Below are 72,089 nucleotides of genomic sequence, written 5' to 3' on the forward strand. Positions count from 1 at the left end.
CCTCAGAAAACTCAGATCCACAGTCCAGAGAAAATGTCCTTTGTAGTCTGCAAGGCTGTCTAAACAGAGTATGAAAATAGATGACATCACTTACACAATTTGGGTTTTCTCCACCAAAATGAAAAGCTCCATTCGTGTGAACTCCCCGACAATTGTCAGAGGAGGGAACTTTTCAAATGAAATGCTTCATCTCACTAATTTAGAGCAACAAAAACCACAACACTGCTCTGAAAGCTTTGATTTCCAAAAGGCATGACGTTTTTTAATTTATTTAGAAGCAGGATGGAACAGTTTCATAAATCTCCTGCCACATATACCATCCACTTGGGCAATCTGACAGCTTGTTTGCCGGAATACATGAGGCACAGAAGGAGCATCACTATATTTATGTGTGCCCAAAAAGGACACAATATTATTTTTAAAAACCAAACAGAAAAAAAATGGGGAATGTTTTGGAGCTGGAGGAATGAAATTTCCTGCATTTTGCCTTCCAAGTATAGATGGTTCAAGGTTCTGCCTGCACCATTCACTCACTCCCTTTGTGTGGCTGCAGTTTTCCCAGCTATTTCCACAGATCCTGGCTGCTCCTGGCTCCTGAGGATGCCACAACCCCAAAGAGTTTTATAAATCTAGAGGGGGAAATGATCTGTCTGTCGCAGCCAGCAGAGAGCCCACGAGAACGTCTGGGGGCTTTTACCATCCAAGCTGCTGAAAAAGGAGCCAAGATGGGATCCCTGACCTTTCCCAGCCCTCCTCCATCCCACAGCCTGCTCTGGAAAAGCTTCAGCTCAACCGGGCAGCAAAATTAGAAATCTTCTCTAGGGACACTCTTACTCTTACACCAAAGCTCTCCTCAGTGACATGGGGGATGGAAAGAGGGAAGAGTGAGTGCAGAGAGTCCTGTCCCTCTCTGAGGGGTTCCCACAGCACACTGGGAATGCCCAGACACGCTCAGGCAGCTGTCGAGCGGTAGGAGCAGAGCCAAGCCCTGGCCTGTGATTCATGGAGCAAGAAAATCATGTTTGAGCTGAGGAACAGCAGCACTTCACTGTAAGAACTTCAATGAGAGATGCAGGACTTCAGGTGGCTCTTCAAAATTCAGTTTATTCCATCCAAGATGTCACAGCAGTCCAGGGTGGTCGGTGACAGAGCTGTGCCTACAGCTGCCAGCTCCAGCTGCAGGCAGGCCTGGAGACCCTTAGTTTAGGTTACAAATGCATTATATACTTTTCTTTTGGTTACAATGCATTATAAACTTTTCTTTGCTGAGCATCTTCATACAGTAGAACCAATCTATACCTTAACTATTATCTATAGCCTATCATACCTACTGTAATTACCATATTCATGTTACTGTTCTCCAATCACTAGAAGTCAGTACATTACACTTTAAGCTAGAAGCTGTTTTCCAGTTTTCTTGCAGCAGAAAATTCTGAGACCTTTTTCTACTTGCAGCTTCGCTGACTTGTTTGCCTGTGCTATCTTTCTGCTTGGTAAAAACATCTTCTTGTTTAAAGTAAGTTTATTCTTTGCTCTAAGCCATAAAAACCCCTTCTAACTAACACACCCTTAGCTTCTTTAGTTTCCAGTAAGACTGGCTCAGTAATTCTTTTCTTCCATATCAAAACTTGCTTCCATCTCCATTCCTTCATCAGACTCTACATTTAAAAATCTTTCTGCTAAGCACACATATCTGTGAGACTTTCTTGTCAAACTTTCATCCTTCCTAACACTTCACAAGTGTCCAGAACCTCTCATCCCCACTGCTCACATAAACCTGACTGGAATTCCATAATAGAGTTGTTTTTCCAAAAATTTTTGGACTTACAACTGTTACTTAAAGCTTTTTGAAGGTTTGGGATAACTGCATAATTTCTTAGAGAAACCCAGGTTATTATAGTCTCGTTTTTATCCTTAAAGCTTTTTGAAGGTTTGGGATAACTGCATAATTTCTTAGAGAAACCCAGGTTATTATAGTCTCGTTTTTATCCTAAGTCACCACAGCAAGGTGAAATAATAAATATGGAGAATTGTCCAATAAATTAAAAATCAGATATTGCAATGAACTAAACCCCAGGTATTTCCAAGAAACTAAAAATCAGATATTACAAATAACCAGCTGCAGTCCAGTAATGTTTTTAAGTTCAGGTTAATAGTTGTTGGGTTATGATTAGAGGTTTTAGGTGAAAGCTACCAAGCACTGTGTCCAATTTTTGTGACCACTTCCAGCTCCTGTCCTGCTCTGGGAAAATGCAAGGACTGGGGAAATTTTGGGGGGATGAGAGGTTTTGGGAGATTTTGTCCCACACAGTGCAGAACCTGACCCTGCATCAGCCAGAGGGAGAGCAGCTGCTCCCAGGGAGCTCCAGGTGTATTTTGGAAGGGGAAAACAGAATCAGCAGAAAACCCCTGCAAGGTTTGGCAGCTGCTGCCCCACAAACACAGAGGTGCTGTTATTCCAGCAGATTCCCAGCCTCCACACACTGAGCATCTCTTTTGTGTGCTCCAGAAGCTCTTCTGCAGGATTTTCCTGCAGGAGTGTGGGAAACACAGGAGAAAAGCCACAGTGGCTCCCAGCTCAGCCCAGGAGGGAACAGCCTGGGCTCAAAGTGCCTGATGAAAGCTCAGCAAGGCCATACCAAGAGTCTTCTCTGGGCTGTGACTCCATAAAAGTCATAATATTTTTCCTTAAATAATCATAAAATATCTCAAATTAGGAGGAACCCGTAAGGATTTTTGTGTCCAATTTTAGGTATGCAGGGATACCTAAAATTCAGCCATAAGATTCATACTGAAAAAAAGTAAAATAATGATATAAATATATATAAATATATATAAAATATAGAATTTTTTAATATATATAAAAATACATAGAACCAATAATATATTTTTTATATATATATATATATATATATATATATATATATATATAATATACTGTGTTATATATGTAATACATTACAGAATACATAAATGCAATCACCAGAATCCCAACAGGATGTAAAAATTACTCTCTCACCTTTACAAATCTTTGTAGTACAGTAACTATCCACTGTTTTTCTGTAGCCTTTTACTGGTTTTTGTGCTTACACTGACAGCCTAAGGTACCTCAGGTAGGCAAGTGCTTTAAGTGCTGTGTTTGTCCAGAACTGAAGAGTATAAGAACCATGCACAGTAAATAACTGACATAAAAACAGGTTTCTCTCCTCTACTCAAACCTCTGTAAAGGCAAAAAAAAAAAAAAAAAAACAAAAAAAAAAAAAAAACCAAAAAACCAAAAGAGTGGATATAAAATGTCTGCTCTCATCTGTCTTGCTCAATGTAAAAACTTCAAAACCCAAAACTTGGCTTCCTTTCTCAATAAATTCCATATTACACAATGGCAGATAAATGTAAAAAATATTTAACACAAGCTGCCTTCACGCAAGCAGTGGATCAGCTCAAACACTGTTTAATTAAATATCTTCCCTCCTAATTAAATATCTTCCCTACAACCATCTAAAGGACATGGAAGTGTATAAGATTAGGACTAAAGAGATCCAAAGTATTCTGTCTTCCTTAGAAAGTCGCATTTTAGGGGTTTCTCAAGTCAGAAGTCAGCATTGGTCCTGCCTGGGTTCATTTCCCCCCAAATCTACAGAAATTTCCCACGTTCACAACATTCTACAGCAGCAGGAAGAAAGAACAGCCATCCATCCTCTTTCCTGAGAGTGGAATTTGTTGCCCCCTGCTTCCCATGATGTAAAAGCACACAGCATCACCTTTGCCATGGCTCTCAGGACTCAGTTCCATGAAATTCCTCCAATTTTTCCCATCATTTTACTGCTTTTCCCATTATTTTACTCCTTTCCCCACTATTTCCCTCCTTTCCCATTATTTTGCTCTGTTTTCCATTATTTTACTCCTTTGCCCATTATTTCACTCCTTTTCCCATTATTTCACTCCTTTTTCCATTATTTTGCTTTGTTTCCCATTATTTTACTCCTTTCCCCATTATTTTACTCCTTTCCCCATCATTTTACTCCCTTTCCCATTATTTTACTCCTTTTCCCATCATTTTACTCGTTTTCCCATTACTTTACTCCTTTTCTCATTATTTTACTCTTTCCCCCATTATTTTACTCATTTTCCCCATTATTTTGCTCCTTTTCACCACTTTTTCACTTCTTTTCCCATCATTTTACTCCTTCTCCCATTATTTTACTCCCTTCCAGACTAAAGTATTCCATATATTCCTTTCTTTCTGCATAAAAACCTGCATCCCCTTCACCTCCCCCTCGTTCAGACCTTTCCCAGCTCCCTCCCTTCCCCTGGAGCAATGGAATCCCTGCACATGTGCCCAGGCAATTTCCACAGGCACAGAATTTGTTCTGCAGGTTGCCTCACGTTAGAGACCAATTAAATCATCCAAATGTAATTAATTTTTCTGATTCCGAGCAGTCAGCTCAGAGCCAATTACTCTTAGTGCAAAATTAGGGTTTTGAAGGGGTTTTTTGTTAGGTTTTGTTGGGTTTTTTAAAAAAATAATGTAATCCTGGTGCATCACTTCACATCCCTACACTGACCTTTACCTTTCATTCCATTTGACAGAAAATGTAATAACATCCTCCTGCAGCTACTCAGGGAGTTTGAAGACCAAAGCCCACCATGAAAACCATGAAAAAGAGTCTCCTTGATATTTTCCCATTCCTAAATCCCTTCTGAATACCACAATCCTGAGTTGAGACCCCAGGACCTGCTGGAAATCAACTCTTTAATCCCATTTTTCTTCCTACCTTCTAAAAGATCCATAAGGAATTTCCTTTCCTGTACCAGGACAGCCCCAGCAGTGTCAGCACAGAAATTGCTTTTCTGAAATGCATGGCTGTGATTTTGAGATTGTTTCAGGCTGGAGAATTTCACATTTTTATTTGGTTCTGTTTAAGTGAAACCACCTAAAGAGTGGAAGCATTTCAGGAGGCTCAGGGGGAATTTCTGGCTCTGCACAATTCCCTGCCAGGAGGGGACAGACAGGTGGGGACAGGGACAGGACAGAGAAATGCCCAGGGGGGTCAGGATGGATTTTGGGGAATATTTCTTCACCAGGGCAGTGGTGGAGTCCCCATCCCTGGGGGGATTTAAAAACCATGTGGGGATGTGGATAAGTGATGGCCTTGGCAGTGCTGGGTTGCTGAAAATGAGGAATTCCAAGCAGGCTGGAGAGGAGGAAAAGAGGGGAGTGTTCACTCAACCCAGATTTGTTGTAGTTTCAATTTCTACAGCTCCTTACAGAACTTCTGTTTGAGCACTTTAAGAAGAGGAGCATTTCTGCTGTCTGAGGTTTGAGTGCACAGAACAGCATGAAATATTTCTATCTATGCAGGTATAGTTCACCTGCCAGCAGAATGAGATCAGTTCATGGAGAATCACACCAAGAACAAATGAAATTTTATTTTCAGATCCTTTAAAACAAGAAACAAAACCATACCTTAGCAGTAGATGGCTTTGTCACCACTAGAACAAAGAATGAACATCCTGCTGGAGTCAGGGAGATTAAGGAATCATTTTTCCTGAAGGTAACTGATTTTACAGTTGTCAGTAAGTGGAAAATAAATTTTTAAGAGGGGCTCCTCAGAGAAAAGCACTTGGATTCCCCCAAGCCTGGGGCTGTAGTTGATGTTCTGTGGCAGAGGGGAAGGGGAAGAGGAAAGGAAAGGAAAGGAAAGGAAAGGAAAGGAAAGGAAAGGAAAGGAAAGGAAAGGAAAGGAAAGGAAAGGAAAGGAAAGGAAAGGAAAGGAAAGGAAAGGAAAGGAAAGGAAAGGAAAGGAAAGGAAAGGAAAGGAAAGGAAAGGAAAGGAAAGGAAAGGAAAGGAAAGGAAAGGAAAGGAAAGGAAAGGAAAGGAAAGGAAAGGAAAGGAAAGGAAAGGAAAGGAAAGGAAAGGAAAGGAAAGGAAAGGAAAGAGAGGACAGAACAGGACAATGGAGAGGAATTGTGGAGCTCCTCTCCTTCACTGCTTTTAGATTTTGTCAGGAAAGCAGAATAAATAACAATTATCAACTTCAATTCTATGCTATAATCTTTTATAAGGTAGTTAAATCCTTAAACGACTCAATTAATAAAAAACAGTGGCATCAAAATTTACCAATGTTGTCAATAATTTCCAGAACATTTTGTCTCCCAGCTGATGTCAATAATCCAAAGTTTACCAAATTCTACATGTCATCATTTTAAACCTTTTCAGACAACTTTAAATCAGTGATGGAAACACTGAACTTTTCCGTGGTTGATCTCAGCTGTGGAATTCTGAGCCATGTTTAGGAGATGGAATATACCAAATAAACCAGGGAATGAGGCCCTCAGAGCAGGGATTGTGCCCCTCAGCCCTTCCAAGTCTGCTGCATCTCCAGGGAATTAATTAACTTGGAAATAAAAGAGCAGGATGACAGCAGATGGGAGTGCAGCAGATACACAGAGGTTTTTCCACATCACTGTTTTAAATTTAGGTGACCAAACTTCGACCTCTGGTTCCTGCACTCAGGGTCTGGCTCTCTTTGAATGCAAGAGGCCATGTACAAATGTCACCTTTTATCTGGGCTGGATGGGAGGTGATATTTTTGGCAGCATTAAGTTTTTTTCTAGAATTTCTTTATGTCCCATATTCCTCAGTATTTATTTTATAGTTGTGTGTCCCTGTCCCCTGGGAGCCTTGGTCTGAGAACTTTCTGCCGTGGTTTTGGTCGGTATTTGAGTGAACATTTAGCTCCTTTTTTGTGTCATTCAGTCACGTTTCCTCCCCCTTCCAGGACTGAATTTGGGTTTTTTTTACCCCTCTTTGGAGAACTCATTGTCTGACATTAATTCTCTGAGGCTACAGATTAACCACCCTGGCATATTTAAAGTCTAAAGTTTGAAATCCAATGAGAAATAAAGGTGAAAAAAGACACAATGTGAGAATAGAAATTATATTGATCATCTGGCGATGTTTCAGGACCTACATGGAATTTGTTCTCATCTCTTAGTGGCAGACAATGAATCTCAGTTTTCTTTTCCAAGGAATGGCTATAGGGAATTATTTCTTAATATTAAAATGTCATCATACCAAATAATATCCCATTATAATAATTTCAAACATAGCAGCCTATTAAAAGTTGAACCTAGTGATCTGCTGCTCTGGAGCTTAATTTTGCAGAAGGAAAATCACTGTTCCTCAGGTACTGACTCCTCAGAAATGGCATTTGACTTGGTTTTGTCTTGCTGAGTTCCAGTTTTAACCAGTGATCAGCCTTTGTTTCTCTGCTGGGAAGACCTGCAGAATTCCCTTCACTCAGCACCATGTGCCAGCAAGCAGCCAACCTCCAGAAAAAGGAAGAAAAATCCACACTTGGTGTGTCTGGAGGTCTGCAGACCATGGAACCACTTCACCCAGGATAAAAAGATGGAAAAGAAATAGACTGCAGCAGCTGTGATAATAACCAGGCATTTACACACCAGTCTAAACAGTTTTGAAGAGCCACAGGTGTACTCTGGAGCACAGATTTCTCCTTTCCCCAAGAGAAAACATCCAGAGAAAACCAGGGAATGTTGTACATCAGGATTATATCCTTAACTTCACAGCCACAGAATATCCTGAGCTGGAAGGGATCACTGAGTCCAACTCAGACGCCCCAAATCCCACCCTGGCATCCCTGGAGTGGTGTCCAAACCCTCCAGGAGCTCTGGCATCCTTGGGCTGTGCCCATTCCCTGGGCAGTGCCCAGCACCCTCCAGGGGAAGAATTCTTTAATTGCTCTGACTGGAACTTGAAATTCCTTTATGTTTTCCACCGCTGGCTGTTCTCACTTCTAAGAATTCTGAGGGACCCTTGAATACCGAGAAACATTGCAATTGTGGTGAAAAGAAAAGCAACACCTTCCAAAGAGGCTGGAACAGCTCTGGAGCAGATGCTGATCTTTGCCTTGAGGTCAATATCTGCGGGTGAGTCACCAGGGCAGAGATTAGAACGCTGTGTTTGTGTTGAGATTATCTGCTGTAAACGCATCCGGGTGGCTGTCCTGGGATTAATGGAGGCTGACATTTGTGTGCTATCACCTCATTGTTATCTGCTCCTCACAGGCTTTGCTGGCAGCTCCATAACCACCTCCCCCATTCAGCTGAGGAAGGGGAATAAGAAAGTGGAAAAGGTCAGAAGTCTGAAGTGATCTTCACCATGTGCTTCACATTTGTATCACAAAAACGAATGGAGTAACTGCAACCCCAAAGCCAAAGGACAAAAGCTCTCTCTCCTCTGGGATGCAACCACCTCACACACAGGATTTGGGCCTGATTCTTCTCCCAGCTGTGTAAGACAGTAACAGAACTAGGGGGAAGAGTTTTAAATGGAAAGAGGAAGATTTAGATAAAATATTGGGAAGGAATTGCTCCCTATGAGGATGGGCAGGCCCTGGCACAGGGCGCCCAGAGCAGCTGTGGCTGCTCCTGGATCCCTGGAAGTGTCCCAGGCCAGGCTGGACAGGGCTTGGAGCAGCCTGGGACAGTGGAAGGTGTCCCTGCCCATGGCATGGGGGAGGCTGGGTGATCATTGTCCCTTCCAACCCAAACCAATTTGGGATTCTATGATAAGATTTATTTCCAGCACCCCAGGCTGTAGCTGAAGTTTGCTGAGACATTTCTGCTTTTTCCTTCTCCTGCTGGAACTGGAGCACCACACTCCAAACACCTGCTCTTCCCACAGGGAGAAAAATTCCAGCAGAGAAACTCCTGGAGGAACCCTGGAGTGGTTCCACCATGGGCAGGGCTGGCTCCCACTCAGCCAGGTGAGATTTGGGGTGCTGGAGAGCAGAGCCTGAGAGATCAGTGCAGAGCTGCAACTCCTGATAGGAACACATTTTCATCCAAAGCTGAAGGAAGAGAAATGCCCCAGCTGAGCACATCTCTTCCCAGCACACAAGAACCCCGAATGCCAGGAAGCTCATCCCAGAGAACGTGGGGAAATCCCATCTGAGAACTCTCCCAGAGATGCCTTTGGCCTCTGCTGGTGCCAGAGGGAGCTGCTCCCTTCGGTGACACTCACAATCTGAATTACCTCTGAATTACCTCTGAAAGAACCAGAATTGCTGGCTCTCTCCTATAAAAGTTCCCAGTGGGACCCATTGGTTTTCACCACTAACACAAGCAGCCACTTTCCAGAAGCACAATTATCACTTCATTCCACTGCTTTACAAGGCAGAGCAAAGAATCTGAAGGGGGAAAGAACCCCAGTTTACAAAATTCACAACAATAAGTTTTAATAGAATACATTAATTTCTCCTCATTTGGTTCTAGAGAGGACAATGTGATTCCAGGAATGTTTGGGCCAAAAGTTTCAATGTCACTGAAAGCCTAATCCTTAGAAAACATTGGAAGATGAACTTTGACTGTATAGAACTTTAAATAAAAATAGCATTTTTACTAATGTATTCTTCCCAAGTGCCTGCTTCTTCCTAGCATGTTTCCCATCCCAATACTGTTTTTGCAGCTGGCAAATGACACTGCCAATGAGTCTTTATGTTCGATGTTATTTAATATATTCCCATCAGAAAGCTATTTTTACTGTACAATTTCAATATCTTCTTGAAGTGTCTTGCATGTAATGTTCATATTTTAATTTACATTTCTTTCCCATAGGATGAGTAAATAGAGATTCAAACAACAATATTGAACCAATTTAGGTTTGTTGGCTGAGAGATCTTATAGAATGGAAAATTGCTTTGTTTTACTGAAAATAAAAAGAAAAATGCAATTTTTCAGGCAGTTATCCTGGAGATAATGGATAGACCACCCTCCTAATGGGAGATTTGCATTTTATTTTATAGGTTTGGGGAAATAATGTGGTCAATAATAATTTATAATGGTGGGATGGAACGTTCTCAGAGTCCTGTCCCATTCATAGAACAACTTTGACAGGTACATCCTTCAACCTGAGGGAAACACCAGCCTGGCCTGGAGCTCAGAACAATTTTATTTGGGGTTTGAGGAGCAGCTATTAGTTATACAGGCTTGCCCAGGACAGGTCTCATCACACCAAGATATTCAGTCCCTTCCTGCTGTACTCTACAGTACAATAATAATAATAATTAATCCACATCCTCTGATCCTTCTCTCAGACTGAGAAAATTTTTATTCACACACAACCAGTATAAAAATACTGTGACCTCTTTAACAATCTTCAAGCCAGTACTTTCTGCTGAATTGGAAAAATAATCTTATGTGGCTACAGAAATAATGTTTGTGTTTTATCAGCACTGTTCCCGCCAAAGGCTGGATTATCTGTTTCACATCCATTTAAACACAGGAAGGTTATAATGGGGCAGACAGCAATCTGGGCTTTATTGGCTGGGAAAACTGACCTCATAAATCTGATTTGATACATCTGTCCTTTGGGCTGTCTGCATGTATGCCCATGCATCCACTTGGCCATGTGCCTGCTCACTGGTGGATCAGCTTCTGTGGCTACTGCTCAGAGGATTTTCCATCTCCCCCTCCCTGCTGCAAAAATAAATACGCTGAGGGAAGTGCAGAAAGGAAGATGTGTTTATGGGTGCTTGGAGGTGCTTAAGAGAGATGAGACATTCTTGGAGGAACGCTCAGGAAGACATTGAAAGCACCCAGAGCAATGCTGATTGTCCATTTCTGGCTGCAGACACGGGTGCTGCCCCCCTGCTCTGGCTGCACAGGGTGCCCAGAGCAGCTGTGGCTGCTCCTGGATCCCTGGAAGTGTCCCAGGCCAGGCTGGACAGGGCTTGGAGCAGCCTGGGACAGTGGAAGGTGTCCCTGCCCATGGCAGGGGGGAGGCTGGGTGATCATTGTCCCTTCCAACCCAAACCAGTCTGGGATTCTATGATAAGATTTATTTCCAGCACCCCAGGCTGTAGCTGGAGTTTGCTGAGACATTTCTGCTTTTTCCTTCTCCTGCTGGAACTGGAGCACCACACTCCAAACACCTGCTCTTCCCACAGGGAGAAAAATTCCAGCAGAGAAACTCCTGGAGGAACCCTGGAGTGGTTCCACCATGGGCAGGGCTGGCTCCCACTCAGCCAGGTGAGATTTGGGGTGCTGGAGAGCAGAGCCTGAGAGATCAGTGCAGAGCTGCAACTCCTGATAGAAACACATTTTCATCCAAAGCTGAAGGAAGAGAAATGCCCCAGCTGAGCACATCTCTTCCCAGCACACAAGAACCCCGAATGCCAGGAAGCTCATCCCAGAGAACGTGGGGAAATCCCATCTGAGAGCTCTCCCAGAGATGCCTTTGGCCTCTGCTGGTGCCAGAGGGAGCTGCTCCCTTCGGTGACACTCACAATCTGAATTACCTCTCCTTGCTGGCTCTCTCCTATAAAAGTTCCCAGTGGGACCCATTGGTTTTCAGCACCAACACAAGCAGCCACTTTCCAGAAGCACAATTATCACTTCATTCCACTGCTTTACAAGGCAGAACAGGATGTTCTTTAAGGTCCTTCCAACCCAAACCAGTCTGGGATCATTCCTGATCCTGTGATTCCCTGTAAGGACACAGTAGAGTCCATGCTTACACAAGGCTGCACCCCAAATATCCACTCCCACATCAGCACCAAGGCTTGTGACTGCCACCTGAATAGCACATCCCAAACTTGCTCTTTCCATGCTGATAAATGCTCCAGCAGAGACTCAGCTGGAGGAGCCATGGAATGGTTTGGGTTGGAAGGAACCTTAGAGTCCATCCTGTTGCATTTCCATCACCTCTCCCACATCAACACCAAAACATTGCCATCTGCCACCTAACCCAGCCAAAAATACCCAATTTTCTGTGAGCCCAAGGTGTGAGTAGGGATTGAAGTGGCCCTGTGTGACCCCAAACTGGGGATTCCAATCCTTGCAGGTGCATGGATGTGCTGGGCTGCCTTTCCTGCAGTGGATGTCCCAGTTTGTCCATCACCAGAGACACCTGGGGGTTGCTGTGTGCTCAGTGCAGATCCCTTGCAGTGAGTTATCTGAAGGAAACCACCACCAATCCCTTTTCTCTCCTGTTCTTCAGCCATTCCATGAGTCAGGACTCCCCATTCAGCCTTACACAGTTTTCCACCAGCAAACCAACCTAATATTGCGAGTGAGCAAAAGAGAAAGAAAAAAAAGGGTATTTTTTGCTCTTTTCCTTCGTCTGTTTAAACAGAGGTTCAGGTACCAATCATGGACTCGTTAAGGTTGGAAAAGGTCATAATTGGCAGTTTTTGAAACAGCTCACACAAGGTCAAGAATGTGCTTGCTCCTTTCTGTTCTCTTCCCCTCATATCAAGGACCTTTGATGTAAAACTTCAGAAGTGCTCCTATTATGTTCTACATAAAAAGTGAAATTTATGATAGGAGTAGGAACAACTTAAAAATTAAATATTCTCATTTTAGAACATTTCCCTCCTGCCTTAGGTTTTCTTTTTTGATAGACCCACAGTTAATTCAAGGATTGATAAACATTTCTGTTCCAAATATCTGATGTAGTTGATAGATGCAAGAACAGCAGCAAAATATGTTTAAAAATATTAAAACATTATAAATCTATGTAAACCCTAAGCAGCCTGGCTTGGAATCTGTACTGATTTCTGCTTGTTTCAGGCTCTGTTGTTTAACTTCATAGTGGGAGAGCAGAGGATTAAACCCCAGATTAGCCTCCATTCTCTGGCTGGATTTGGCAGTCCAGCTGTTTAGAAGGAAAGCAAAGAGGAATAGGCTCAGGCTATTGATCCAATTTTCTGCTCTGTGCTGAGAGAACACAGCAGCTTGAGCTGATTTTAGAACAACTCCACTTCCCAACAGCTCTTCTCATAGTGCAGGATAAGATAAGAAGATCATGGGAACAGCAGCTGATAGACTAATCCACCCATTGATTTCTCCTCCCTGTTACTCCCTGTGTTTTAATTGAATTTTGTGGTTCAGCATTGGTTTCAGCCCATGCTTTCCGAGTCAACCAGAGTACAAAGTAAAGCAATGGGAAAAATCAAATTCTTGAATTTTGTCCAAATGGAATTGGACAAAAATAGACTCAAAGATTCTCATTGCAAATTGGACTCTGGAATGAAGGTTGTGTTGGGGGGGCTTTTTGTTGTTGTTCTGGTTTGGGTTTTTCTCCTTTTCACTCAGCTCTTGCTTGCAACAAGGCCAATGTGAAAAGGAGAATGCTGGGAAAGAGACATTTTCTTGTTCCCAGCAAGCAGGTTAAAAAATTGAGGGAGCTGGAGGTTTTGAAGAACTCACTTTTGACACAGAAGTCACAGAAGAAACTTAGCAGACAGGGACAAGTTGCTGTCAGTCACCTCTTACACAAATACTTCCTTTGCCAGCCGTGCTCCAGCTCGGTTTGCTGGCTCTCATCAGTGCTCTAAGTGCTAATAATTCAACTGCTGGACACCCAGAGGCATCACAGTGCTGAACATAATTCTAAAAGAAAGGGAGTAATTTAAAAATAGAGATGAACACTTCCACTGCAGCACTGGGCAGTCTCTTCATGCCCTGCCTGCTTCAGACAAGTCACAGATTTTTCCACTACCTTGAGGACAACTCCTGGATCCTTCTTTCTTTTTGTTTCACCTGGACAAGGCCCTTAAGAACTTAAGATCTACAAACATGGGTGATGATTTGTTTGATCACTTAGAGCCAAGATTCTGGATGGTAATTTCAACGCCTCCTTATTCCCCAGCACCCCAAGCAAAGTGCAGGGAATGGACGCCCCCTCCTCATTAGCAGAGCTGACTCAAAGCCTGGTTCCAGTCCCAAAGGACACCGTGCTGTGCTCAAGTGGCAGAGGAACTCACAGCACACGTGGAAACAGAACATCCAGGATGGATAAGGGAAAAGCACGTGCACAACACAACTTTTCCCACTGACCACAGTGTTGTAAAATAACTCAGGTTCCACAAAAGAGCTGCAGGTATAAAATCAGTGTTAGACTCATAGAATAAGGGAGGCATTCTTTGAATATCCTGTAAGTTCCCCTGGACTTCCAGAACTCCTGAGTAGTTTTTCTTTATAGGAAAAAATAAAGCATATGTATTACCTGAGATTTCCAAGTGTGAGTTCTGCCCTTAATGTAGTAACACCTAAAATTCCCAGGTTAATTCCCAAGCAGAATTACCTTACCCACGTGACAGCTTGAATTTGGAATGACCCAGATTTTGGAAAAGCTTGTGGAGTGACAAATGCAACGTAAAACTGTCTTTGCTTTCCTGAAAAGAACAGTACAAAGAAGACAACCCAAAACACCAACTGTCCCTTGGTGCATAACGAGGAACAGCTTCAGGACACAACGTGGTTCTGTGCTTCCAGGGAATGCCAGCCCAGCAAGGAGAAGGGTGCCAAGGCACAGCAGCATGGCAGGAGCTCCTGCAGAGCCAAGCCCTCAGCAGATGGTGGGCAGCCAGGCAGGAGCCAGGCGTGATGCTCCCCACGAGGAGCTGCACGTCCCCGTGGTGTCACCCAGGGCACTGCCAGGAGGAGCTGCACGTCCCCATGGTGTCACCCACGGCACTGCCACGAGGAGCTGCACGTCCCCGTGGTGTCACCCAGGGCACTGCCACGAGGAGCTGCACGTCCCCATAGTGTCACCCACGGCACTGCCACGAGGAGCTGCACGTCCCCGTGGTGTCACCCAGGGGCTGCACGTCCCCGTGGTGTCACCCAGGGCACTGCCAGGAGGAGCTGCACATCCCCATGGTGTCACCCACGGCACTGCCAGGAGGAGCTGCACATCCCCATGGTGTCACCCAGAGCACTGCCAGGCTCCCAGCGCTCTGGAGATGAGGGAGAGCCCCCAGAAAATTTGAGCAGTGGCACCATCCAAACTCCTTTTTATGGCAATGACTGCTCCAGTCTTATCTTCTTTATGTTTGGGAAGTGCAGGGCTTGTGCATTGCACAAGGAAAGAGGAATAGTGTTGATCTGCAGGTTAGAAGCAGTAATTGGTTTAGGGATCAGAACCCCAGTCAGTAACTGGTTTGGGGATGAGAACCCCAATTAGTAACTGGTTTGGGATCAGAAGCCCAGTCAGTAACTGGTTTGGGGATGAGAACCCCAGTCTGTAACTGGTTTGGGGATCAGAACCCCAATTAGTAACTGGTTTGGGATCAGAAGCCCAGTCTGTAACTGGTTTGGGGATGAGAAGCCCAGTCTGTAACTGGTTTGGGGATCAGAACCCCAATTAGTAACTGGTTTGGGGATCAGAACCCCAATTAGTAACTGGTTTGGGGATGAGAAGCCCAGTCTGTAACTGGTTTGGGATCAGAAGCCCAGTCCGTAACTGGTTTGGTTTAAGTGGGGCTTTTCCTGCCATCTATAACCTGGGCTCAAGGTGAGCTGGCAAAACCTGTCCCTCTCCCCCTGCTTCCAGAACATTCTGTACTTCCCAGTCCTGAGGCAGTGCTGGAAATTCATTAACCCATTGATTCCAGGCATGAACCACTGCAAACCCCACAGTGCCACCCCATCCCCTCCATCCATGGGCTCCCATTCCTCAAGAGCACAGAGTGAGTTTTGTTTGCTACACGACTGCATTATATAAATCTGCTGCTGGCAATATCAAAACATATTAAAAGTTTAACTAAGACAATGTGTTTGAGAAGAATTTGCTCTCTTTGGAGCTGGAATGTCCCCATAAAAAGGCATGCTCTGTACAAGAGTGAGCTGTCCAATGATCTGTGTTGTGTCCTGGAGTAAACCCTGCTCTCCTCAAACCCAAATTGGTTTGGATTCCCTCTGTGCATGCAAAGAGCACTTCCAACTCCTGCTGCAGCTGCATGGCTTAAACCTGCATTAGGGGGTGGCTGATTGCCACAGGTGGACTCTCCTGTCACAGCAGGTTTGGGGACAATGCCACAGAGGCTCCTCAGGACACCCTGGGAGGGTGTGTCCAAGTGTCCTTGAAATCCAAAGCTGTTCCTGTTTGCAAGGCTTGATCCACTACAATGGTCTGGCAAAAGCCATAAAAAGCTATCGTCCTTATCCCAAAGTTGTCCCTTTTCCTACTAGCCCATTGAAAACGCTGTAATTCCATTGAAAACACTAGAAATCAATGGAAAACACTGTTATTTCTGGCTGGTTCCTTGTGCCTCCTCCCCACCTCACCTGGCCTCTCACCACTTCATCCCATCTCTGTAGCATCCCACATCTCCAGCTGTTCCACTATTTCTCCTTAAAGCTTTGTGTTCCCCAGTCTGCCCCAGTCCCTGTGGTTCCAGGAAGGACCTGGAAAGGCCAAGGAAGTCCAGGATACCTAAGAGTTGCTTGAGAGCTTCACTTCACTGCTGATAATTCAGGGATTTTATCTTGCAGACTATTTACCAGCACTCCAGAGGTGGAAATCACAGTGAAGATGAGACAAATTCTGTGATACTGAAATGAAATCTTGGTGAATGAGCGTGACAGCCCTACCAGGGGCTCACTCCGTGCCTAGTTTTCCTTCCAGGAAAATTGGAAAGCTTTGTTTTCATTCAGTTTTCAACTCAGAATAATTCTCACAGGCAGAATTTTGCCTTTTCCTGCAAAACAGCTGAACACACTGAGCACTCCCACACTGGCTCAGACCAGGGGTAGTTCTGGCCTGGAGTTCTGCCTCCAGCAGAGCCCAGAAGAAGCGTAGAAAACAAGTGTAAGAAACAGGGCAAGTGCAAAGCAATTCACTGGTGGATGTGCCCTCCCAGTTTCCTGCCTTTTTTAGTAGTAAAAACAAGTTGTAACATTGGCAGGGAGCCGCAGTGTTTTACACTTTCATTATCTCCATTGTTATACAACACACAGTCAGGTCCTGGAAGATGAGTAGGATATGAAATACTTCTTGAGCTTTGCTTTAAAAGTGATTATTTGCACTTCTTTTCAACCTTCCCCAAAGCCTCATTGAGGTTTATCAATCAAGATAAGCAGATGCTGGACAGAGAGATGATGAAGGGCAAGTCCATCTTTGAGGCCCTGGTGTCAGGGCAGGGTCCCTCCAACTGGGCACATTTTTTCAGCTACTTTAAAATACCCCACCCCCAACAGAATCATAAAATCATGGAATGCTTTGGGTTGGAAAGGACATTAAAGCTCATCTTGCTCTAGACCAGGATGCTCCAAGCCCTGTCCAGCCTGGCCTTGGACACTTCCAGGGATGGGTAAATTGTCAAATGCATCCCCCCAAGACTGATGTTAAGTTTATATTCCTAATTTCATAGCAGAACTCCCTCCTGTACCTGTCCAGGGAGTGCTGGAAGGAGGAGAGCTGAGTGCAGGAGCCTGGTTAGACCCACACTGAGGGAGAGAACATTTACAAATGTCAGAAAAATGTTCATAACTCTGATATTCTGATCCTTAGTGACAGAAAAGTGGTTTCACCAGTGATGACCAACCTAAAAAATTGGGTTCCCTCCAAAAGAGACAGACCCAGCTTCTCTGAGCCAGGTGAGAGGTGCTTGGTAGGCTGGACTTGTGTCCAGGCTGTGACAGGACCCACCTGCCCAAAGAAAACCTGCAGCTGGGTCTGACCTCCCTGTGTGAGAGCAGGAAAGCTTTTCCAGTATCTGCAGAACTTAAACCACCAGAAAAACAAGGCATCAGCCTCACAAAGCAGTAGCTGGAAGACAGAATTCCAGAAATAAAACCCAGTGCAGAAAAGAGAGATTTCCCACGAACTGGTGTGAGCCTGGGTTGTTTCCTTGGTCAGGTTAAACACACCTGGGTGTCCCCACAGAGGGGAGGCCTCTTCAAGCACATTTTCCTTCTTAATTAAAATAACTTTAAAAATAATTTTGAAATTAAATTTGAAATTAAAATAATTTTTAAATTAATTTTGAAATGGCAATCGGCCTGTGAACAGAACAAAGGACAGCCCAGCAGCTGGGGTGATCAGATTGTAGGGGCTGACAAACAGGTCCCAGTGAGCTGGAATATAGCATGGAAAAGGATTTCTCCACATGGAGAAGGGATTCCTTGGGGGTTTTTAATGAACATTTAGTGCAACAGATGGCTTGATGCTGTGCACATCAAAATGGTTTTATTGGATATCATCACTGCTGGCAAATGAATCAGGAAATATGTGAGGCTCAGAAATCACCTGCACAAACCTTGGGGCACCTCTCTGCATTCACCACCAGGTCCATGAGCAGCTCCAGGCTCTGGAAGGGCACAGGGGAGCGGGGAAAAGCTCTCAGAAGGGCAAATAAAGAGATTGAAGAGATGAAAGAGCTGCCTTGAGAGGCTGGGGCTCCTTGGGCTGGGGAAGGTCTGCGGGGGGGTGAAGGTGATGGGTGAGGTGGGGTGGAAGAGCTGCTCAGGAAGCCTGGCACTGCTGAAACCTGGGGGCACTCGCTGACAGCAGCACAAGTATTGGCAGAGAGGCTGCACAACTCGGGGATGTTGCTGCCAGAAAAGGGTTGGAAGCAAACAGTGCCTCAGGCAGACAAGTTCATGGACAACAGGTTCATCCAGATATAAATGGAATTAGGAAAGGGGTGTGCCTTCAACATCCCTCCTGCAATCACTGTGAGTAAATCTTACCTCCAGCTGTCACTTCTGGGCACAAAGTGCATTTTTTATTCTTTTAAATCTGCTCTAGTCACTAAACTTTTTTTTCTGTCCCTAAGGAAATACAAGTAGTAGTAACAATAATAAATAATACAAATAATAACAGCACAAAACCCAAATAATAATGGTAAGAAATAAACAAATAAAATAACAAATAGTAATGGTAAAAATAATAATGGTAATCAGTAACAACAATAATAAATAAAAAATAAAATTAAAATAAAATTAACTTTTTTTTCTGTCCCTAAGGAAATATGAGTAGTAGTAACAATAATAAATAATACAAATAATAACAGCACAAAACCCAAATAATAATGGTAAGAAATAAACAAATAAAAAAACAAATAGTAATGGTAAAAATAATAATGGTAAGCAATAATAATATAATAATAATAATAATAATAATAATAATAATAATAATAATAATAATAGTAATAATAATAAATTAAATTAAACTTTTTTCTGTCCCTAAGGACAAAATAATACAAATAATAACAGCACAAAACCCAAATAATAATGGTAAGAAATAAACAAATTAAGTAACAAATAAAATAACAAATAGTAATGGTAACAAACAATAATGGTAACCAATAATAACAATAACAAATTAAAAATAAAATAAAATAAAAATAAAAATAGTATTAGTAGTAGCAGTAGTAGTAGTAATAGTAATCCAACCAAAACTGCAAGCCAAACCCAGCCAGTCCATTTCCCACAGAACACAGCCCCACAGAGCTCAGCTTCCAGGCATTGGTATGTAAAGAGTGAATAACAGTCCTGGTTTTAATTACTGCCCTGCAACAGTGCTAGGAACAGAGAGCCATGTTTTACAGCAATTCCTAAGTGTGCTCCTTCTTGGAAACACAGAGAAGGGCTGGCCAGGGAGAATCCTGCAGATGGGATTCTTTTACAAAGTTGGAATTCAACCTAAGGAAATTAAATCTTGAATGACTGGGGGGCAATCTGGGGCTCTCCTCAAAGTGTGGCCTCTCTCATGTTTGCTGATTTATGGTAAAGCACAGGTAGCTGGAAAACTTTTACAGGGCAGAAATGTTTGAAGAAATTGGCTGATTTATGGTAAAGCCTGTCCTGGTAGCAGAGCCTGGACAAATCCTGGATGAACTTTAAAGCAGCCAGGTAATTCCTGTTATTGCACAGTAATTGCTAAGTCTGACAAATTACCTTTTTGTACCTCAATTCCACAGCTTGGTGACATTTTGCTCGTTAGTATTTCTGTCTCCTTTCCACTAAAGTTTTAAAAACTTCCAGCAAAACCAGTGCCTGAGAAGGAAGCTTTAAGCAGACTGCTCACAGAAAAAGACCATGTTCAGACCAAAGAGCAGGAAAAGGTGTTCCATGAAAAGCCTAATTTCACCTTTAAAAAATTATATACCAGCAACTCAAATGCCAAAGTGTTTGTCCCACCCCCTCCACAAGATTTAAGCAAGAAAGCAACATTCCCTGAGAGCAGCAAGTTCTCTCGTGGGGTCTGTTCTACAGCAGGAGGTCAAGGGGCACTCTGGAATGTTTTGGGGCACTCTGAAAAAAGCAGATTCTTCTGTGGGAGAATCTTTGGCCCAGTGGCCACAGTTCCTGTGGTGTTGTGTACATGAATTTGCTGTCCAGGGCCATGGAAGCATCCCTGGAGAACAAGCACAACCTGATCCCACAGCTGTGGCCCCACTGCTGCTGCACACAAGGATCCAGCCCTGAAAGGAGGAGGAATTGTGCTATGATCATTTGTCATCTGCCCACCAACAGGGCAAAAAGGATCAGATTTTAATGGTCATCCCCTGAAGACAGAAAATCCCTTAAGCAGCTGCCAACTGCCAGAGGTCATGAGCAAAGCAGGGTCCTGCAGGAGAACCATTCCCACTGTGCCAAGCTTGGGCTGGCACAGCTCCTGCCAGAGGGGTGGGGAGCACTGGGGAGCAGGGAGGGGAAACACGAGGCCATTTCATCCATCAGGGCAGGGAGGAGTCACTCCAGGCCAGGGATGCTGCTCTCTGCTTCCAAATCCTCTGCAGCAAGGACAGGAGTGATGCTGAAGCCATGGATTCTCAGGGGATCTGGAATTATGGTCCAGCAGCAGGAGGAGCAGCAACTGACAGGACAAGAGGACACAGTGTCAAACTGCACCAAGGGAAATTTAGGTTGGATATCAGGAAAAAGTTTTTTACAGAAAGAGTGATAAAGTTCTGGAATGGCTGCCCAGGGAGGTGATGGAGTCACCATCCCTGGGGGGGTTTAACAAAGCCTGGATGTGGCACTGGGTGCCAGGGTTGAGTTGAGGTGTTGGGGCTGGGTTGGACTCCATGATCTTGAAGATGATTCCAACCTGGTCATTTTGTGATTCTGTGAATTCTGTGAATTCTGTGATTCTGTGAATTCTGTGAGCGTGCAGACCTCCCCCAGAACGGTTCCATTTCCTGCTCCCATTGGGGGAGTGAGTCCTTGAGCTGCTGAGTTTCTCTGGCAGGGCTGGCACCCCCCAAAACAGGATCCCCCTGTCAGACTGTGGGTGTTTGAAAGATTGATGCTGGCACAGTGTTGGCAGCACAGAACCAGGTAAAAATACCCAACCCCAGTACCGGGGGGGGATGGTTTTTGCTGGCTCTTTAAAAGCCTCTGTCAAGGAGATGAATGAGAAAGGTACACCAGAGCAGGTGTTCTCCTTCTAAAAATCCATCAGAGCAGCTTCTGTCCAAGGAGAGAGACCTCAAACAAAATCCAGCATCAGCAAACTCTGACAAGCAATGGTTTCCAAGGAGAACTCAGACTTCCACCCAAGCCTGGCTCAGCCAAGCACAAAAAGCTCAGTCCTGGGGAAAAACTTTGCACCGACTCAGCAGAATTTCTTAAAAATATTCATTCTCTCACAGAAGAGCATGGAATAAACATCTGAGTGCTGATTCTCAAAATCCATTTTAAATAGCATATATGCTCTCATTTGATCCTCTGTGCCAATGAATGGCTGATAATTAATCACAGAATGGTTTGGGTTGGAAAGAGCCTCAAATCTCATCCCATTCCAACTCTGCCATGGCAGGGACACCTTCCATTATCCCAGGCTGCTCCAAGCCCCATCCAGCCTGGCCTTGGACACTTCCAGGGATCCAGGGGCAGCCACAGCTGCTCTGGGCACCCAGTGCCAGGCTCTCCCCACCCTCAGAGAGAATTTCACCCTAACATCTAATCTCAACCCAGTCTCTTTCGGTTTAGAGCCAGTAATAAAAGCATTTATTAAATAAAGCATGTATTGCCTGCAAGCCTGTGCATTCCAGAATGAAATGGTTGTTATCTCTTCAAACAACTGTCAGGCCAAATGTGTGCAGGGTCTGAAGCAGAATGTGAAGTTTTTCTCAGAGTTCTGTCTATATGTCACTGCCACTACAATTATGTTCTGTCTGTAACAGCACTTGAACCATCACCAGACATTTTAGTCAGCTCAGGCTTTTGAGATGTTTTCATTTAGAGTCAAAGGGTTTCTTTCTCCTGTGCAGTGCAGAGCCAGGCGAAAGAGAAAGAAAGGATGAGTGCAAATCACTTCAGCAGTGCAGCACAGATGAGTGGCTGTCCCTGCTCAGTTTGGATTGCAGCTATTGGAATTCAGCGTGTTCCCATCGATTTTCCAACATGCCCAAGCTGCACTCCCCATGTGGTATCGACTCAGCTGGGGAGCCATGAGGCAGAGACAGTTAAGAAAATATTTACAGGAGACTGAGCCCTACAGTAAATCAGTAATGAACTTGTTTGTCTGACCCATTTATTCATGACCCATAAGTGAGCTTCTGCTTTTTGCTGGAAACGTCTCCCCGACACACAACCCCGCAGTGGTGCTGCACAAACCCCCAAAGGCAAAACAGACCCTCAATTCCTCCATCAAAACTGACCCTCAATTCCTCCATCAAAACTGACCCTCAATTCCTCCATCAGAACACACCCCCAGTTCCTTTATCAACTTTTCCATTTTCTGTAATGAACACAAGGAGAGAATTTGCATTGTGATTGTTCCTTCCAATCTCTTTATTAACTTCTACTCAGCCGAACATGGGTGAGCTTCCTCCAGAGTTGTAGAAGTTGAATATCTCCTCTGGAGCCAGCCTGGGAGAGCTGGGGGTGCCCAGTCTGGAGAAGAAAAGGCTCCAGGGAGAGCTCAGAGCCCCTTCCAGAGCCTAAAGGGGCTCCAGGAGAGCTGGAGAGGGGCTGGGGACAAGGGAGGGAAGGACAGGACACAGGGAATGGCTTCCCAGTGCCAGAATGCAGGGCTGGATGGGATATTGGGAAGGAATTTTTCCCTGGGAGGGTGGGCAGGCCCTGGCACAGGGTGCCCAGAGCAGCTGTGGCTGCCCCTGGATCCCTGGCAGTGCCCAAGGCCAGGCTGGACAGGGCTTGGAGCAGCCTGGGACAGTGGAAGGTGTCCCATGGCAGGGGTGGAATGGATGAGCTTTGAGGTCCCTTCCAACCCAAACCAGTCTGGGATTCTGTGATCTCTTTCCACTCACTTTAGCCCTGGGAACAGCTCTCAGACAAGTTTACACAAGTTAAAAATGTTCTGCTTCCTGCAAATGTAGAAGTGTAAAAGCGAAATATTCTTTCAGGTAAAACAGACCCTGTCTTCCACTCTGAGTGTTTAATTTCAGCTGTTTATAACTCTTCCTCACACTCACATCAAAGCACTCCAGGACAGTCAGGGGAAGAGGGTTGCTTGTGATACAGCTTTTCTCATGTAAAGACTTAGCATTACAAGGAAATATTGAATGTAATGCACACACACATTTAAATAAGTGTCTCTGAAGAAAATAAAACTTGATAAGCTCATCTTATCCCTTTATACTTTTACAGGACCTCTGAAAACTGTTTGATGCTCTGTAGGTCCCTTTCTCAGTGACCTGACACCGCTCTGAAGGGCCAAGATTTTATGAACAGCAGCTGTACATGCCCGTGTTGCTTCCAAACCCACAAAGATTTCAGAAATAAATGAGGATTCATCAAAAGCAACATTTTTCCTCGAAGGCTGTTTTTCTAAACCAAAAGAACACAGACACTTCTTCTCAAATGCCTTGTCTAAGACTGTCAGCAGCACAAAGGACACTGATTCCAGGAGGAATCTGTAGAATCATGTAACATTTTGGGTTAGAAGGGATTTTAAATCTCATCCATTCCACCCCTGCCATGGCAGGGACACCTTCCACTGCCCCAGTTGCTCCCAGCCCTGTCCAATCTGGCCTTGGGCACTGCCAGGGATCCAGGGGCAGCCACAGCTGCTCACAGAAGGAGCTCATCCAAGAAATCATGGGAGACTTTAAACTGTAGTAGAAGGAGAGAAATAAGTGGATGCAAAGCAGTAGAGAACCAGGATTCATTCATCCTGTGCTCACAAGATTCTTTATCCAGCTGCCCCTCCGACTCCAGAGCACATCCTTTCCTTGTCCATAACACTCCAATCCCTCACGTGGCAAAGCAAGAGAAGCCTCAGCTCATGGAGGGGTTGAGCAAGGCTTTCCTCCTTAAATCTGAGCCTCCAACCACTGCTGAGGGAGGAGGATTCACCTCTGAGCACAGCAATGCCCTGGGATCTGACATTCCTCCCTGCAGTGCTGCCACACCTTCTCCAGGAGCTGACTTGGTGTTTGTTTGGGTGACATGGGAACGTCAGGAAGAGCAGACAAGCTCCTGCTCCTTCCCGCTGCCATCAGCCTGCTGGGGTGAGCTCAGGAGGAACGAGAATGTGGGACAAGGGGAGGATTTCTTCAACACAGAAATTAGTGCTGCTGATACAGATTAAGCACAAACACAATGTTTCGTTGATTACTGTGTCCAAAGGAGCTTTTAAGAAAATACAGGCATTTTTCTTAGAACACAGTTTTAAGAAAAAACAGGCAGTTCTTGCCAAGAAATACTCTTAGAGATGCTCAGCACAAGTGTGCACTAACTTTTATGTAACGAAAAGAAAAATATTATCATTTTATAGCTCTCATCTGATGCTGTTTACTGCAGTCACAATGAGCTCTAAGGCTCTTTCCAATTTTCCAGCACAAAGTCCTAATCTGAGGATGTCCTAATGAGGCCAGAGAAATGCTCAGCACTGGCACAGCCTGGCAGTTCTGCCATGGACCCTGAGGCTTTGGCCAAATCCCCAGGTCAAGGTTTGCAGGCAACATCTGAAGAAACTCTCCCTGTGTAAATGAAGACACACTTTGGCCTGTGGCTGCCACCATGTGCAGAAACATTTTTCTTGGAGAAAAACAAAGCAATCTGCATAATCCTGGCAAATGGGAAAGGCAATTTCAGCAGTCACATCCAGCATTTTGTGCTGCAATTTCCTAAAGGATATTCCAGGCAATTTTAAACACACATCCCCTCCCAGAATCAATCTAGCACTGAAGGCACTTTGGCTCTGTGGGGAAGGAATTTAAGGTTTTCTGCTGGTGCTAATGAAACATGAGGACAGGGGTGCTCCAGGTTCAGAAAGCAGCACATCCCCATGGCAGAGAGCTTGATTATCCCAAGGCTTCTCTGCCTCCTTGCTCTTCTCCTTTACATAGTGCCTTCCACACATCATTCCCTTTCCCAAAGGATTTAAGGACCAGTCTCTCCAGCTGGCTGCCCTCTCCTGGATGGAATCAAAAAGTGTTTGATTACTTCCACTTAGATAAAATGCAGTGATCTGCTTTTAATTTTTTTTCCTTGGGTCTGTGTAATCACAAAGGTTCCACTGTGCCAGAACAAGAACTATGAAATTCTAAGGGGCTGCTTCATAATCCTCAACAGAGCTGCCAACTTTTTTGAGAGTAAAGTTTTTAGCCAAATTGGGTTTTATATACATATTTTACAAAGTTTTAAATTTTTACATTTCTTTCCTGTATTTACCATTGCCTAAATCCCACTGCTGTTCCCTTGTAAACTACTTAATCCCTCTCCTCAAACACGCTGGAAAACATTTCCATATCTCTTTGTTGCTGAAGGTAAGCGTGTTAAACACAGAATATTTCACTTGGAAGCATTCTTATATAATCTTTTCCCCTGCCTCAAGTCAGGGTCAAATATTTCTTTGCTACTCTCAACCAGTGCTTGGCTGACCCCAGTTACAGCCAGCTGATAATGGGGACTGCGCGGTTTTTGTAGGGAACCAGTCCACTCCTTCCCCAGTTAACCATTGCTGTTCCTACAGGTTTATTCCCACTCCTGAGACGAGCGAAGGGCTCTGGAGATGATTTTCCCACCGGGGAGCTGGGAGTTTCCCTCTGGGAGCCCTCATCTTTAAATCGAGGGCAAGGATTAGGATGCAGAGAGGGAAGGCAGAGGACAAACCCCCCTCGCAGAGGGATTCAGTCGCTGCCAGCGGCGCGGCCGAGCCGGAGCCTTCTCGGGGCGTTGTGCGAGCGCACTCCCAGAGCAGCCAAGGCTTTGAAACTTTCACTGCACATCTGTGCATCCCTGCCTGCGCTCGGCAGCGAGCCAAGCGCTGAATTCCTGCGAGCCCGTGCAGCTCCCACACGTCCACAAGCGCTAGGACCCAGAGGGAGCCGGCTCGCCGTGAATCAGAGCGGAGCCCCGAGCGCTGAATGAGGCTGCCACGGCAGCGGCGATGTGAATGGCTCACGGGGGCCGAGGACAGGGGTGTCACAGCAGCCTGGACAGCCTGGACAGCCTCGGGGAGCCTCGGGCAGCGCTGCGGCTCCCAGGTGAGCGAGCGGGGCGGGAGCGGCACCGGAGCGCGGCCCCGGAGCGCGGCCAGAGCCGGCTCCGCGCTCCGGAGGAGGCTCGGGAGCCATGGGATGCGCTGGGATGCGGTGGGATAAGGTGGGATGCGGTGGGATGCGGTGGGATGCGGTGGGATGGGATGTCTGTGCAGCACGGAGCGCTCGCTGCTTGCTTGCGGGTTGGTGGAAGGGAAAATCGCATCTGCTCAAGGCAGGTTTGGCCGCACGCACATCTGGAAGGTGTTGGTGGGGCAGCTGCGGATAAGCTTAGAGCTTGAAAAACGTCTTTAGCCAGAGCAGCTTAATCTCAGGGAAATGCAAGTGTTCTTACTCTTTTTATCCAGGTATATGGGAACTTAGTTTTATTTGCATTCTACAGCAGTTGCACCTATATGAAAATTCTTTACTGGCTTTGTTCTGAATATTGAGGCTGATTTCTTTTTTTCCTCACCCTGTGATAATTCTAGTCTAGATAAAAACTCCTTTCTTTCTTTATTAGTATAAATAAATAGGAATTCTGCTAAATCAAAGCGTGACTGACCCAAGGCAGGATCCTTTTAGCTGCAGACAGAGCAGTGCTTCAGCAGCGACCGTGTATCCTCTGGGATGTCCACTTGGAAAAGCTCACGACCTCCCTGCTGCCTGTGTGTAGTGACAGGATGGAGCTGACAATGTTTATTGATTTATAGCTGGTGATAACACTGTTTTAGCTGAGACACTGCTCACAGATAAAAACAGGGACCCCAGGCAGGGAGACAGAAGGAATTTGTGTGCTGAGAACAAAAAGTGTTTGTGCTTGGGTTCTTTCTTCAATTTAAATTCTCCTTATAAAGCTCAAGAAGTTTTAGAAAAACACCAAAAGTGAGCGTGCTTGTCAGGCTGGTTTTCCAAGTTGTCACAACTTGGAAGTTGCATTGTGGCTGTTAGACAGATAATTTATGGATGTTTTCATGCATTAGAGTATCACTATAAAGTTTTTGGGGCACTTTTTTACTAAGCCAAACTAAAATGTGACAATTATCTGCAATAAGACAGAGAGGGAGCTGACTTGTCTGTACATTCCTGCTCGTGGCACTTCTGAGCTGGTTCAGATATTGTGGAAAACAGGCTTTTAAAATCCCCCTGCCAACTGCCATTTCAGGCAGTTTTGTCTGAAATTCAGAGGGTTACAACATTTTCTGCACTTCCCCAAGAGATTACAGGGATGGAACGAAGGGATTTGAACGATGAATCAAATATATTGGAGAGTTCTCAAGTATGATAAGAAATACTCTAAAGGCCTTAGAATGTATTAATAACCATAGATATGAATCATTTTAAAACAAATCTGGAGGTCTGGAGAGGAGCCCCCTGACACATCTGTGCAGAACCAGTGATTTCACAGCTTGATCAATCCCAGCCACTCACCCCGGAGGGATCTGGCCCTCCTAACAAGGTGGTAAAGAAAGTAACTGTGGCTGTATTTCCTCATCCTTGTAGCTCAGCAGTGCCCCTTTTCCCCACCAAAATCTGGAATTATATTTTTAGATGTCTTCCTTTAAGTTCAGCGGAGAGCTACAATGAGCACAAGCATCATTTTAACCCACATGCTAAATAAACAATTACTTCACGGGGTAACTGAGCAGCCTATGAAATAACCACAAGATATTAATTTAAAAATTAGTTTAGTAAAAGTCCTAAAATATGTATTCAGATTAGCATTTTCAAGTGTAAAATGTCTGTATTTAATGGGATGTCTAGAACAAGGGTCAAATAGAATACATTAAAAACTAGATTGTTTCAATCAATAGAGTAAAGCCCATAAATTTCCCTACTGTTCCATGGCTTTGGCCATATAAATGTTCCTTTAAGCATAGATTCTATTAATTGGTTTTCTGTTTCCTTAAAAAATGCTTTTAGGACTAGGAGAATATTGAATATGTACTAATTAGCATTATTGACTTAAATTAAAGGCACTTGAAAAAAATACTGGTAATTTTAAGAAGTTAACAGAAATGTTTGATTTTTTTTTTCATCTACATTTTACAAACAAAGTGCTGATAAAGAAAAAAATAACATAAAGGGTTACTAAAACCCATGGTTTCATTCCAAAAGATTCAGTGCTCTAACAGCAACAGTGAGTGCTGGATTGGTGGGGTTAGAAATGTTTGTCAATCCCAAATGTGGGGCCAATAAAAGCCAGGGAAACTCAACCCCTTCCAGCCCAGCTACAGCAAGGCTGACCTCTGCCGGCAGCTGCTCGGGCAAAGGATTTGTTACACCCAAATATTTATTAAATCTCATTCTATTCCCTGAAAAAGGGGCAACACCTCTTCCCACCAATTCATCTTGTGGAAAGAAAGAAAGAAAAAAGACTTGTCCCAGGGCAGCGGGGATGGAGAAGGGTCTGGAGGACCAGGAGGGGCTGAGGGAGCTGGGAGGGCTCAGCCTGGAGCAAAGGAGGCTCAGGGGGGACCCTGTGGCTCTGCACAACTCCTGACAGGAGGGGACAGCTCAGGGGGTCGGGATCTGCTCCCAGGGAACAGGGACAGGACAAGAATTGGCCCCAAGTTGTGCCAGGGGAGGGTCAGGTTGGGTATTATGGAAAATTTCTCTCCTGAAAGGGTTACCAGATATTGGGACTGAGGGCAGTGCTGGAGTCACCGCACACCCAAAGTGTTCAGAAATGCCCAGGTGTGGCACTTGGGACATGGGGCAGTGGTGCTGTGTGGATTCAATCTTCTTAGAGGTCTTCTCCAACCTGAATGATTCCATGTTCCTGTGGGAGCAAAAAGCCATGCACCAACGCTCCTACAACTGCATCCCTGCCCTGGCCAGAAGGAAATTTTCCCTGCGCTGGGTCTGACCTGAGCAGGGTCACAGAGGCCAAAGCGTTTGAGAACATTTCTCCAACCAAAGGTCAGGGACAGATGTCCTGTGGGATGTGTTGTGGCTTTTTCTCTCCCCACAATGTCCTTTGTGCAGCCCCACAGAATTCATTAAATATTTGTGTGTGTGTGTGTGGATGTGAATTTATTCACAAAAATTATGTGGTCAAGCAAAGCAGGATCATTTTTTGCTGTTGCCAAGAGATTACAGTATCAATCACTGTGAGTTACGTGCACACTTGTCTGCCCAGGGACACTAATACTAAAGGAATTTTGGGGAAAGAAGATCTCAGACCCTCAATATAAACCCATCCCAACCCCAAATCCTGGGTACTGCCGGTAGTTCTGGTCACTGGTTACAAGGATAAATGTATAAAGTAAAACAAGGAAAGGTGCAGGATGATGAAAGCCTGGAACATTTTCTGTATTTAGAGAAACTACAGAGATTATGATTTCTAAGTCTGGAAAAGAGATGGCTGAGCAGGGGTGTGAGGGAGATATTTATAGTCACAGTTGTCCTTAAGATGTAGAGAGGAAATGGCTGTTGTCAAAAATCGAGGAGCAGGAAATAAAACTGGCAGGTGGCAAAGTGGAGGCAAACAAAACAAGGCACTCCTCTCTCTGGGCATAAGTGAGCTCTGGAATTTTTCCCCATGGATATGGCAGGTCACAGGGCTCAGGGAGCACTTAGGCACACTTAGAGCAAAGCTGCTGCCTGTGGCTCCATCAGGCTGTGGTTCCAGAACAACCTCTGGGTGGGAGAGCAGCCCAAGGATTTGCTGCCCATGTGTCCCCCACTCCCCAGCCACCCCCAGGGGCTGCAGGAGGCAGAATTCCTGACCTGCTGCTCTAGTTCCTCCTCCTTGGTGCTTCAGCTGTCAAATACTCCACCTACCCCACCCCAAAAAGGTGACTGTGTAATATTTGCTGTGGGCTGCCAGTTCACTGGTGAAAGAATGGCAAAAGGTAAAATACATCCCTCATTTTGGTGTTTGCTCAAGGATTAGGTGTAGGCCAGTGTTCATGGATGTTACCACTACAGAAAGACATCAGTGATGAGATTTACAGTGATTTTCTCTCTCTGAGACAGTGGAGAAGGGCCTGTGAATCCTGGGGCATCTTGTGAAATTCACTGAAATGGGGAAATATCGTTTCATCTCAATGTGGCCTTCAAATGGAGCTGGCATCTTATTTGAATTTTTTTACTGAACTCAGGTCTTTTTTAACAGCTTCCACTAAAAATATTATGCACAAATAAATCTCAAGGAAAAAGTAGCAGGGCAATGCCTCATTAATTACACTGACAATAACCTTTCACTCTGAGAACTGCATCACCCTGAGAAATGCAGCAGAGAATGGCAATGCCAGCAGAGAATCCTGGATGCCAAGAACCTGAGTGCATTGGCAGAGAGCTGGGGAGTCACCAAGGACATCCAGAGCTGGCTCCAGCAGCCCAGAGTCAGAACAGCTCCTGGGAGAGACACTGAGATCACACCAGGGCTGAACAGCAGGAGAAAATCAGCAAAGTGCTGCTCAGTCCTTGGAGCCTGCACACAGCTGGAAGTTCCCAGTGCAAGGAGAAATCAGGCCCTGAATACACACCAAGGAGGCTCTGCCATAATGTCTAAATTCAAATGACTGCAGCAGGTAGTTTGAAATAACATTTGCTGGCTTTTCTGCTATCCTTTGAGTTGCCCCAGGCCATTGTTGACTGAATAAAAGACCTCTGACTTTTCCTTATCTTGGAGGCAGTTTTTATCACCTTTCTCCTTTATTCCCCCAGGCTCCTGCATTTCCAACAATGCTTTGAGATTTTATGGCACAGTGCTTGACACCACCAGATGACCCAAATCAGGATGTAGTAGGCACACACTGTCTGTTGCTGGGATAGGTTTTATCACATAAAATCCCAGGATGGTTTGGGTGAGAAGGGAATTCACCCCATTCTTCCTCCTGCCATGGCAGGGACACCTTCCACTGTCCCAGGCTGCTCCAAGCCCTGTCCAACCTGGCCTTGGACACTCCCAGGGATCCAGGGGCAGCCACAGCTGCTCTGGGCACCCTGTGCCAGGGCCTGCCCAAAATCCCAGGGAGGAATTTGTCCCCAGTATCCATCTAACTCTGCCCTCTGTCAGTGTAAAGCCATTCCTCCTTGTCATCTCTCATGGACATGACTGCCATATTTCACAGTGGCATTTCCTGGAGGAAACAGAGTTGGTGACAAAGCACCAAGGGAGATGGTGACAGTGCACCAAGGGAGGTGGTGACAATACACCAAGGGAGAAGGTGACAGTGCACCAAGGGAGGTGGTGACAATGCGCTAAGGGAGAAGGTGACCAAGGGAGGTGGTGACAAAGCACCAAGGGAGAAGGTGACAATGCACTAAGGGAGAAGGTGACAGTGCACCAAGGGAGGTGGTGACAAAGCACCAAGGGAGATGGTGACAGTGCACCAAGGGAGGTGGTGACAGTGCACCAAGGGAGAAGGTGACAATGCACCAAGGGAGATGGTGACAATGCACCAAGGGAGAAGGTGACAGTGCACCAAGGGAGGTGGTGACAATGCACTAAGGGAGAAGGTGACAATGCACCAAGGGAGATGGTGACAGTGCACCAAGGGAGATGGTGACAATGCACCAAGGGAGGTGGTGACAGTGCACCAAGGGAGATGGTGACAATGCACCAAGGGAGAAGGTGACAATGCACTAAGGGAGAAGGTGACACACAAGAGGTGGTGACAGTGCACCAAGGGAGATGGTGACAATGCACCAAGGGAGATGGTGACAATGCACCAAGGGAGAAGGTGACAGTGCACTAAGGGAGAAGGTGACAATGTACCAAGGGAGAAGGTGACAGTTCACCAAGGTGAGGAGCTCCCTGGCCTGGACTTTCCAACCAATCCCTGACACAATCCCCTCTCAGTGTGACAGAAATCAAATCTGCAGTGATCAGACCACTTGAGGTAGTCCAAGATTTCTTTTATTCAGGGGTTTTCTACAACTGAACATCAACACAGACCGTAAACTGGTTCCAAAAAGTCTTTCCCTCATTTATCTTCCTGGCTCCAAAATCCAATTTCCTGTCCCCATGGGGTCCATAACAATGTGCCAATAAAAGTTCAGATTCTGCTCCCGTTGACTTGCTAGAAATCAAAATCCTAACTGGGGTTCAAGCACAAAAGACAGACAAAAAAACAACCAGAAAGTAAAACCAGTTCTTTGGTTTGCTTTTTGGGCCTTGGTTGACGTATTATTGACAAAATCACAGAATCACAGAATCATTAAGGTTGGGAAAGACCTCCAGGGTCAGCAGGTCCAACCTTTGACAAACATCACGATGCCCACTAAACCATAATGACCATTTATGTTATGCAAACATGAAGCTCTTCCAAGAATAAAATCAAAGGAATGAATTAAATGAATGACTAATGGATAAAATGAATCTGGTTTGGAACTCAGGGCTGGTCATTTCTTTTGATCTGCCATATTGGTGAGAAATGTTGCTGCCTTAAAGAGGATGCAGTGAAAATTGCCTTCATTAACTTCTTAACTGCCCAGGAAATTTATAAAGATTACACAGATTCTGACAGTTCTGACCTCCAATGAGTAAATTAGTGTAAATACAGCCAGGAAGCAGATTACGTGCTTGATAACTTTCTATTTGCCAAGTATGGCTTTGCAAGGTGAAAAACTACTATTTTGATTTTTTCAGTTCTTAATCACTTTGTATTTCGTCTGTTGTACAAGTAGAAAGGTGATTTTTTTGTTGGTCTGGTTCACTGCTTCACTTTGACTGTTTTATTTTGTTCCTGACACAACCATATGTGATCCAGGCTCTTTTTTTTTTTTAAAAAAAGAGTTCTTCAGAAATTTTTGTGATGGGGATTTGCCAGGCACCTCATTGCTATCTAATACTTTGATTATGATACATTTAAGAGCTCTGGCTCACAGAATATATGTTTTTCTATTTTGAAACATAGTTTTGCCAGGCACCTCATTGCTACGTAATATTTTGATTATGATACATTTAAGAGCTCTGGCTCACAGAATATATGTTTTTCTATTTTGAAATGTAGCTTTTATTCTTTTTCTTTGACGTCTTTATGTGCTGGATGAGTCAGGTATGAGAAAAGACCTGTGCTTGTTCACAAAGAGCTTTGCCCTGTGGTGGATGACACAGCCTGCACTTCCCCAGTGCATCATTTCCTGCCCATTATTCCATGATCCTTTTGGGACATTCTATGTCCCAGCACCAGACCAGCCAGGAGTTTGAGGTGGGTGCATTCCCAGAGCCACACAATCTGTTTATGTGAATTATTGAGATTTTGCTCACCTTGCTCCTAGAATCTTCTCTTTGTCCCTATCAGAGACATCACTCCCTTCACCTGGTCATTCTCCTGTGCTGAGAGGACATTGAAGGGTTCTCTTTAAAAAGAATAATTTGATTATTCTTGTTTCTGCTCAGAGTTGGCAATTTTCTCCGTTTTCCTCAGCAAAACTGAGGGAAATCAGTAACTGATCACAGTAACTGCGCTTCTTACCTGGGAGGAGAAAGCACATGAAGTGTGTCAAGAGAAATAAATCAGCACAGAACAAGCCACTGAAGTGAGGTGTGGGTTTATTTTCCGTGTCAAAAATCTTTTCCATCCCTTCTCTCATTACTGGGGATCAACCTGGTCCAGGGAAGGTGTCCCTGCCTGTGGCAGGGGTGGAATGGGATGAGCTTTGAGGTCCCTTCCAGCCCAAACCATCCTGGAATCCCATGATTGGTGTTATCAGTGCTCTGAACATTCAACATCCACGTTTTTGTTCTGCTTGGATCCAAACCCTCCCTGCCCAGTCCCTCCTGCCAAACCTTCCTCTCATCATTTTCTCAGGCACAGGCTGTAAAGAGGAGAGTGCAAAGGGTCACTGCTCAGCCTTACATTCCAGGACATTTTATCTGTGCCAAAAGTGTGAGTTTCTGGTTTTGGCAAAGCATCCAGAATCCAAAGCATCAGAGGGAGTTTGATCCACGAGCTCTGCCTGGGTGCACGTTCCTGGTGCTGGGCAGGGCTGTTCTAGAGACCATTTCTTTTTTCTGTGTGTTCTGAGACAGAAAAGTGTGTGGCCCTTTCCTTCTCATTTCTTCCCTCCTCTTTGAAAGCAAAGAAATTAGCAAACCATTTAATGACCTGCCGAATTTCTCCCCTTTGTTCAGGATTTTAAATTTTAGAAAGAATTTGAGTAATTTGAATTCAGTTTTCGGCACTTGCTTGTGCCATCACTTGAAAGCAAAAGGAAATGCTTTCTGCGGAAATAACACATCTCCAGTGCCACAGGAAAACTGATGTGAGGTTTAAAGTTTAGATTTAAAGTTCATCTCTCTCCCTTTGAATTTGCAAAAGCTCATTTCCAAGTGACATGTATTTAAACTCTGGCATTGTGCAGAGAAATAAAATACACACCTAATCAGCAAAATTCCCCTCTGGTTTTCATTTTAAGCAGGCAAAAAATGATCTTGTGAGGCTTAGACCTTGATTATTGCTTTGAACCTAATACTAATGCAAAGAAACCCCAGAGAAAAGTTGAAAGATGCAAAATTCAGTCACAATAGGCTTCTTGAAAAAGGCGGTTCAGTTAGAAATCTGCTAGACATATGTTATTTAAAAAAATAGAATAAAAAGGCCAGTTTTTTGTGTTAGACAATGTAAAATTTTCATGTATTCATCATCTGAGGAAAATTGTAGCAAAAATAGACAAATACCAAAGAAAAATTTATTCCTATTGCCACAATTATGTCAATAATCAGTGACGTCTCACTTTTCAACAGCATTTAATATTTTCATACTACAAATCACATCTGGCTACAAATGTCATCTTCTGTCTCCTCCCACTCCATATTCATCCATATTTTCTTCCTTATAGTTCACAATAAAACTGCTTTTTTGTAACCACAATGATTCTTCCTGACAACTGATTCACCACACAAAAGCATTAACAAATAACACTGTAATAAATACAAGGTGCACAGCAAATATCCAGACAAGGAAAATACTTGGTTACATATGGGGTGAAATGTTATAATGACAGCTAATTTCAAATCTATCAGGTTATTTGTACTAATTAATATTGGCACAACCCCCATGGAAATTCAGATCTGGGAGCTTTCTGGATGTGTTTTGTGGAGCTACAGAAGGTGTGAACCCTGTGGTACCTGTGTTCATGTCCTGCTGCACAAGAGTGATGATTTTTAAGTGAAATCCAAACCAGAATTATGATTATGTGGGGGAAGAGTATGGAATTTATTAGAGAATCATTACGGTTGGAAAAGACCTCCAAGATCATCAAGCCCAACCTTTGCTTGAACACCACCACACCCATGAAATCATTCTGCACCCCCTGTTGTGGCCAATGCCCCACAACAAAGGCCAAACCCACACCCCAGGGCTGGGGGGTCCCAGCAGGACCTTCCCAGAGGATCCCAGAAACTGAAGGAGTGTTGGGGAAGATGAAACAGGAAAGCCTTATAAATATGATTGTCTGGCAAAAGATTTTGAGAATATAGAAACTATAAGGGAGATTGAAATGAAAGCAAGCTTTGAGATCCCTCAGTTACTGAACAACTGGAAAACAATGGTGTGGCCAGCTGAAGGTGATCCCCTTTTGATGGAACAACACCCTCTGCTTGCAGACAGCTCCAAGGGTCAGAGCAGACCCTACAGCTTGGCAGAAGGGGCCCAAAGAGGAGTTTTTAGGGTTTAAAATGTAACACAGTGTGGTAATGTAATGATTCTTATAGGCTGTATGGAAATGCTATAGGATTTGTATCTTGTACCAGATTGGTTAGTGAGAATTAGAATATTCAGCACAGAAGAAGATTTATGGTGTTGTAATGGGAACCTCGCTCTCTCTCATCCTCTCTCCCCCTCTCTTCTCTCAGGCCTGCTCCAGCTGTGGCTGGCAGCTCCCAGCAGGGCCCTGCACCCAGGCCCTTTGCAATAAACCTCAAGTTCCCAGCCCTGGCTGCAGAGATCTCTCATCTCCATCCATCCCAACCATCCTATCCCCGATGCTCCTACAAAGGAGCACTTCAGAAGTTCTGGACTCAGCATTCCCAGATTCCTTGTGAAACTCAAACACTGGCTTGGACAGAAAGGTTCAAAGGTTTAGGTGGGATATTGGGAAGGAATTCTGCCCTGTGAGGGTGGAGAGGGGCTGGAATGGTTTCCAAGAGCAGCTGTGGCTGCCCCTGGATCCCTGGCAGTGCCCAAGACCAGGCTGGATGGAGCTTGGAGCAGCCTGGGACAGTGGGAGGTGTCAGGGTTGGAGCTGGATGAGCTTTAAGGTCCCTTCCAACCAAAGCATTCCAGGATTCCATATTGATTCTTTCTAATGCTGGGCCTCACCTGAGGTCCTGCCACCTGCTCTGCACACCCAGCCAGGTGAGCAGATGCCCAATCCAGCTGCAGGGTTTGCAGCCAGATGTTGGTGCTGTGACTGCAGCCCTGCTGTCACTGCTGACTCAAGGCTGGCTCAGCCTGTGTGCTGCTGCCCTGGGTCACAGGAGGACTGTGGCTCGTTAACTGTGACATCAAATTCAGCTGTTAATTGTGCTTGGAATTTCTGATATTACAATGGGATGGGATAGCTACACATGACAAATATCAAATATTCATCAAAGCAAGCAGCTGATAAAATTGTGCAACCATGTGCGTGCAGGGAAAATGATGATTCATTTACAGATGTGCTGCTGATTTTTCATCACTGTACACAACCTGGGGCACATCAGGAACCAGACAAATGTTTAAACTCCACCGTTATTTTCCACTAGACAAACTCTTGTAACAAGTCTGACATTTCAGCTCCGCTTTGAAACAGTTTCTGCTGAATGTAAGAAACAAAACCCATAGAAATATCCTTCTGGGATTAATTCTCTAAACATAATGACTGAAGAGCCTACTTGCTTTGCTCTAAAATACTGCAATTTTTAGTGCTAGTACTAATAGCTGCATGAAGTTGGTATTATTCATCTTTCTAAAACCTTCTAAAAAGTTGTTTTAACTCCTGGAGGCTGCAAATTTTCTATCTCAGAGACAAGGCAGCACTGCAGCACCATTCAGAAGGAAGAAAGGTGAAAGGGCAAGTGTCTTGTTCCAGTCTGTTAATCTGTACATTGCACTGTAAGCCTAGGGAATGGAAATAAAAGGGAGCATGGTGAAAATCTTCAAATTATTGCAAAGAACAGGTTTCCAGGAAGCAATTAACTGTCTGACTGGGAATATCCCTGCTTTTTATTTGATGTCAAACTCATGGGTGGTATTTTGAAACATTTGATTGAGCTCAGTCAATTAGCCTTGATTATGGTTTGGCTTTTCCCTCAGAATAGGCTGATCCATAGGGAATGCCACTCATACCAGCAGTGAGGCAGAGCAGGATGACTCAGCTGATTAACCAGCTTTCTTTTCTCCTACTAAGAAGCAAGACTTTGGCTTCCCCAGCTGCTGGAGTGATCACTATCGAGCTCATGTTGTAACTCCCACAGCTTTGCTCACCCCTGACTCACATTCTGGGAGAAGGAAAAGTCACCTGCACCCCTGACTGTTGGAGTCCTGGATGAAAAAAACAAAATCCAGCACCTGACCTGTCAGAGAATCATGGAATTACAGATCCCACCCTGGTGTGAGCTGGAAGGGACCTTCAAGCTCATCTCATTCCAGCCCTGCCATGGGCAGGGACACTTTTCACTGGATCCCCCTGCTCCAAGCCCTCCCACACCTCTGGGACTGAGGGACACACAAAGCAAAGCTGCAACCAGGGATTCCTGCTCACCATAAACTCCTTGTTTGCAGGAGAAATGTTCCCATTCCTGTTGCTTTCTGATTGAGATTTGTCCCTAATTTAGAATCAATCATGTTTATGGGTTCTGACAATTCCTTCCAGACAAGCAAGTACTGAATCCTCACCTGTATTTTGCCAAGTAAATCTAATAACTTTCTTAGAAACACAGCACAGAACCTGCAGATGAGCAATTTTTTCCAATCCAAAAATCAGATTAATTTATTAAATAAGTTAATGGAAGAAAAAAACAAAGGCTACTTGTAAAAATCTTAAGTAAACACAGAGCTTTTTTCTCTTTCTTTAATAGGTAAATGGCACAAAACACAGCCAGGGTACAGTCACAGTGTGTAATCATGGTCATGAAATGCCTATAATGTAAATGGACTTAATGACAAAATTAAACAAATCTCAATTAAAGGCACAATGATCCCAGACAGGCAAAACCCATCACTCTCCCAGCTTCCCACTAAGTAGATCTCCAAGCATGGAAAGGTTGCCAGCTATGGGGAACAGTTTAGAAAGTTAATGACAGTACAAATGGGATTGACTGGAGACTGTAATCCTGGCTCTGTAAGCATTGCCAGAGGCCTGACATGAAGGAACAAGTACTATTTCAGGCAGACTGCAAAGCCAAGGCAAAGATTAACATCTGTCAGAATCAGCTACAGATGAGATTCTTATTGATCCTTGAATGTCACAAGAATTTAGAAGGGCTCAAAGGAACTTTAAAGAGAATAATCGAGTATCTGTGGATTTGGTTTGTAAACCTGAAGTACCTTTCCCACATTTCAGCTATTTTTTTTCACACAGCTGTGTGTGATGTAGCTCAGTGCTACAAGGCAGAAGAGCAATTTCTTCCAACTTAGTCAGTGTCAAGCTTAGTCTTGCAGGAAAAGCAGGGGCAGGGAGCAGTTCTGGTGCTGTTACCAACCTCCAAGACAGCTTTTTGTGTTTGGACTGTGTTGCTGTGGATTTTGTTTCTGCCTCATCCGTATCTATCCCTACTAACAAGATTAAGGCTTTGCTCACATTCTTCTAATTAAAATGCTATAATTCTGAGAAGAGATTCCACGTCTTCTTTTAGCAGGGTAATCAGTACATCTGTGAGTTCAAGTTACTATTTTTTAACATCAAAGCCTGCACAAAGATAGTTCTCCTCCATGCAGGCCCTGACTTTTTATCCACGCTGGTTGGAATAACAGGCTCCATTTTGTACTGGGATCAACATCATCTCCTACAAGGGAAGGCTGGGAGAGCTGGGAATGCTCAGCCTGGAAAAGAGAAACTTCCAGGGAGACCTGAGAGCCCCTTCCAGTGCCTAAAGGGGCCCTGAGAGAGACTTTGGACAGTCTGGAGTGCCAGGACAAGGGGACGGGCTGCCCACTGCCAGAGGACAGGGATGGATGGGATATTGGGAATTAGGAATTGTTCCCTGTGAGGGTGGGCAGGCCCTGGCACAGGGTGCCCAGAGCAGCTGGGGCTGCCCCTGGATCCCTGGAAGTACCCAAGGCCAGGCTGGACAGGGCCTGGAGCAGCCTGGGACAGTGGAAGGTGTCCCTGCCAACCAAAGGCTCCCAATATCTTGTCCTGTCAGGAGCACATGTGCATTTTTCTGCAGCATTTTTTCCTTGTTAAACTGAAGAAGCATGATCTAAGTGGAGCATGTCCAGAGAAGGGAATGGAGCTGGGGAAGGGGCTGCAGCACCAGGAATGGCTGAGGGAGCTGGGAGGGCTCAGCCTGGAGCAAAGGAGGCTCAGGGGGGACCTTGTGGCTCTGCACAACTCCCTGCCAGGAGGGGACATCCAGGGGGATTTGGGATCTTATCCCAGGGAACAGGGACAGGAGGAGAGGGAACGGCCTCAGGCTGGGCCAGGGGAAGATTGGATATTGGTGAAAATTTCTTCACTGAAGGCATTGCCACAGGCTGCCCTAGGCACTAGTGGAGTGGAATACCTGGAAATGTTCAAAAAACATGTAGATGTGGTGGTGCTTGGAGATGTGGTTTAGTGGTGGACATGACATTGCTCTGTTAATGATCTTAAAGGTTTTTCCCAGCCTTAATGATCCTGTGAACTTCAAGCTGTATTTCACTTACCGGATGCAGCCTTGATTTTTTATTTACAAAGTTTTTAGTTCTGTAGCTTCTCCTTGCTATATCAAGGTACCACTCCACAGGTTTCAGAAGCCCCTCCTGCCCTCACTCCTTCCCCCTGTTTTCTCTAAGGTTGTGACACAGCACTAAGTTTTGTTTAATCAGTTTCTGCAAGACTGTTTTGGTGAATGTAAATTGAGGAAACTCATTACAGCAGTTTAATCCTCCCAGTCCAAGAGCTCCCACATTCAATCCATGATTGTTCTCACTGTGGAAATGGGGGAAAAAAGGTTCATATCTAATATAATAAAAGGTACCAAGGAAAATAATATGTTGGTAGACATATAATGGTAGACATAATCTTCTAATCCTGGCTTACTTTTATAGGAATTCCTTAATTTCCAAGTCCACATAACAGGGAAGTCAGTGAGCCCCACAGAAAGATGAAGGATGAGTAGTTCAAAGATGTCCAGCGCTATCAGTGATAGCACTGTGTTGCAATTCAGGGTTTCAGAGCTGTTCAGACTCAGAGCAGGGCCAAAGAGAGTTCTAGAAAATGTGACAGAAACACTCAAGGGCATGGTTTAAAGGAACAAGAGGTATCTTTCCCATTATCATTTGTACTGAAGCAAAAATGCTTTCAACCACCAGATGATGCCAGAAAATGTAAAGACCCTTCAAATCCTCCTCACACAAGTGAGTTGCCAAACACAGATTTATAAGAGCTGCTGAGACTGCCAGGTCAGTCCAACTCCCTGTTTCCTGTTCTTAAGCAAAGGTTGCTGAACTTCATTTAAACTTCTTTGCTCTCTGTTCTGTGCTTGAAGGATTCCCACAGCACAGGACAGGATTTGATCTTTCCTTTACAGACACTCTTCTGTTGAGCTGTCCTTTTGCACAGAGGGTCTGTTGTGGCCAGGAGAGCTGAATAAATGTTCAAAGACATTTATTCCAGACACAGCTGCAGGCTCCCAGCAAGGGAGCATCATTCACTTCTGTGTGTGTTACACCCTTCAAGCTTTGTGTGAGGTGAGGATATTCCAGAGCTGTCAGGCTCCAAGAGGTTCAAGATCCAGACAAACAAACCCCTTCCCACACTGAAATGTTACCTTAAATTTCATTTCACCTTAAATGGCTGAGCAGGGAATAAAAACCTCCTATCTTAAAACATCCACAGCAGCTGCCTCCCCTCAGACTCTGACATAATACAAAGATGGAAAACTCCTACTCCCCACTGCTGGCTGGGTCTGTGCCCAGCAGCCCACAAGGTCCAGCTGAAATATGAAATATGGCCCCAGTTCAAACTGTCTCTGCTCTCTGGGAGCATGAGCAGATTTGCTGTGCAGCAGCTGCCTGACACACTCAGGATGCTGAGAGTGCTGAAGTTTGGGCTGTGCTCCTCTGGCCTCAGGTTTGGTGGTGGGGTGGCAGCTGAAGGAGAGCTGAGATTCTCAGAGCATAGCAATGAAGTAACACCTAAATCAATCTCTGTGCTAGCTCAGTGCAAGGAAACACTACTTGGATTAGTTTCTCTGAATATGTATTTTGTTGCTAATGTACAGAATCCATCACATTTTGTTACCACACCTCTTTAGAGCTGTCTGGCATTGTGAGTTAATGCAGCAGTGAGTTCAAACAATCATACAGCAAGGAGTAAATACCTTCCACAGCAGATGAAAGCCAAGATGCTGAAGAGGTCCCAGGTGTGCTGCAGACAGGCCTGTGTGGGGCAGCAGCTCTGAGGCAGCTGGGCTCAATGTGTGACAGGAGAAGGCAGGAGCCTTGCAGATAAAGAGTCAGAGAGCACGTGGAGCAGCACTTGGAGCTGGAGAGGAAACAAAACAGAGGATGTCAACACACAGGCATGACCAGGGGCAGGAGTGAGAGAGCCAGAGAACAGATTTTTAGGGATGGCTGTCTCACTCTCCTGCTGCTTTTTAATCCATCCACTCCATAAGGAAAGGTGCAGAAAAGGGTTTTGGTAAAGAGAGAAGAGCTGGTACTCACATGGATTACAAACCCTGGCAAAACCACTCTTGTTTTTCTACCACTTGAGGCATGCAGATACTAAAATACAATGAACAAATAAGGACAATAAGGCAAATAAAAGCATGGGAAGAAATAGGATCAGTTTCCCAAACATCCTGAACACTTGTGCTTTGCAGTGGCTTACTCTGCTGCCAAGTAATCAAGACGATCTCCCAGGCTGAGCTCAGATAAATATACAGGGGAAAGATGTAGGTATGGAGCATTTTGCATGGTGTCAACACACTTCCACAGAGAGCAGGCTTTAATCCTCAGCAAGTGCTGAGTACAGACATACAAAGTATGAAAGCCCAGGGGTAAAAATTCCAGCAGCAGCACAGTTTACAAAGCAGCTCTGTCTCTTCATGGAAAATGAAGCAGCACTCTTGTCTGGAGCGCAGGAGCTGCAAGGTGAAACCTCCTTTGCTTGTTTCCTTCTGATGGCGCTCAGATGTGCCCTGGCATTAGGGGAAATATCTGAAAGGTCTAAGCAATTGTAAAAACCTCATGTTTTTCTTGGTAAACGACCCTAGATGACAGGAGACTCCTATTTCTCCTGCAAGAACTACTTGTGCTTGCAGAGAACATTACAAGATGACACTGCAATCTGATAACTCAGTGTTTCTGTGGTTGACTTTGTTTTATTTGGTGGTGTTTCCAGATTTTTTGTGGAAATCTCTACCCTGTTTCTTAGGAGGTTTTTACCCTCTCATTTCAAAACTACACCACATCTAAGAGGTTCCTGCTGTGCAGGGAAAGAAAACCCTTTTTTCCACCTCTTTGGTAACTAAATTTTTAAGCCACCAGCAAGTAGCAAAAAAACTTCAAAGCTGAAAGTTTTCCTTGCACCCAAGTAAAGTATTTGCTTCGTTTAGATTTAACACTAAGACTGTTACTTAATATATTTTTTAATGTTATAATATATTAGTATATTACTATTTATTTACATCTGCACTGTATTTCACATCTCTGCAGTGGAGTCCTTAGGAATTCTAAAACAATTGTTTCGAACTCAATTTCAAATGGGAAAGGCAGGTGGAATACAAGGGTTTGAGCATTACCACATCTTTACAATCTGCAGAAAAAACTCAGGCTTTGAAATAAGCAGACATACAAATATCTGCCCAAATCCTGGAGGTCACCTCTTGTACAGCAGGACATAAAGTTTATGTTCAGTTGTCCAGAAAATATGGAAATAAGCTTCTCAAATGTACAGGATATGTCAAAAATACAGAAATCAAACAGCTAATGAGCAACAGCCCAATGACTGAGGTTTTTTGTACACACAATTCACCTTGGGGTATGCTGTTTGAGGAAAAATATTAACATTTTTCTATAGTTCAAAGTATTATGCCTGTGCCTTGAGAGTTATAAAAAGAAGGGCACAGAATGACTGTGACTGCTCTGGGGTCAATATCCATTTCCAGCTGCAATAAAAATAAGGAATTCAATTTCTAAAGGTGTCGTTTTAGGGGTTTTTGTCATGATTTTCCTATTGTAATGTAAAGTAAATCATAAGAGAGGGAATTCAATCCCTAAAGAAGGCAATTTGATTCTGTAGGTCTCATGAAAGTAAAATAGATTTAAAAATGGGAAAGAATAACCTAGAAATTAAAAAAAAAAAACAACAAAAAAAAAACCAAAAAAAAACAACAAAAGGAAGGTGGGCAGCGGAGAAGAGGAACATTGCTACTGCTTGGCAGGAATCCTGTGTTATTCTTTGGGTTCTTCACATGCTACAGAAGTAAATTCTACTGATCATAAGTGAGTGGGGAGGATAATTTTATTAAGTGTTTGTAAAACCACTCGACATTTCTGGATGGAAAAATCCTACACAAGCAAAGCAATATTCCATTCCAGTATTGATGTTTCTTCCCTATCTCAGCACTCTGAGTGAACACAAGAGCACCTCCATGTCATAAGATTTAATTTTGTAGATTTTTGTCTATATCCTTAAGGGTTTTTTAATGGAAAAAAAAGTCCAGCACATCAGTTTGAATTGCTGCAGCTACAGAAGTTTTTATCAGGTGCAGCCAGGCCCTCAGTTCAGCAGAACAGAGATTTTAAAGTTCTCTCAACTCTATCCTTTGCTGCATCCTTCTGTACTCTGACTTGCCAAGCACAGACACCCTTCAGCTTCCCTTTGGAACTTCTCAGAATTCCTGCCCCATTAAAATATCATTGAGTCATTGAAAATAGTTATAAACACACTGGAAGATTTGTAGAAGATAAAATTCCTTTTGGATGTAAATAATTAATAGAACGGGAACGTCTGAAAAGTCACGGCCATAATTTATGGCAGCTCCTTGTCCTTACATAATGTTCTTTTCCAAATTCATGATCCAGAGAAACTCTGAAGATGATGGAGTCCACCTTTGGGAATGGGATCATGACATCCCAGCTCATTTTTGCTTTCTACCTCATTTTTGGAGGCACTACATTGATGCCTTACACTGCAACACGTGCGATTGCTAAAATCGCCTGTGTTCAAGTTTGTTAATGCAGTTGTAGAAAAGTGAAAAAGGAGAATATAAATGAAAATTATGGGCCTGAATAAAAATGAAATGCTAGCATTGCTGCTGGGATTCAGCTGGTTCTTATTAATCAGGGTTTGGAAAAGAATCAGGATTTATATTCCCTTCTGAATAGCTGGAATAAGATCACTAGTTGGAAAGGTTTACTGGCCCTAAAGATATTGTATTTTTCTGCCTTAACTACTCTTGGCTGTAAGAGGGGATGTAACATCACAGTCTGACTGCCCTCATACTTTCTGTTCCCAGCTGAATTCCAGTTTGATTTTGGTAGTGTTGTGAAGTCTGAAATTCCAGTTCTTTCATTCCTGGTAATTTTGTATTGGAAACCTCGGGGCCAAATATAGCAAGCCAGCTATTCCCAAATTTAAATCCCTTTGGGAAGGGTGTAGAGGGGAGAAGGGCAGGCCATGCTCCAGCCCCAGGAAGGTCTTTGGACTCACTGTTTTAAGCAGCAATAGGAATGAGTCCTGCTGTGTTTGGACCGGGATTGTAGGGAGCAGCAATCCCATCCTGGGTGCAGCTGGGTAGGATGGAGGCAGCAACTTTATATGGATGGATTTATCCCATTTATCCTGCAGTAGTTTTCCTGTCAGTTAGTGCCTGAGATCTTTAGTCACTACTTGGTGCCTATGAATTAGGATATATGAAACCCTGGAGTCCTATAAAATATATATATATCCAGCTCCAAGGCGATATGGAAAGTTCCAAAGCAATCATCACATGCCAATCATCGATTTTAGGATTTGCTTTCTGGATAATAATATAGGGATGATATAAACCCTGGTATGCTCCTATAACTTACTTCTAGCCAGGATTTTTATTTCTAGCTCATTTAATTTACCAGCTTTATGCATTGAGGTTATTGACTTCAGGAGAATCAGATTCACATGCTCCTCCAAAAGCTGTTTCCTGCCATTTATTTTCAGTTTGTCACTAGTTTTGTAAGTGATGTGTTTCCCTTCACTTTACTTAAAGAGATTTTTATCTTGACCGAGACAATTTCTTTATCTTTTATTTAACAACTGTCAGTTTGGTTTTGTTATCTGCAGCAGGATAAAGCTTTCTGCTCTGTCAGGGTGGCTCAGTGTGTGTTTAACACTCACTAACAGCCAATCTGTCACAGCAAGGGCTGCATCCTGTCACAACCCTTTGCTGGTACAGCCACCCTGACCCAAGATCATGTGGTTTTTCCCAGAGGAATCACATTTTACATGACTGTTGATGCCTCTGAATTCCCATGAGCAAGTTCTACAGGCCAAAGTATCATGATGCCAAACACTGTAAAACAAATTTGAGAAGTAAAACAAGTGATTATATTCTTAGAAGTTTTGATTTTGTTTTACCAGTCAGGAGTTTTAAAATGAGGCTTCTAAAGGTGAGCTGTGCCTGTCCCGTGTCACCAGATCTGTCACCTCCTGTCCTCCAGCTGTGGCTCCAGCTGGATCTCTCCCAGCAGACGGCCTCACTCAGCACCAAATGCTCTGAGGGAATAGGGTGTCAATGAAGGTGATGGGAAAGACACTTTTCATCTCTTTGGACTTCTCTACAGAGAAACCAGCAGGTGAAATATTGATGGACTGGTTCAGAATGAAAGAAGGGATGAAATTAGGTCCTTGCAAATAAGCCACTTCCATTACTTATACCCCAATAAAAAGAGAATAAACATTAAGAATTGTTGCATTTGGTGCATCCCCACCCTACAGAATCACAGCATGGTTTGGGTTGGAAGGAACCTCAAGGATGACCTGACTGCACCCCCTGCCATGGGCAGGAATATTTCACTATCCCAGGCTGCTCCAAGCCTGTCCAGCCTGGCCTTGAACGCCTCCAGAGATGGGCTGAGACTCATGGAGCAATTACCCCCTAAGTACCCCAAATTCCCAGAGGCTCAGTGGGCTGTGAACCATCCCTGTTATTATCTTTGCCTGGGCCCAGGCTGAGTCAGAGCTCTGGAGGCAAATGCTGGGTGCACATCCTGATGACGAGGAGGATCATGGTGACATGATGATGCTCCCTGCTGCAGGGCAGAATTTTTCTCAGTCTACTGCTCTCCCTAGAAATCCTCAAAGGAAAATTTCAATGCTGGAGGCATTTGGAAAAAAGAAAAAAAAAAAAGGAAGTGTATGAGACACAGGTATCTTCCAGCTGGCTCTCCAGCAGTCATAAACCTCTTATTTACAGGCTGAGTCACTGCAGATATAATGGAGGAATGAAATGTTGGGTACATTAGAGATTCCCATTTTCTTGCTCATCAGCTAAGATCAAGGCAAAGCTGTGCCTCTGACACTGCTCTTAGTCATAATGGCTTCAGGATTCCCTTCAAGGCCTCCCAGGGCTCAGAAATCTTTTCCCTGAGTTGCTACTGCTAAATTTTAATTCATATAACATATGCTGGTGAAAATGTTTCCATGAGAGATGTGCCAGAGGCACCTTCTCTTTACCAGCAACTTCAGCAGCAGCTGCCTCCCTCATTTCTCTCTCACTACCAGAAGCAATGAGAGAAAATTAATTCACTACTTGTTGCTTATTTTGGTGACCTCCACGATCCCACTTGCTGCACTGACAGCCAAGCAGCTCTGTTTATTTTTTACACATCCCTAAAATATGCCAACAACTTCAAGAACGACAGAAAACAACATTCCAAACTGTATAATGCCTTAGATTACAACATTCTATGCTTATGTTTATTGACTATGTTTATTTTAATTTAGAAAATAATTTACTTGCTGTGCTTGACTGAGACAAATAAGCATTAATTTATCTTTTCTCAGTGTAGGAGCTGCTTTAATGGCATCTGGTCAAGTGCAGTGAGAAGGCTGCACTGACTGCTGTTCTCATTGGAAGCAATTAATTTAGTAAATTTATTAAATTCTCATTCCTAATAACTCTCCAGGCAATATTCCCTGTTTGTCCATTTTTCCTTAGATTCTGCGGGTAACTTTAACAAAAGGGGAATTCCCTAAACATATTTTGTTTGGCACTTTTTGCACGTAGAGATCCTGCAAGCAAAGAGCTTTTCAAGACACAGAACCGTTTGCTTTTTGATGTGACCCATTTCTCCACACCATTCCCTAATTCCAGAATTATGGAATCCTGGAATTCCAGTCTGGGGCTCTTTAATTCTACTCCACATGTGCTGAGACTAAGAAATAAGACTGAAGTGAGATGTGAGATTTTTTTTACCCACAGGTCTGCCATCCTGTATACAGGTACATCCTGAAGAAAGACTCACTTCACTAGGATATTTTATGAATGTCTGGGAGTGGTAAAACAGAGGAATAGTCTATGGATGCTGAATAACACTGCATCATTTACTGGATTCCACCACAGCCAGGAATCCGGGAAAAAGACAGTAAAAGAACTTTTAAAAAAAGTCCTGCTGAAAATAAATGCTTTTGTGGTTAAAAACCAGCCAGTTGGAACTGAAACAGTGTTTTCTTAGGGTGGCAGAACAGTTGGAAAAGTTGTTGGATTATTTTTGGCAGTGGCCAGCACATTATAGCTCTAGCATTACTGGTACTCAGCTCTCCAGAGTTCACTGAAAGGGTTATTACTTCACTTGTACATTCCTGCAAAAACACAGCATACTCCATCTGTAGCATGAACCTCTGGATTCTGGAACTCTGTGTGACCTTTCTGACACACTGATATGAGTGGAAGCAGCTCAGCTCCCAAACCCTGCAACAGCCAGGGGCAGCCTGAGCCACAGCCCCAGAGCAAGGCAGGGAGCCCAAACCACTGTGCACGTACCAGGGTGACTCCTGTGCCCTGCTCTGATGGAAACAGCCTGGGAAGGTTTCAGCTGGAGGTTTAAACATCAAGGAACTTGTACCTGGGTGTTGTGAGAGCCAAACCCAGTGGCTGCCTTTGCTGGCAGCCAGTGCTCCCACTGACAGACTGTGCAGGTGGAAAGTGAGCCCAATTAATATTTTTGCATTAGCAGCTTGTTCTCCTTAGCAAATGCACTTCAGTCTGATGCAGCAGGATTTTTGCAGTGCGGGAGTACCTTATCCAACCCCTATTTACCTTATCCAACCTCTACTTCCCTTATGAAATGGAGCAGATAAGCTATTGAATAATAAGACTAATAAAATACTATTCCTATCCCTCTCAGTGGCATAAATTTACAACCAGAAAATGTGTTTTGCTGAGAAGGTGTCAGTGTGCTGGATTTAATTGGTGAAGAAAAGAATGGTTTGCCATTAGCTGGGGTCTGTATGACCATTCCCAATGTAGTGATTAGGACTGGAGTCATTGCTGCTCTTACAGCAGCAACACAGCAAACATCAAAATTTTTGCTTTTAAGTGCCTGTGAGTTTTGTATCTTCAATTCTTCTCAAATATCAGCCATAATCAGATAATTGTCTGGCAATCTGTGATTCTCCTCCTGAATTTAATTGTAACCAGATTTGTTTCCCAGAGTAGATGTTGGGGCTGTGAGCCCTGCTTTGTGCCTGGCTGCTGTGCAGTGCCATCAGCTATTGCTGCCCACTCCTGGGTTTGCTGAGCCTGGGAGGTGTCTGAGAGGAGTGGGAAGCAGTGGATCAATAACCATAATCTAGTAAAGGTGCTGAGTAAAGGCAGCCCTGTCTTACAAATGTGCTGCTCTGCAAAGTCTGGAAGTGCTTTGGACAAGTGGAACAAGTTTCCCTTGATGCTGTGACATCAAGAAAAGGCACAGCTCAGAAAGCCAGGGGGGTTTGTCCCTGTGCCCCTGCTGCCATGGGGGATGGCACTGAGAACTCTGATTTACTGGCTGATTACTGACACAAACCCTTCTGCCCTAGTGACCCACAGCACACACAGCTGGCAGGAGCAGCAGGGCCCCATGGCAAGGTGCAGCCCAGCCCGGCTCAGCTCTGGATGAAATAAGGACCTTGCTGGGGGAGCAGTTCTTTGTGCAGTCCACTCCTCACAGGTAAGCCACACTCTGCCACAGCAGCCTGGAGTCCCCCAGGGCCAGGGTAACAGTTCATGACACAGGCCCAGCACAGAAGTGGGGTTAGCACAGGTGAGGTAACTTTGGCATCACAATGCCTGTGATAACCTTTGTGTTGTCATCTTATTGCAAAGCTCCCATACCTTCTCAGTGATTTCTCATGGGCAGCTCCTTGCAACACTGACTCCTTCTTCTTCACAGCACAGCCAACAAACTCCAACTCTTTTGTAGCACTCTTCTTCTTACTGGACACAGCTGTGGCCTGTTAAGGGCAGGTCTGTTCTTAATCTTTGGTGATTAGTACAGCTGCAACTCCTCAGGTGTGAGATTACCTTCCGCACTATCTTTATTTTCTTACATTCCATCCCTCCACACCTTTGTGCCCAGGGTTCCCATCACACACCCACGGACCCCCAGCACTGGAACTGGCAGCTGCACATCCCCTGCAAGTCCAGGTGGCTGCATGAGGCATCTCCTGTGAGCATCTCCAGAAAGCACCATCAGAGGCTCTAATAACTAATTATGGGACAAGTTTTGGAGAGAGAATCATAGAATCCCAAAATCGTTTGGGTTGGAAGGGACCTTAAAGTTCATTCTGTTCCAACCCCATGCCATGGGCAGGGACACCCCAAACTCCCCAAAATAGCCTGTAAAATACCTCTGTGTGCTAGCAAAAGAGTTCACAACCCTCACAGCCCAGGGCACATCTATTCTTTAATGTTAACTTCTCTTGCCTGTGTTGTCATCAAGTTGAGTTCACTTTTTTAATGTTTCTATTCTCCACTAACTCACTAATTGCTAAAAAATGTTCCACTTTGAATCCTGAGAAGTTATTATGTATCCCAAATACATTCTGTCTATGTTTGGGCCACACTCCACAGAACGATTTAGCACAAGGAGAGGAAATGCAAGGCAATTAAAGAAAAAAGGCATGCAAGGTCTTTCTGCTTTTGTGTTAATGGCCTTAAATCAAAAATTTCAGCACAGGCAACACAAAAACCCAGAGAAGGGTGGTAAATGTAGCTGCATTTTAGAGCAGCAAATCTTGTATAGCACAAAACCAGAACCAGCTCTCTGCTGACATTGCAGCATCTCTTTCCTATAGAAGGAAATAATAAAAAAAGGCTTTATGCATAAACACAATACACTGAGGCTGCTATTGGCATGGCGAAATTGTGCCTGGATTTTATTCTGCAAACCTTTTCCATTAACATTTCTGTCGGGAAAGCTGACTCTTGAGAGATGTAATGAACCATCTGACTTTATTTTGCTTGTGGAACAAGGGGTTACTCTCTGGACGGTGCACAGCCAAGCTCTGAGCTACACCCAGCTCTGTTTCCTTATACAGAGGATGACGAGTGCTCCAGCACGAGCAGCACGTGGGAAAGCAGCAACCCTCAGCCTTGCTTTAAACAAATTAAAGTGCCTTTGGAACAGTGAGGATTTGCTCTGTGACAAACATTTGACTCTCCTCGTCATCATTTTGTCTCCAATGCCTCCAGCCCAGCAGTTGCACAGACAAGTGCTCACACGGCTTTTGGCCTTTCTCTTCCTTCCTCCCCTCCAGGGCTCTGCTTCTCCTCCCTCCTCAGTCACTGCTTCACTTGGTGTCTCCCTGAATGTTTGCTCAGCCCTGCACAAACCTTGCTGTTTATGTCATTTCAGCTCCTGTCTGAGATAAGACACACGAGATCCTGTGGGACATCTTAGGGTTGTTCTGCATTTTCCACAGGATTATGCTCTGGCAGAGCATCCTGGTCAAGTCCTTTAGTGCTCCTTGGGATTCTAATCTGACAAAGCTCCACAGAGGGGGGGAACTGCAACCATAATTGACCCACACCCAGCAAAAACACAGAGAAATTCTGGGAAATCACAGTGGAACTGCAGAGCCTGATTCCTCTGGTACAAAACCCTGTTTGTCCAGTGGCTTTGGGGCTCCCTGCCTGCTGGCCAGCCACGGCAGAGCTCGGGGCCAGCTGAGACATGTCAGGAAAACAAGGCAAAGAGACGGGGAGGAGCCTCACTTGGGCTTTTCTGTTTATACCCTGTCTCTGCTTATTAAGTCTTTACAGAGGAAATACAATGTCTGCCCTTCACTGCAATTCCAGAGCATTTTTGAATGTCTCTCATTCCCAACATGTGGCTGAATTAGTCAGCACATGGTAGTTGCCCAACGAGGTATTGCTGCTGCTGCTCTTCCTGCATGAAATGGATCTTAGCAAAGGTTTAGACATTTGGCTTGCATTTTTCCACACCCAAACAGATGTGCCTGTCCTCTGGATTGAAGGAGGACCAGCACTGGCACTGCATCTGCTCGGCAGGGACTTTTGGGGAGTTCTTGCTCGTGGCATTCTGAAAAAAAACCAGGTGTTTCCCTGTCCAGAATTCCCAGTACTTTGGCCACAATGGCTGTAGCTGTGCTGTATCTAAGCAGAGGTAGTTTGGTTTCCACAGTGCTCCCATAATTGCCCTTGAATGTGGAAAAATCCCATCTGCCCTTGTGACACAGATACCTGAGCTCATCAAGGAAGGAGCCTGGGCTTTATCTGCCCTAACTCAGTGATGTGGTGTGTCCTGAAAGGGCAGCTGGGAGAGCTGGCAGCTGCTGGAGGCTGCTGAGCCAGCCTGCAGCAGGGTCTTGCCCCGTGGCAGGTGAGTGTGGCTGCTGAGGGTGTGATAATGGCATGAAGTACTGGCTTGGTGGCCCCCACTGTAGCCCCAAGGACGCCTCTGCAGACAAATTTAGGGAATGGACAGCTGTTCTAGCCAAGGGACTGCTTCTGCTTTCACTCCTGTGCAGCCAAGAGACCGGCCCCGGCCAAAAAGGTTGCTGCAAAACTCACTAGAGATCTGACTCCTGGGAACATGCTGTCACCATATGGTCTCCACATTAATAACACCAAACAAGTGCTTCATAAACAGTGCTCTAACGACAAATACCAGAGGAATTAATAATAATCTTGCTATTATTTTCTAATGTTCTCGCTTTATTAAGAACACTGATGCTGTCTGAATGAGCTCTTCCGGAAGAACAACATCTGGCACTCACATGAATACCTGATGAAATCTGTATGATCCTGGGTATCTGATAAATTTATGGCCAGAACAGCAGCAGTTTGTGCCCTCCTGCCTCACAGTAACAATGCCCTTCTCTCTCATTCTAGGTCAGAATGTAATGCCCATGCTGTTCTACACTCTGCAGTAACAGTGCCCTTCTGTCTCCTGTTCTAGGTCAGAGTGTAATGACCATGTGCTGTTCTACACTCTGCAGTAACAGTGTCCTTCTCTCTTTTTCTAGGTTAGAATGTAATGCCCATGCTGTTCTACACTCTGACTGCAGTAACAGTGCCCTTCTCTCCTGTTCTAGGTCATACTATAATGCCCATGCTGTTCTACACTCTACAGTAACAGTGCCTTTCTGTCTCGTTCTAGGTCATAACGTAATGCCCATGCTGTTCTACACTCTGACTGTAGCTTTTTTGATCGGCACACAGGCAGCTCCCAAGTCAGAGGACAATGCCCCACTGGAGTTTCCTGCAGAACATTCCCTGCTCAGCACCCAGAGCGACCGACACCGCATTGCCCAGGAGGCTCTGCAGACATCCCACGGCCACACCACATGGAGCCTTGGCAGCAGAGAAGCTCTAAACATCACTGTGGACCCCAAAATCTTTCGGAAGCGGCGTTTCCGCTCTCCCCGGGTGCTGTTCAGCACGGAGCCCCCGCCGCTGGCCGGGCAGGGCCGGAATTTGGGATTTCTCAGCGGCACGGGGGCTCTCAACAGGACTGCGAGGAGCAGGAGGAGCACGCACCCTGTGCTGCACCGCGGGGAGTTCTCGGTGTGCGACAGCGTCAGCATGTGGGTCGGGGACAAAACCACAGCCACCGACATCAAGGGCAAGGAGGTGACGGTGCTGGGCGAGGTCAACATCAACAACAATGTCTTTAAGCAGTACTTTTTCGAGACCAAGTGCAGGGACCCCAAGCCGGTGTCGGGCGGGTGCCGCGGCATCGACGCCAAGCACTGGAACTCGTACTGCACCACCACCCACACCTTCGTCAAGGCCCTGACCATGGAGGGCAAGCAGGCGGCCTGGAGGTTCATCCGCATCGACACCGCCTGCGTCTGCGTGCTCAGCAGGAAGGCAGCCAGGCCCTGAGCCCACGCCCTCCAACCCCCTACCTCAGCCTGTAAATTATTTTAAGTTATAAAGGACTGCATGGTATATTTATAGTTTATACAGTACAGAAAGAACCTCATTATTTATTAAACTCTTTTGGAAACCTTTGGTGTTTTGTAAGTTATTTACTGGCAGAGCTCTTTAAAATGAGTGTTTGTTTTAGTGTCATTCACCTCTGCAACTCTGGGCTGTTGAATGAGCTTTCAGCAAAAAGAAAACATTTTCCACACAGTTTTCACACGTATTGCTCTCCTCTACAAGAAAATTTCCCTGCCAGTTTATTGTAGGTTTATTTTCAATTGAAATTTTTTTGTCCAAATACCAAGAGACCGAAACAGAACTTTCAAAACTTGCTTCCAGTATTACTAATTATCCATAAAGGTATTAATCATATATAATTAATCATCTTAGTGAAGTCCTGGTAGAAACACTAATTCTTCATTGTTGCCAAATCAATTTATAAGTAAGAACTTATACGTTTTTTATAAGTAAGAACTTCAGTGCATATTTTAAAATTGCCCACTGTTATTTCATTGCAAAAACAATCCGTTCTGAATTACTTTGGAACATTTGTTTCCACAAGAATAGAATCTCAAAGTATGTATTTTTGTGTTAAAATGGTATTTTACAGCTCATTACTTCAGAACTATATCAGAGTGATGTGATTTCAAATGTCAATATACTTCTATAAATTTAAAAAGTTCAAGTGCCTTATAATCCAAATTTGATAATTTTCTCAAGCCAGCGTTCTGGTAATGGGACTTGCCATAAGAGCAAGTCTTTTCATGCATGACAGAGTAAAATCCAAAAATAAATAATAAAAAAAATCACCGAGGCTGTGTTTTAGCAAGGACCCAAAATAACCCTGTGCTCAAGATTTCTGCATGTCGGGGACATCGACCTCCAGAAATACCCGGCGGAGCCCCAGGCCTGTGCTGGGCGTTTCACTGCACTCTCCAAAAGCTGCAGATCCTCTCCTTGTTTCCCTTGGAAGAGCAGCTGTTCTCCATTGCAGAAACTGTTTCAAAACAAATACCATCAAGGTTTTTCAGCATGGTCCCTTCCAAATCCTAGAGGGCACAGCCACCCTCGGCTCCCCTCCTGCACGGTTCTTGCTTTAATGCAAAAAGCAGAGTTGATCTTTGCTTCCTCCACGTAAGCAGTACAGCAGGGCAGCAAAATCTCCAGAGAAAACGTGCTGGGGTAAAACAGTGCCAGTGGAATTAACCCAGGCCAGGCAAGAGGCGCTTCCTGGTGGGACAGTGCCAGTCTGTGTGACGTGGAGGGCACAGACATCACTCCTGACCATCTCTGCTCTGCCAGTTTTCACTCCCCTCCAGTAAGTTTTTACGGTGTGGGGCAGCAATGTCCCAGTGAGAAAGTATGGCTCTCTCCAGAACAACATTTTTGCAATATTTTTGTGAATAATCACTTATCTGAAAAGCTGAGGTGGAGGCAGGCTCCTGGCTGTCCTGATCCTTCAAATAACAACTTGTTCTGGAGCAGGGCGAGGCAAGGAAATCACAGAGGTCTCAGGTGCCCTGACACAGCAGCAGAACCCTGTCACCGCCACAGGAGGGATGGAGGGACATCAGTGACACCCAGTGTTCTGAGGCAGAGGAAAGCATGGAATTGGAGCAGGCTGTGCTCCTCAGTGGCCTTAAAGCCAAGGTAGCAAATTGCTGCAGAACTGTTTTCCAGAACTGACACAATGGGACTAGAGAAGAATGGAGCTGCTGCTCATTCAGAACTCCTAGGTTTATGGAGACTGAGATTATTTTACCACTGACATAAGAGAACTGCAATTGAAAGTGTCTTCTGAATGCCTTTGGTAATTCCAAACATGTGTAAGACCTGGCATTTGTTCAAAAGCCCTGAAAGTGATGCCTTTCTTCCTCAGGACAGCTGGAAAGGGACTTTTGACAAGGACACTTGGTGATAGTGGGGGGTGGCTTTGAACTGAAGGAGGGTAGATTTAGATGGGATATTGGGGAGAAATTCCTCCCTGTGAGGGTGCTGAGGCCCTGGCACAGAGCAGCTGTGGCTGTCCCATCCCTGGAAGTGTCCAGGGCCAGGTTGGACAGGGCTTGGAGCAACCTGGGAGAGTTGAAGGTGTCCCTGCCCATGGCAGGGGTTGGAAGAAAATGAGCCTAAAGATTCCTTTCAGTCCAAACCATTCTGGGATTCCATGATAATGAAAGCAATATTGGGAGCTGCCATCCCTAATTAGAGATCCCACCAAGAGGCTACACAGCACAGCAGAGGGGGAAATCTGTTTGTTGGTGTCACTTTAAGGAGAGAAGAAAACAACTGCAGGATTTAACTGCTCAGCAAGGACTTCTGAGCGAGATCTCAGGTGATCAAACCTAACCCACAACTGCAGGAGAAGAGGTGAGGGACAGAAGGGCCAGGTGACAACACCACAGCTCGACTCACACTGATGAAACCAAAGCTGCCAAAGCACCCAAATCAGCCTCATCTGCTTTGTTTCTGCTGTATCCAAGGGCTGACAGGACCATCATACTCTGATAATTTATTTTCACTTGTAAAAGCTGCATTAGAATCTGTACGATGAGTCAAGACTGTAGCTCAGCATGGAGAATGGAGCTGATGCCCTGCTCAGTTTTTGCGTAAGGTGACAATAACAGAAAAACCTGTGAGGAAGGATCTCTACAGACCCACTTTGTTCAACACTAACTGCTCACTCACAGCTCTTTGCATTTCCCAGGAGTTCCTCTGGTGCCCTCAGCTTTTGGAACAAGTGCTACTCACTGAGTGCTGAATTCTCTTCCCACTGTTTAAGAAAAGAAGTCTACCAGTTTTAATTTTATATATATATATATATATATATATATAGAAGCATGATAACCAACTGCTTCCCTAAAGATGGAGCATCTTCATTTCTTCTTAAAGCCCTACTTCTAAATATAAGGACTGAAAACATTTGTGGCTAAGAAGAAATAAAGCTACTTCATCTAAAAGGAGATCAACTAGAGGGACTGCTATGAAGCAGTTTGATTGGGAGAATTACATCATTGCTAATTCAAGAATCTGAATTCTCTTTAGAATTTGAGGACAGAAAAGCGAGATCCTTACATTAAAAAAAAAATCAGATCAATCTGGTTTCACCTTTAGCCAAATGCCACACGCCTGACACCCAGAATTTCACTCCTGCTCAGTGGGTCTGACTAAGGAGTGAAGGTTAAATTTTGCCTGGAGGAAAACAGATCAATCTCTAGAGAGATGGATCATAATCAGTTTCCATCAGCCAGCATGGGACTCATCCTCTAATCACCGCTGTAATTAGTTTGGTGGGGCTTTTTTTGAGAGGGGTGTGGGAGGTGGCAACAACACATCTTAAACCCCACAGGTTACTCAGTCACTCCTGCTGCCGAGAGGATGCCAAGAAATACCAGAAATCCTGGAATGCCAAAAAGCCCATTCCAACTCCTACACCTGCAACCAGGCTGCACTTCATCGGGCCTGGGTGATTATTTTCACTTCAGCTGCAATACAGACAGGAAATGTTGACACTGACAGAGAAGAGATGGTTTACATAACAGTCCTGCTTTCTCCCGGTTTCCTTTCACCCCTTACATGACACTGCTGCTCCACTCTCTAATCCCTTGTTCAAACATGTAATTAAGCAGCAGCCACACCCTTGCCAGCTCTTCCTTAGTAAGCTACACCTCAGGAAAGCAATTACAACCGCTGAGGAATTTACTTGCAGGGTTTGGAATCACTGTGTGTGTGTTTTCACTTTTCTCAGCCTGTTTTCCTGAGGAATTCTGTGCTCTGGAGAAGTCAGGGTCTCTGTGCCTACGAATGTTCCCATGTGGCATCTCCAGCCTGATATAAATCATTGGGCCTGACATTCAATCCTGAATCTCTTGGTCAGTAAAACCATCAAGGATTGTACATTGACACTTCAGTATCACCCTGCTTTGGGAAGTGAAAAGGAATCAGCAAAACCTAAGGAACACTGAATGTAGCCCAAAGCAGAACAAAATATGGGATTACCACTGAGCAGCAGTTTAATACATAGAGAAAACACTCCAGCAGAAGACCTGGCACAGGGCTGAAACTAAGAAAATACAGAATTATTCAGCTTCTACTCTGGCCAGGAGACATCATCCATTGATTTTAGACAGCAGAAGGAAATCCAGGCAGGACCAATATCTTGTTAGAAAAATGGATGTTCTTTGATTTGGTTGGTGTTAAAGAAGATCAGATTATTAACTCTTTCCTGTATGCCAAATTTTACAGCAGAACCCAGGCACTGGCCTCAAATTACCAGATAAAATATTTAGTCCTCATCCTCACAGTGATAACAGTTCTGCAATAATTGTCTTTACTTCAACAATGTATTCAGTACTTCCTCAGTGTTCTTTTGAGTTTTCCTTCTTGTCCTTCCAGATTTCAAACACCAAATACTGCCCAGGGAATCAGAAATTCATAGTTTTTGGAGGGTTTCCCTAAACTCTCTGAGACATGAAGAAGAACAGTGAAGCTGCCAAGTTTTGCTGTGCACCTTTGCTGTCTGAGTGATGAGGACACTGCAATCTGACAATTAAAGTGGGTGGGATGGAGTAGGAGGTTATTCTGTTGTGTTTCTGACAAACTGTTCTGAAGGAAAATTTTTTCTTCCTTTACGCCAAAAGAAAAATAAAACCAATCCAAACCTGCTCATGTCTAAGTCAGTTGTTGGGAAGGATGAAAGTTTGACAAGAAAGTCTCACAAATATGTGTGCTTAGCAGAAAGATTTTGAAATGTAGAGTCTGATGAAGGAATAGAGATGGAAGCAAGTTTTGATATAGAAGAAAAGAATTGCTGAGCCAATCTTACTGGATAACCAAGGAGGCAAAGGGTTTGTTAGTTAGAAGGGGTTTTTAGGGCTTAGAGCAAAGGATAAACCCACCCCAAACAAGAAGATGTTTTTACCAAGCAGAAAGATAGCACAGGCAAACAAGTCAGCAAAGCTGCAAGTAGAAAAAGGTCTCAGAATTTGCTACTGCAAGAAAACTGAAAAACAACTTCTAGCTTAAACTGTAATGTACTGACTTTTAGTGATTGGAGAATAGTAACATGAATATGGTAATTATAGCAATTATGATAGGCTATAGATAATAGTTAAGGTATAGATTGGTTCTACTGTATTAAGATGCTCAGCAAAGAAAAGTTTATAATGCATTGTAACCAAAACCAAAGGGTCTCCAGGCCTGCCTGCAGCTGGAGCTGACAGCTGTAGGCACAGCTCTGTCACCCACCACCCTGGACTGCTGTGACATCTTGGATGGAATAAATTGCATTTTGAAGAGCTGCCTGGAGTCCCACATCTCTCATTCAGGCTCTTACAGTCAGTGAAATGGATTTCTGCTTCAAATGTGAATGGCTTTTTCTTTTGAAGCATTGCTTAGACACACATGGCTTTTAAATAGAATATTGCCAGCACAAACCCCACCAGACAGACCCACTGTGCAAAGTGAAGGCTCCTTCTGCCTGGAAAAGGCAAGCCTGTACTGAGCACACTGACTCACGGATTGCCTCTTTTTTTATAATCTCTATTTCCATAATCCAGCACACACAGGGGGCCCTGACAGGCATTTAGCAAGATCTTGCCCCCAGGGCTGTGATCCAAGCTGATGGGTGCAGGAGTGACTCACAGGGCTGGAAAGCTCCGGGTAACCTCAGCCCAGGTGATGCTTTCAGCCCAGGATGAACACAGATGCTCGTGGCACCTCTGTGCAAAACACATCTGCTGTTGTTACTGATCAGATGTGTCCTCTGGGGATTTTGTTCCGTTTCCCTTTTTCCTCTTGAATCATTGGATTTGGGTACATTCCAGTTCTACTGCACGGAGTCCAAGTCTGAGAACAAGTTAAGCTGTGGCAGGAAGGAAGGAGTGTGCACAACCCCAATTCCCTGGTGACAGGTCTATTAAGCAATAAATAATGAGCCTTTTATTACAGGTTCTAATTAGAACAGGGCTTGTCTGATTTAGGAGCTCAACTGAGCACTCATTCCAAAATTCAGTTTGATCTGTTGCAGTGACATTCAAGCTCTATTTGTTTTCTTTTTGGATTGATGATGCACAGGAAGAAAAGGGAAAGGAAAAATGTTCGTGTCACCATCTGCAAAGGATTGCTTTGGTTCTAGGCTCTTTACAGAGACTGGAACCCAAATTTCTAAAACATGTCCATTCCAAGACTTTAGACGCTGTGAGCTGACATTTTAAGTGGGGTGGAACATGCTGGACACAGGCAGGAGCTGCTCAACAGGGAAACAACAAGAGTGTGCTCAATTTGCTAGACAATGTGCACTATATCAAACCTATACATTTAAAACCCAAGTTTTTATTTTGTTTTCTCACACAAGGTCCAGAATACTTTTCAGAAAGTCATGGAAAACATTTTCTTATTAAGGTAGTAAAAAGCCAAGCAGACAGATTTTGCACAAATTTTTTAAAAGCCTTTACGTCACTGACAACAATTATAGGAAATTTTTAGCCACAAATATTGTTTAGCAAACAGTAAAACTGGAGGCTTTGTTAAAAATATTCTGAATCGGAACAGCTGTAATGAGCTAAAATGAAGAAGTGAAGGTGACCAGAATGCAAAATTGTGTGGAAAGTCCCTTGTCCTCCATTAACTTCTCAAGACTATAAATCAGAATAGACAAGGAGAGCAAAAAAGAGGTTTTGGAATCATATCCATAAATTTAGATGATTAGTAGCGCAGGAAAAGCAGTATCTAATGGGAAAGTGCTGTTCTAAACTGGGACTGTTTACTGGGGAATGATGGAAGCCCAATCCTCTTGTTCTAGGAAGTCAAGAGTTCTTGAAGTTCCCTTTCAAAGTGCGCTCCCAAAGCAGATCCCTGAAGCCAAAGACAACAAACTTGGCCAGGGTTATTGTCAGGCTGAAGCAAACAACTCCTCAGCTGTGTGTCTGCAGGAGCTGTGAGCCCAGACAGACCAGCCAGGCACCAGCAGCACCCCCAGAGCCCAGCAGGCAGCTCCTGCAGCATTATTTGCCAGCTGCAGGGGCAGGGTGGCCACACTCAGCTCTGCCACAGAACTGCAGAAACCCTTGGTGCCACCAGGCCAGGAGCTGATGCAGAAAAGCCATTTCTAACTCCCAGCATCTTCATGCTCCACCCTGGCCACATCAGCACAGTGACCTGCACAGAATGCAGCTCATTATGCATTGAAGGGACTGATACAATTAGTGACTAATTGCTGACGTGGGAAAGAGAAAAAAAACAAACATTTGGGTTACTTGCTCTTGACAAACTTCTGTTGGAGTTTTCATGCTTCATCCATGCTGCTGCAGTAAGAGAGAGCTCAGAGCCAGGAGAATGGTGGCAATAAAACTTCTGGGAGAAGTTAAAGGTTTTCTGTGGCAATAAAACTTCTGGGAGAAGTTAAAGGTTTTCTGCTGTGCCCTGAGTGCAATCAGTTACTCTGACTGCAATTTCTACAGCCAGCACAGGGAGGACAGTGGAACTGAAAATTTAGGCTACACATTCCAGGAGTAGCAGATCCTGTAGAAGCTCAGCACTGCTGACAAACCCCATTTGCATACAATCATGGAATGGTTTGAGTTGAAGAGACCTTAAGGCCCATCCCACCTCACCCCTGCCATGAGCAGGGACACCTTCACTATCCCAGGTTGCTCCAGCCCCAGTGTCCAACCTGGCCTTGGACGCTGCCAGGGATCCAGGGACAGCCACAGCTTCTCTGAGAATTCCATTCCAGCCCCTCACCACTCCCAAAGGGAAGAATATTTTCCTAACATCTGGTCTAACCTATTCTCTGTCACTTTAGAACCATCCAATTAAGTTACACCAAGAGATTTTTCTTTCTGAAAATGCAAGATGGAGTCCCCAACATCTCAAGTATAACCAACCCAAAAGTTTTCTTGAAAATGCACTTGAAATACAAATTTCTGCTATTTCACCAATGTAATTAAGACATTACAGGTCCTGATTGTCTGATTTGCTTAAAAATAGCCAGACATTTATTTGGAGAATTTAAGATACAGACTGTCTTATCTACAAAGGATTTGGTACAAATTGAAAAAAAATACTATTTATCTAATCTTCCCTAAACTCAGATCACCTTCAGCTTTATCAAACTGCTTAGACATTGTCTGATTTGAGTGAAGAGATGATTCATTTGGTGATTAATAATTCCCAATACAGCTGTCATCAGCAAGGCTTAAACACCAACTTCGGAACATCAAAGCTGTGTGAGGGCAAACAGGGAGAATCAAATTAATAAATGGGATTTTTGTAAGCTGGATCTGCTCTGGCTCCTTCAGCACTGGGCTGAATAATGGTGTTGATTGTAATAGTTTATTCTTAATATTCATAACAACCCATCATTCTTCAGACAAGTATACAGCACTTATCTTCCCATCCATCAACCAGCCCTGCGTTTGTGTTAACCAGTTGTAACAGGATCTTATGTTTGAGCATCAAAGGTGATTCAACAAACACTTCACACTGCCACTTTCTCAGCATTGCCCAGTTTGTTTTGGTTTAGCCAACTTTCTCCATCCCATTCTTATTTCTCTTTTATTTTCACAGACTATTTTTTTTTTGTGCTCAGGATCTTGCTTATTAATATTATTTCTAAAATGCTCCTCAACAGCAGCAGCTCTCATTCTATTTTCCCTATTTTTTGCAATATATTTCAGTTACCTCCTTTGCACCTCGTGCCATAAAGCTTCATTTGTTTCTCAGATTGTCACCCAGGAGATGCTGTGACTCTCCCCAAGAGGTGACCATGCGCAGGGTGGGTGTTCCATCAGTCTGAGCCTTCAAACCAGGTTTTATTCCTTCCCAAAGGATCTTCCCTGTCAATACCCTAAAGTGAAATGGCAGCTGGAGGCAGGAGCACCCCTGCCAGTTGTAGTGTTTCTGATGAAGTGGTGGCTGGGGGAACATTTTACCCTGCAGAGCTCCTGCAGAACAGGCTGCAACAGCACCAGTGCTCTTCCCTGACACAGCCTCTGTCACTCAGAGCTTCCCCTCAGGTGTTTATTAAATGCTCTGTTTTTCAGCCAAGCATCAGTTAGAGCTGGAGGTAAACCCACCCCTCCAGAGGATTCAGAGCAACCCATGGAAATAATCGATGTCTTGGCCATTTGCCCTGGATGTGTGAGAGCTCTGCAGTCCCCTCCACTGGAAAACTGCTAAAGAGAGCTCTCTGCAAGGCTGGCCCTTTGCAGACACCTGGGAAATGTGAAGGAGCTCCTAGAGAGGAACTGAACAATGTTTTATTTACTCAATTATTTATTTGAGGCAGGACTGAAAAATGAGCAAAACCACATGCACTTCTAGCACTTATTTTGTGTTTCACATTTCCCTGGCAGTCTCTGTGTAGGTACCACATCTCAAGCACCATTGTAAAGCCCTAAAACACCCTGTCAAAGAAAAAGTACATTTTTGAAAAGGCTTTTTTGTTGGTTTATTGAGGGGCTTTGTTTGTTTGTTTGTTTATTGATTAAATAAAGCAGCCACAAGGATAAAAAATGTATCTGGGCTGACTCCAGTTGCTTTCCTGGCTTTTTTCCAGTGATGTTCAAATCAGGCGTTGTTCAAACTAGGAAACAGTAGTTTTGCCATTTACTCATACAAAAACTTGGGAGCTCTGGTATTTTTTTAGTACACATTGCTAACAGGGTTCAAGAGTACCCTCTCCTCTGTCATGTGGCTCTGGCTGTGCATAAACATTGCTTTGACCAATAGGGGCAAAATTAGAGACTTCCCAGAATGATTTGTTGCATTCTCACGACAGTTGCGATCCCAGACTGGATTAGATCCAGTGGGAAAATGTTTAGACAAAGTCCTGCAGCAAAGAACACTCCTGAGAGATGTGCCTGTGGTCTGCCTAGGACAGAAGGCAAGGTTACAGCCAGGCCTGGAGAAATGTGCCACAGGGAGATGCCTTGGAATGCTCTGTCTGGTTTTAGGGAGCAAAAAAAAAAATGGGAGCATCCAGCAAATGAGCAGCCACATTCATGTGGGAGGTCCTGGCAGAGAAGCTGTAGCTGCCCCTGTGTAGTGGATTTGGTTTGTTAATTTGAGATTTCGTCAATTTTGAGATTTTTTTGGCTAATATTTTAAAGAGTGTGGCAGGTTTGGTGTTGGCTAATTATTAATGTATTAATATTATTTTATAACAATAATATTTATCAATATGACAATATTTATATTATGTATAATTAAGTATATATTAATAACATAATCTTTTATAATATAAAATAATATTTTATTAATATTATTAATGTATTAATGTTATTTTTTTGTTGTGAGATAGGATTAGGAGAAAGGTAAAGTAGGTTTAAAAATTTAAAAGGGTATAAAGAAAATTTTATTAATAGTAATTAAAAGAAAGAATAATAAGAATTGGAATAGATAAGAAGATCTCACTTCCAAAGATCCCTGTAGGTGTCCAAGGCCATGTTGGAGCAACCTGGGGTAGTGGACGGTGTTGGGGTTGGAACTGGATGAGCTTTAAGGTCTCTCCGAACCCAAACCACTTTGGAATTCCAAGATCTGCAATATCAACAATTTGGTTCAGCTCACATTACTCAAACATCAGGAAATGGAAACCAGAAAGAAGAAGGAGAAACATGAGGAGATCAGAAAAGGAAGGTTTCACTCAACCCTCTCTTCAAACACTCTCCTGACCCACTAGATTTCAGGTTTCAAGAGCTTTAGGAAATATTTAGCTAAAGACTACTCCTAATTCAGTGATCCAGCAGGACAGATAAGCACATCAGGACTGAGAGCTGGAAAGTGCAAATGCAGCATGAAATTGGAAGCAGGAACATGGTCTTAGCACCTCCCCTGTGCTGCACCAGCCAGAGCTTAACCAGCCTCTGAGGCCTTAAAAACTTAAGCCCCTGCTCATTTCTCCTCATCAACTACTTTAGAGCAACATTTCCTAAAAGCTGCTTGGGGTTTTTGTCTCCTTCCTACTGGTTTCCTCTTTCTTCTTCTGTGAGAGTTGTTTGGACTCGTTCAGTTTGCAGATTCCACTCAAGGCTGTGCTTCTCATTCAAAACATTTCTACTCTCAAAGGCATTTTTGCCTTTCCTTCACTTTGAATGAAGACTCTGCAACCTGCACAGCCTTGCCTTTTTAGCCCCTTCAAATGAGTTCTATTAATTTTTGTTCCTCACTGCTCCAGCAGATTGCTCTGAGAACTTTCTGCACGCATCCACACAACACTAAAATAGTGAATTCTGCCTGGAAATCTGTCACACATATTGTTAGAAGTTCATTAAACCTGCATTCCTGCAGTCATATTGTGACAGCATGCTTAGGAATACATTTCCTGACTCAGGTGACACCATTACTCAGCTTTTCCTACCCTCTTTGATTGCTGGAATATTACCTAAAGCTCTTTAGAAGATAGAAGATGTGTGAAATTGGAATCATCTGGAGACAGCTTCTTGTCTGCCACTGCTGACAGGTAACATTACAAGAACTAATTCACTGTTGTTGTTAAATTCCTGTTACTTTCATTCACATCTCTGCTGTGAAGGCACAGAAGATCCTTTATCAAACAGAGTTTAATCAACAGCAAAAGATAAACAGAATACGCAGGAATCACTGGGTGGTGCTTCAATTGTCATAAAATTGTCCTCCATTTTATGTTTATTCTTAGTGTTTAAGTTGCCTTCCTCTCTAAGCCACAGGTCAAAGTGAAATTTCTTTTATTTATTATATATATAGACAAAATAAAGGTGTAGGACAAATGAGGTGACTGCTCCAAAGCTGCTTCTGAAGGAGCCCTGCAGTCAGTTGAGAACATTTTCATTTTCTTTCTTCCACTTGATCTCCTCAGAAACATATTTTTCATACTATTCCTCACATTTTACTCCCATTTTGATATATATACTTAATACACAGTGTGATGGAAGCAGCAGAAGCTGGTGGTGCTCCTCCATGACAACTCTGACACTGCCGACAGGGGCTCAGGCTCCAGCTGAGGGATGGTTTGGAGCAGTAACAGAGGGAAAGCTGAGCCCACTGCTCTCAACATGGGAATTGTGGTGCCTGTGGGACACTCTGGTCCTCAAAAGAGGGGGGAAACTTCAAGGCCCTTGGTTCATTTTATCAGCATAGGAAAAGAAAATAGGAAAAAAACAGAGATAAGAAGTACAGGACCCCTGAGCCAACAGCAGCAAACCCAACAACCTTCTTAACTTTGTCAAAACCAGCTGCTTTCAGCACCTAAACAGGATTTTGGTATTACTCTAAAAGTACCTGTGCTTCTGTTTAGCCTCTTCCTTTATAAATATAAGACACTGAGGGAGCTGGGAATGAGCAAGGAATCAAATAAACATTTCAGCCTCCTGTATTGGAGCTCACCACCCAAACTCTGCAAGGAGCCTGAGGACACACCAGTGTTACCAGGAGTCTGGGAAACCACATCTGGGAAAGACAAATGCACTTCAGTGGTGGGAGGTTCAGCAGCTCACTCCCATCCTCATTTTGCAGAAGGACACAGAGCTGCTGCAGCAGGAGGCAAAGTGCTACAGAAAGGAATCAACTCAGAGCCATGGAGAGACCTCCCCTCTCCATCCTCCCTGCCAAGGCTGGAATAAACAGAATTTATTGTTGTAATAATCCCTCATCATGGCCTGCACACATCCTGTACCATCACCTGCATATTCCATAGGCTTTGCACTCCTCTTTCCCTTCCCTAAACTTTTAAGCATATTTTAATTTATAAATAATATTTAAGTTCATGTTTCAAAAGCATGCAGGCTCTTGGATTCTATAAAATCTCCAAGAAATCACCTTTACTTCCCACAATGTAGATCCAGAGCATCCAAAGTCTGTTTGCTTGTTATATTAATAGAATTCAGAAAATTGCTCTACAACATTCCTAAAAAAGAGAATCAGCCAAAGTTAGACTTGGCATCTGCACAAGTCTCAGTTATTTTTTGGAATACTTTGACAACACTCTTATGTTATTGTCTCTGGGTTCATTTTTCTGTTCATGTATTCCCCAAAGAAGGAAAGAATGATATTCCTGTTCTCTGAATAAGGACACATCTTGCTTGTCAGAGAGATTTAATTATTTATTTTCCCTTCTCCTTCTTGAATTGTTGGATCTTCAGGATCAGGAGGATCAGGAGGTTTCAGGTCCTCCAAAATCTTGCTCTTCAGAGAAAGTTATCCTAACTGCCTCAAATAAAGAAACAAGAACAGAGTTTTACCTGCAGAGCTGGCACCTTCAATTATTGTCCTTTCAGCTGCTTACTGCAGGGAGAGCCTTTGGAGAGCACAGAAAACCTGCTAGGTTCCTAAATCTGATTTAGTGACACAGAAAACCTGTTAGGTTCCTAAATCTGAGTTAGTGGCACAGAAAACCTGTTAGGTTCCTAAATCTGATTTAGTAACAGAAAACCTGAGCTACTCAGTGCTGGCAGGAGCACTGCGGCAAAGTCCCAGCTCCACAGGTTCCACTTGGCCTCACCTGGGTGCACCTGGGGACAAAATAAAGGTGTAGGAGGAGCAAGGTGACTCCTCCAAAGCTGCTTCTGAAGGAACCCTGCAGTCAGCTGAGAACATTTTCATTTTCTTTCTTCCATTTGATCTTCTCAGAAACATATTTTTCATATTATTCCTCACATTTTACTTCCATCTGGTTTCAGCTTTTGATTAGAAACTTGGAAGCTCAGCCTTAACAGCTCAGTGCAGAGACCTGAGCTGCTTCCAGCCATATTCCTCCTTGGAGGATCTTTACTCAGCCGTATGGTTCCTTTTACTGAGGCTGTAGCCTCAGTAAATAGTTTGCAACTCTTGGAAAGAGCAAAAAGTCTTGCAAACAGATGAAGGGTTTGTTATCCTGAAAGAAACGAAACCTGCAAGACAGATGATACTGATTGAAAAATATTTGCTATGCAAAGTGGTGTTTATGGGGAAGCTGCAAATTGCCAGGTTTATCAGGCAGGATTCAATGCACATTTAAATGTTGGTTGACATCTCACCAGGAATACAGAACCCTGCTATCTGAACTCAGCCCAGAATTCACTGCAGCCACCAAAAAAGGATGCTGAAGTTACGGCTCAGAAAAAAAAAAATTAAATGTTCAATAATAAGCATTGTATTGATGGGGTTGTAAAATTGTAGAACCACAGAATGGTTTGGTTTGAAGGGACCTCAAAGCTCATCCAGTGCCACCCCTGCCATGGCAGGGATACCAGGGCTGCTCCAAGCTCTGTCCAGCCTGGCCTTGGACATTCCAGGGATCCAGGGGCAGCCACAGCTGCTCTGGGCACCCTGTGCCAGGGCCTGCCCACCCTCCCAGGGGACAATTCCTGATTCCTAATAACTGACCTAAACCCACCCTGTCCATGTCCTTCCCTCTGCAGGATCAGGAGAAGCTGGCAGTCATCCGGGCAGGAAAGGTTGGTGGATGGTTCCATTTTTACACTAAAAAATTTTTTTTTAACCTTAAAAGCATTAAAACATCCTGAGCCAGAACAAAGCTGTGTCTCCCCAGGTGTTTGCAACAGAGCATGACTGACACACAACCAGCAGGCACAGAAACACCCAGGAAATGTGTGTGGGAAGGAAAAAGATTTGGGAATGGTGACCATCCCACACCACCTCAATTCCAGCAGAAGTGCTTTATTCTCAAGGACCTGTGAAAGTCACAGAAGAAAGCCAGATATAAGCCAAGATCAGAGTCACCAGAAATCCTGATTTCCAACAGCTTTTGAACAGCACCAGCAATTTTGCAAGGCAGCCTTAATCACCACAAACATCCATGAGAAGTTACCTACCTGGCCTGCAAGTGGGAGGGCTGGAAAAAAGACACTCAGCTACTGACTGTAAGAATCAAGGAAATGGGTTTAGACTTCTCCCATTTCTGAGCAATCAAACAGCACAGCCAAAGACAGAAAGCAGGATTCCAATCACAAAGCTAAGAAGGAGAAAGTTTCCAGATTCATCCAGCTTTTGTCACTTGGATTTTTTTTTCCTACATTGTAAGCTTTTTTCCTATATTCTGGTACCATCTCATCTGGGCTGTGCTTTTATATTGTTCTTTGTGCTTTTATTTATTTATTTATTTATGCTATATTATTCTTTTTGCTTTCATACTATTATTTTATATTTTTCTTTCAGCTTCTTACTGTAAGAATCAAGGAAATGGGTTTAGACTTCCTCCATTTCTGGGCAATCAAACAGCACAGCCAAAGGAAGACAGAAAGCAGGATTCTAATCACAAGGCTACGAAGGAGCAAGTTTCCAGGTTCATCCAGCTTTTGTCACTTGGATTTTTTTCCCTGCATTCTAAGTTTTTTCCTACATTCTGATACCATCTCACCTGGGCTGTGCTCTCACATTATTCTTTGCAGTATTTGCAGAGTTCACAGTGAAGACTTGAGCCATATGTAGGACATATGCAGGAGATATCATGGAATGATCTCATGTTTACAGCTCCAGGAGGGATCAGAGAGCTGAAAGTTGGTCTGGGTTGTCCCCTAGTGGTCCCCACCTTTCCTGGGGAGCAGAACCCCTCAGGGGCTCTGGGTGCTGATTGTCATGGTCACCCCCAACGTGGGACCTGTCCACATTAACCAGGGGTTGCCTCCTTCCCTGCAGCATTTTCTGCTCAGCTCACAGCATCTCCCAAATTCCTCACTGCAGACCTCACCTGCCCATTTACTCCCAGTGCTGCCCCTGTGATGACGTTTATTTCTACACTAATCCCTGATCTTCTACGCTGTGATTAAGCTACTCTTTTAGAGGTTTTCCCCAATCTGTCATTTGTATTTCAAGTTCTGTCCTCTCCCATTCTGGTAGCATTTTACAGCTTGGTTGTCATTCATAAATTCCTGACAGAGCTCCCATTACATTATCCAGGTTATGTAAAAAAATATTGGCCAACACAACATCAGCCAACTTCACCTGATAGGCACTAAGAAGCACAGGAACTGGTGCAGGTTATATTACCAAAAACATCCAAGGATTGGCTTCCAGAAAATTCTCACAGATCTTGACTCCCATCCATCTTGTTTTCTTCAGCCACACAGCTCAGAGAAACAAATCCATATCTAAAATCTGAAGTGCTGCTTTTCCAGTAACAGGTCAAAATTCTGATTCCAGATCTGTTGCCAATTCTGCCCATGCACTATTTTTAAAATTTACCTCTTGTCCAAATCAAGTCATGACATTACAATATTTCTTCCTGCATGTTTCTCCATGTTAAGAGCACTGTTTTGTAATTTAATTGGAAAGCTGACAGTTCCAGACATCCTAAATCTCTACACAGTCATCTCCTCCATGTTTGACCTCAGCAACTGGAGGGTCTCTCCTGTGCTTTTACCAAGAGCTTTGAACCCAGGGGAGAAGTTTTTGGTCTCATTCCTTCCTTTGTGCCTAAATCATCCCCCAGCTCCATGTGCATCCCAGCAGTTTGGGTCAGACTCACACTTATTGTCCATTGTTCTCTTATTCTTGCTCTCTTTTCCTTTCCTTATTCTGAGTCCTCCCTGATGCAATTTCAGTTGTTTTGCTAAGAAAACTCCTGTCAGGCCACACATGCATCAGCACAGGAAGCCCAGGAGAAACTGTGGTATTAAGTGGCTCAAGTGCAATTAACTGAAGGATTGTCATGGAAACAATCTAATTTAAGCTAAAGAACAAAGTCATTAGCCTCAAAATTTCAATAAACTTTCATTTCTGTCCTCTATTCCACCCAAAAACATTCGGGAAGGAGGGAGGTCACTAAAAACTTCAAGTCATGATATTTGCTTTAAGAAAACAAGCATAAAATTAATTTTAAAACCCAACAACAACAAAATATATTTGCAAAACCTCCACTCAGCAGAAGGAAGGTAATTTCTTCTTATTCCAGGCATAGAAAGCTCCTCCTAGGGAGGCAAAATTTATTCAATTTTAAAGGATATGCTCCTTTTAGACAGAAAAGTTCCCCTGTACACAGCACTGTTACTATTCAGGAGGTTACTACAGAAAAACTCCTTTTATTACCCATGTGCTCTAAATTCTGATTACAGCTAAACTGCAAAAAATCCCCTTCAAGATACTTCAAAGAGGAGCTTTACAAAAGTGATAAAAACTGGAGGATTTGGGTGCTCAGTGTTTCTAGTGGTGTGTTCTAATGCCATAAATATCCAGGATATCCATGGAAAGCATGGAAAGATTAGATCAATATGTCAGTAGTAAAAACTGTATCTCCATCCACTCCATCCCACTCAGCTTTTGCATTAATCTCATTAACAGGTTCCAAGCATAACCCAGTAGTGGCTCCAAAAATGCAAAGGCAGCATCTGCCAGGAGACATCCTCCCCCTCTCCTCATGGAAACAGGGATGGAGGTGCCTCCTTGCTCCTGGAGCCACATCAGAAGAGCACACCTGGCATTTGAATGGAATGCAGGGAGGTCTGAGGTGGCTCCTGGATCCTGTGAGGGCTTGTCCAGCTCTCCCAAGGCTTTTTCCTCTGCACACAGCTTGTCCTTGCTGCAAGGACGTGCTGCACGTGTCAGCCTGTCAACAAACATGTCCTACCTCACTGCTGGGAGCAGGAAAACCCCCACTGCGCCTGGATACTCATGAGGAAACATGTACTGAAAGGCAGAAGGGGTAGGATAGCAATTTAACTGTAGTTTTTTTGAAGAGTTGCTGCAGGTGGGGTCTCACAAGGGCACAGGAAGGGGAAAGACAAAAGGCTGAGGAACAGCAAACACAGACAGAAAGGTCACAAAACTGGCCAGCAATTCCCTGTGGCAGGGGAGAGTGATCCACGAATGGGTGTTCCACAGTACACACAAAGAGTCTGTGTCCTTCGTAAGAAACCTGACTTACCAGAAAGTCTGTAAATTGCCCAGAAATTTAATTGCAGCTCATAGCTTTGTTTCAGTGATGACAGAGTGAAGCTGCTGAGAGCTGGAGTTTGGTTGTACCTGTCAGGGCAAAAGGAGAATTGTTTGAAACTCAGCCACTCCAGCGCTTCCTGCTTCAGAGGCAGCCAGTTCTTGGGCTGAGTTTGTTTTACAAACACATCATCATCATCATCATCAACAGGGAAATCTGCAGGAAATGAGTTGTCACTGGGGCTGTGCAGCAGCACCTGAGCCCACCAGGCTCTGCACAGGCAGGGAAGGTGCCCAGGAGCTGCTCTGGGCTCCAGGACCTTGAAATGTGGGGAGCAGCACCAAAGGTAGGGAGGCCTTGATCCCTGAGAGCTCAGAGAATCATGGAATCATTCAGCTGGAAAAGCCTTTAGGATTATCAAGTCCAGCCATTCGCCCAGCACTGCTGTGTTCACCACTAACCCCTGTCCCCAGGTGCCACATCCACATGACTTTGGAACAGTTCCAGGGATGGTGATTCCACCAC

General features: G+C 44.2%; 1 protein-coding gene across 1 annotated transcript; it reads left to right on the plus strand.

Moving 5' to 3' along the window:
* The first annotated feature begins 25,895 nt into the window (after positions 1–25,895).
* NGF (nerve growth factor) lies at positions 25,896–53,798 on the plus strand. The gene is made up of 3 exons (XM_030965806.1): positions 25,896–26,220; positions 49,363–49,493; positions 52,947–53,798. The coding sequence occupies exon 3, from the start codon at positions 52,958–52,960 to the stop codon at positions 53,672–53,674; it is 717 nt and encodes a 238-aa protein (XP_030821666.1). The 5' UTR covers positions 25,896–26,220; positions 49,363–49,493; positions 52,947–52,957; the 3' UTR covers positions 53,675–53,798.
* Positions 53,799–72,089: the final 18,291 nt, after the last annotated feature.

The sequence above is a fragment of the Camarhynchus parvulus genome, chromosome 26, assembly GCF_901933205.1.
Source record: "Camarhynchus parvulus chromosome 26, STF_HiC, whole genome shotgun sequence".
Classification (NCBI taxonomy): Eukaryota; Metazoa; Chordata; class Aves; order Passeriformes; family Thraupidae; genus Camarhynchus; species Camarhynchus parvulus.

What these genes read in the sequence shown, in the direction of transcription:
- NGF (XM_030965806.1), top strand. Translation starts at nt 52,958, where the DNA reads ATGCCCATGCTGTTCTACACTCTGACTGTAGCTTTTTTGATCGGCACA.